The 57,178-nt window shown below is 43.3% G+C and overlaps 2 protein-coding genes across 3 annotated transcripts; one reads left to right on the forward strand and one right to left on the reverse strand.

The window, feature by feature from the left end:
• Window positions 1-25,688: 25,688 nt before the first annotated feature.
• SCO1 (synthesis of cytochrome C oxidase 1) lies at window positions 25,689-40,987 on the reverse strand. The gene is made up of 6 exons (XM_008010381.3): window positions 40,648-40,987; window positions 39,163-39,253; window positions 36,167-36,364; window positions 34,945-35,037; window positions 32,128-32,243; window positions 25,689-26,581 (listed from the first exon to the last, which is right to left on the reverse strand). The coding sequence occupies exons 1-6, from the start codon at window positions 40,924-40,926 to the stop codon at window positions 26,447-26,449; spliced, it is 912 nt and encodes a 303-aa protein (XP_008008572.1). The 5' UTR covers window positions 40,927-40,987; the 3' UTR covers window positions 25,689-26,446.
• A 4-nt stretch (window positions 40,988-40,991) lies between these two features.
• On the forward strand, window positions 40,992-54,475 carry ADPRM (ADP-ribose/CDP-alcohol diphosphatase, manganese dependent). Of its 2 annotated transcripts, none has more exons than XM_008010378.3 (4): window positions 40,992-41,086; window positions 48,164-48,790; window positions 49,705-49,821; window positions 54,078-54,475. In XM_008010378.3, the coding sequence occupies exons 2-4, from the start codon at window positions 48,190-48,192 to the stop codon at window positions 54,386-54,388; spliced, it is 1,029 nt and encodes a 342-aa protein (XP_008008569.1). In that variant the 5' UTR covers window positions 40,992-41,086; window positions 48,164-48,189; the 3' UTR covers window positions 54,389-54,475. The 2 variants fall into 2 exon arrangements, with proteins under 2 accessions (XP_008008569.1, XP_008008570.1); XM_008010379.3 differs by having other exon boundaries at window positions 41,015-41,086; window positions 49,705-49,817; window positions 54,078-54,362.
• Window positions 54,476-57,178: the final 2,703 nt, after the last annotated feature.

A 57,178-nucleotide genomic window follows, 5' to 3' on the forward strand; every position in this document is an offset into this window, starting at 1 on the left:
AAAAAAGCTGGGCGTGGTGGCAGGTGCCTGTAATCCCAGCTACTCTGGAGGTTTAGGCAGGAGAATCGCTTGAACCTGGGAGGCGGAGGTTGCAGTGGGCCGAGATTGTGCCATTGCACTCCAGCCTGGGCGACAAGAGCAAAACTCCATCTCACAAAAAAAAAAGAAAAAAAAGACAAAGGACTAATATTTCAAAGAGGCAGGCTGGAAGAGCAGATGGGACGTGACCCACAGGACGCCAGGCAGGCAGGGAGGAAAAGCCCTCAGCTGTGTAGAAATCTGGTTTCTCCCAGCCTGCACCGGCGCCTTCTTCAGTCTTCCTGACTCCTGTTTAGAATCGGACGGCAGGGACTGCATCCCTGCTAAAAGCCTATGGTTCCAGGGTAGGGGGTGGTCTCCTTGTCTGTGAACCGGTGATATCTCTGAGATTAATTTACACACAGTGGTCACAGCCGGTGTGGTCTTGAGACGACAAGACACCTGGCAAATGTACAGCCCAGGTGGCGAAAGTGAGGGCAGGGTGAGGTCCCCAGTCCCATTGACCCTTCATGGGTCACCGAGGCAATGGGAGAAGGTCAGGCCATGGCAGCTGGGCCCACGGGGCATGCAAAAGGATCCTGCCCAAGAGGACACCTGGAGAGGAGGACAGGGGAGAGGGGGTAGAGGAAAGAGAACCTGCAGGGCTCCTGCTTGGGGGAGGTGCTGGAGTCAGAGGGTGCTGGGTGTTTGGACCCAGGGAAACCTCGCTCTCTAAACCTAGCTTATCCTAAGAAAACTCAGACAGGCATGAGGTGCCACCTCACCAAAGCCAGGCGGGGACAGGGCGCCACGCACGGGGCTCCTCACCAAAGCCCGCAGGGCCAGGGCGCCCCGCACAAGGTGTGGATGTGTCCACCGGGTGGGTGTGCTCCAAGCAGCTGAGATCTAGAAGAGGAGCCTGTGACTTACCTCCGCCCACAAGCGAGCCACAGAGGGCTGGCCGCTCCCCGGGGCTTTTATAGGCCATTGGTAACCCCCACGGCTCATTCCTTCTCTATATTTGGAAAGAGGATGAGCGGCCCCCCAAGCCGAGAACCAGCTTCTTCCACACGTATTTTTGTCGTTGCCAAGGGAAAGGTATAATTAGAAATGAGCAGGATCCATCACCATTTTCTGACAGCAGAATGTCAGGAGCTTGGAATGCCTTTCTCTGAACTTGGGGCCGGTGCTCCCTCACCTGATGGGATGGGATGGCCTCACTTCGAGGGGGGTGGGGGGCAGCCGCCTCCATTCTCAGGCGCTCATCACGCCCTGAACACAGTGTCACCCTTAGCTCACGGGGACCGAGGACTGAAGTTGGGGGCTTGCTTAGAAATCTCATCACATGGAAAAATGAGTAAGACTGAGGATGAAAAGTTGAAATCCTTTTGGAATTTCGAGCAAGATTGTGTCACAAGCTTGGGTTGTGATTGCAAAATCTGTGCCAGGAATAATTAATAACAATAATAATAGTAATAATTCTCCTCCCCGCCTTGCCCTCTTCTCCCTTCTCCTCCTTCTACTCCTTTCCTTCTTTCTATTCTCCTAAGTACATTCTGGCTCATTAGTGTCATTATTAACTTAATTCTTTCTGAAGCTCTAATAGGACCAGCAAGTGAATTAGTGACGTGGGGCCCTGCCGCCAGCTCACATTCCCAGCGACAGCTGCCTGAGGACCTGTGGCTATTAAGATAGATGACCAATTAGGAAAGATCAGCTGCTGGCCGGGATGGGGTAGGGGGAACGGCGGTGGCCTTCAGAGGAAGGGCGGACAGGGGGGACTGTCTAACAAATGTGGTCATTTCTAAATCAGGAGTGGAAAAATAAAGCCTCAAGAGAAGAGTAAAGTATGTCGGACGCTTTTGCCCATTCTCATCCTACTTTTTTTTTTTCTCGACAAATCTTTGGGAAGATGGCTGGGTGGGCATCCTGTGGTTACCTATTCTAAATAGAACTGTTTGTCCATATTTCCCATAGAAACCGCCCCTTCTGTACACAGCGGTACCAAGCCCCGATGTGGAGGCCACTCCATGAGGTGTGCGTGGGACTGGGGAGGCAAGGCTGCGGTCTCAGGGCGAAGGCATGTGTTTAAAACACCCACTGTACTCTGGCGCCTACACGCAGTGCTTCAAGAAGATGCAGAGGAAACAGAAGATGCAGCCTTCATCCTTAATGGTTTGTATTCTAGATGATGAATCCTGTGGACACGACAGACTCATTTACAAAATTGAGGCGATTTCACATCAAAGCAGCACATGTTTGTGAAGCGCCTGTTCAGTGAATGCCAGGCAAGGCCAGTGGCCGCCCAGGGAGCCAGTTGGGCAGGGCTCACTCCCCTCTTGCCTGCCCACGAGCCACTGAGCGTTGCCCCCGCCCGCTGCCCCTCTCTCTCCAGGTGAGACTGACATGTCCATCCTTGGAGCCCCTCCTTATCCAAGGAGAGGGTAACTGTCACTCCTAAAGTGTCCATCCATGTTGTGAAGGGAGTGGTCCCCTGGGGCTTTGCCCTGTTGGCCCAGTGATGCACTGGCTGCGGCTGCTGGGTGATTAGTGGGTTGTCTCCTTGGGAAACCTGGTCAGGACAGCCACGGACAGGTAAATATCACTGAGGGGAGCGGCGGTGTTAACAAGCTCCAAGGGGTCAGGAGACAGGGCGAGTGGTCCTGGCTACGTCTCCAGCAGTGGTGTATGCAGGGCAGGCTGTGGGTGGGGTGGGGGTGGGCGTGGATGCTTACAGTTTCTACGTCAACTCTCAGACGTGTAGTCAGGAGGAACTATGTGGAAATGAAACTGGGCAATTTTGCTTTTTCCCTTTTGCGGTGACCAATGTACTCGTCTATCTATATAACTACATCTATACTCACCTCCAGGAGACAGAAAAGAAGTACTCCATTCAACATTTCTTTCAGTTCCCTTAAGAGAGAACCCATATTACGTCAGGACCTAACACAAGCTCTAAAATGCTGATGGCTTCTTGCCTGGCTTTCCGTACCGTCCTTCCTTCCTTCTCTTCCTCAGAATTCTTCACCTTCAGCAAACAAATATAAGTGAATCTAGGAGAAAATGTCGTACACTCCCAGAGTGTTCAGCTGTGAGATCTTGGCAGTTTCTTTTAGTCTGGATCATTCCTCCTATCTTATGTATTTATGTTTCACTAATATAAACATCACTGGACACTTTTTATGTGTCAGGCACAGAACCCAGAACTTCCAGGGAGATCCACATGGAGACGGCCTGGTCCCTGCCTTCAAAGAGGCGTTCGTTTCTAGGGGTAAGAAGAGGAGGATGCATTCCCCGATGAACTGTGTGGTACAAGATCAAAGGTGTTGAGTGGGCCAAAAAGGCACCCATGCTGATGGCGTTCGAATGAGGGAGAAAGAACATCCCGCTGAACCGTCTCCTTGGCGGAACTGTCTCCTTTTCAGATGAGGAAACCGAAGGCAAGAGCCGCAGGAAGCTTGCTGGAGGCCGTAAGAAGAGGGCCAGCGTCAGGGATGGAGGTCAGCTCTCCAGGAGAAATCGCACAGTGGCTGGAACGAACGGCACCCACCGTAGTCTGGACGGCAGCTGAAAAGCTGGACATCAGGAATCACAAAGTCTAGTTATTTGGAAACGTATCTTTAGGAGAGGTGAGAACTGCATGTACTTCCGCAGCAGCAGGTCGGAGCAGGAGGAGCATGGAGCTGAGAGTCCGACAGGCCTGGGTGTGGGTCCTGGCTTGCCTGCTCGCACACCACGTGATGGCAGGCAGTGTGCTTCTTTGCGCCTTCGTCTTCTCCTCTGTAAAATGGGGGTGACATACCTGCCTCCCAGACTAGTTATGTGCATTCAGCGGCCTATCCCAGCATTGCACACACCATGCCTCGCGCTGTTTGGTACGTTGCAGGTGTTTGCCTGGTGTAAGTTTTCTTCTCTACCTGAAGATTACAGCACAGTACGACTGGTTTTCTTAATGAGAACCCTGAGTAAATTACACTGAATATATGTCTTATTGAGATGGGGAGGAGGAAAGAGACATGTAATACTCAAAAAAAATTTCTGGCCTAGTGCGGTGGCTCACACCTGTAATCCCAGCACTTTGGGAGGCTGAGGTGGGCGGATCATGAGGTCAGGAGATTGAGATCATCCTGGCTAACATGGTGAAACCACGTCTCTCCTAAAAATACAAACAACAAAAAAAAATTAGCCGGGCGTGGTGGCGGGCACCTGTAGTCACAGCTACTCAGGAGACTGAGGCAGGAGAATGGGGTGAACCCCTGAGGTAGAACTTGCAGTGAGCCAAGATTGCGCTACTGCACTCCAGCCTGGGCAACAGAGCGAGATTCTGTCTCAAAAAAAAAAAAAAAAAAAAATTTTCTATCCAGCTGGGCATGGTGACTCACGCCTGTAATCCCAGCACTTTGGGAGGCTGAGGCAGGTGGATCCCTTGAGGTCAGGAGTTTGAGACTAGCCTAGCTAACATGGTGAAACCCTGTCTCTACTGAAAAAAAAATACAAAAATTAGCTGAATGTGATGGTGGGTGCCTGTAATCCCAGCTATTTGAGAGGCTGAGGCAGGAGAATTGCTTGAACCCAGGAGGCAGAGATTGCTGTAAGCCGATATTGTGCTACTACACTCCAGCCTGGGCAACAGAGTGAGACTTTGTTGTTTTTTTTTTTTCACTCTTGTTGCCCAGGCTGGAGTGCAATGGTGCTATCTTGGCTTACCGCAACCTCCACCTCCCAGGTTCAAACGATTCTCCTGCCTCAGCCTCCTGAGTAGCTGGGACTACAGGCATGTGCCACCACGCCTGACTGTTTTTTGTATTTTTAGTAAAGACGGGGTTTCGCCATGTTGATTAGGCTGGTCTTGAACTCTTGAACTCCTGACCTCAGGTGATCCACCTGCCTCAGTCTCCCAAAGTGCTGGGATTACAGGTGTGAGCCACCACGCCCGGCCTGAGACTCCATCTAAAAAAATAAAAAATAAAAAAAATTAAAAAAAAATTCCATTCAAAGAGAAAAAACTTGAAGAAGAGAGCCTCTTGCTTCTTCAAGAGGCGGCTACAGGAGTGACCTGGACCCTGTCTTGGAATTCCTCCTCTGATGAACAGGGGGCAGATTACTTAGTGGTATATTATTAGCTGGCTTTTGGGAACAGAAGGAACCCTTCTTCTTTCAGCCATCACACAGCCAGGGATAATCCCCACAGCCACGGCAGAGAGCTGCATTTATCCCTTGATGGGCTGGAAAATATACGTATCGGGTCTCAAGAATGCAGGCCGGCTCGGCAGGCAATGGATCGGGGGCTGCCCTCTCCTTCACGATGCTCAGTCACTTCCTGCCCAGCTATTTTCTCCGCTGCCGCCGTTTGATGTTCAGTCCTGAGAACCGACACTGGGGCTCCCAGCGTCTCAGCGGCATTCCCAGGCCTGCTCTCTGCCAGAGCATGAAGTCAGCCTTGGAGAGCACATGGCTCCTGGATCAAGTGCCTTCTCCATACCCCACTGCGATGGGGATTAGGTGTCACTAGAAATGAGGAACTCTGTTATCCTGAGCCAAGACCATTCCCCAGCACTAAGGGTGAAGGGTAGGGGTCCTAAGCCAAAATGCCCAGAGTCCCAAGAAGAAATTCAAGCAGAGAGAGGCCATAACTCTCCTTTTAGTTCAATTCAACTATATGCACCTTCCCCAATTTTCTTTTTTTCTTTTTTTCTTTTTTTTTTTTTTTTTTTTTTTTTTGAGGCGGAGTTTCGCTCTCTCGCCCAGGCTGGAGTGCAGTGGCCGGATCTCAGCTCACTGCAAGCTCCGCCTCCCGGGTTCACGCCATTCTCCTGCCTCGAGACTCCCGAGTAGCTGGGACTACAGGCGCCCGCCACCTCGCCCGGCTAGATTTTTGTATTTTTTAGTAGAGACGGGGTTTCACCGGGTTAGCCAGGATGGTCTTGATCTCCTGACCTTGTGATCCGCCCGTCTCGGCCTCCCAAAGTGCTGGGATTACAGGCTTGAGCCACCGCGCCCGGCTCTTTTTTTCTTTTTCTTTTTTCTTTTTTTTTTTTTTTTAGACAGGGTCTCACTCTGTCACCCAGGCTGGAGTGCAGTGGCGCAATCTTGGCTCACCGCAACCTCAGCCTCCCAGGGTCAAGTGACTCTTGTGCCTCAGCCTCCCACGTAGCTGGGATTACAGGCAGGCGCCACCATGACAGGCTAATTTTTGTATTTTTAGTAGAGACAGGGTTTTGCTGTGTTGGTCAGGCTGGTCTCAAACTCCTGTCCTCAAGTGATCCACCCGTTTTGGCCTCCCAAAGTGCTGGGATTACAGGCAGGAGCCACCGCGCCTGGCCCCCAACTTTCTATCATGAAAAATGTCAAGCATATAGGTAAGTACAAAGCATAATAAATGAACACCCATATCTAAATGTGATCACTGTTAACACTTTGCCGGTTTGCTTCCTCCCTCTCTCACTTCTTTCTCCGTAAGTCTTACTTTGCTGGGACATTTGAAAGTAAATAGTAGACATTATGCAAATTCATCCTTAAATATTCAGTGTGTATCTCCTAAGAAAAAAGGACAATCTCCAAAATGCCATTGTTTACCTAATAAAATTAACAATAATTCTATATCATCTCTTATGTAGTTTGCATGTAAATTTTTCAAGTTCTTCCAACAATGGTATAACTGGGTTCTCCCTACCCGCCAAGTAAAGATGGAATCTTCTTTTAGGCATTATACTCAGTGGTTATGTCTCTTTAGTTTCTTTTAGTCTGGATCATTCCTCCCATGTTATTTATTTATTTATTTATTTATTTATTTATTTTTCAGTAACATAAACATTATTGGACCCAGGCACAGTGGCTCACACCTGTAATCCCAGCACTTTGGGAGGCTGAGGCAGGTGGATCACCAGAGGTCAGGAGTTCAAGACCAGCCTGGATAACATGGTGAAAACCCGTCTCTACTAAAATACAAAAATTAGCCTGGTGTGGTGGTGGGCACCTGTAGTCCCAGCTACTCAGGAGGTTGAGGCAGGAGAATCGCTTGAAACTGGGAGGCAGAGGTTGCAGTGAGCCAAGATCATGCCACTGCACTCCAGTTTGGGTGATAGAGCGAGACTCTGTCTCAAATAAAATAAAATAAAATAAAATAAAATAAAAAAATAAACATTATTGTGCATTTTACGTGCCAAACGCAGAACCCAGCACTTCCAGGGAGGTACAGGTGGAGATGGCCTGGTCTCTTGTCTTCAAGAAGGCGTTCGTCTCTAAGGGTGAGAAGAAGAAGACACATTCCTCCACATGAACTGTGTGGTACACGATCAAAGGTGTTGAGGGGATCAAACAGGCACACATGCTGATGGCGTTCAAATGAGGGAGAAAGAACATCTCGTGGGACCAGGTGGCCCCAGGGAGGGAATGCAAGGGCACTCTGTGAAGAGGCATTCGTGTGGAGCCCTGCGGAGCAGGAAGAGTGTTTGAGAAGTCAATGCTGCAGGAAGGCATCCTCAGCAAGGGCACAGGAGGGCCAAAGGCAGAACTGGGAAAGCTCACAAGGGGCCCGGGAAACGAAGGCTCCTGGAAAGCCGTGGGACAGCAAAAACCAAGTTGACAGACATCAGACATTGATGGATTTCTCAGAAGGGTCCTTTCCTCTGGGAGGAGAAATGGGTGGCTGAGGGGACACAGGGCAGGAGGGGGACTTTCTTTTGGCTTTTTACTATTTACCTTTCTGTATTTTGAATTATGTGCTTGGTATATGTGTTACCTATTCCAGAAATGACCTAACACTTTAAAAAAGGTCTAGTATGGCCGGGCGTGGTGGCTCATGCCTGTAATCCCAGCACTTTGGGAGGCCAAGGCAGGTGGATCACCTGAGGTCAGGAGTTTGAGACCAGCCTGACCAATATGGTGAAACCCCGTCTCTACTAAAAATACAAAAATTAGCTGGGCGTGGTGGCGTGCACCTTTAATCCCAGCTACTCAGGAGGCTGAGGCAGGAGAATCGCTTGAACCTGGGAGGCAGAGGTTGCAGTGAGCCAAGATCGTGCCATTGCACTCCAGCCTGGGCGACAGAGTGAGACTCTGTCTAAAAAAAAAGGTCTAATATGAAAAATGCTTCCCACCTTGCAAATACAATAAAAATGAATATTATGCCTGCTTTCAAGTTATGTAGTGTCTTATAAGTACTCACTGTTAATGCAGGAGTAAAAATTGCTGGCACATTTTCATCTCTGCTCTGCTAAAGATATTGCGAGCATTGGGCTGGGCGTGGTGGCTCACACCTGTAATCCCAGCACTTTGGGAGGCTGAGGTGGGCAGATCACGAGGTCAGGAGATCGAGATCATCCTGGCTAACATGGTAAAACAACGTCTCTACTAAAAATACAAAAAATAAAAATAAAAATAAAATAAATTAGCCAGGCGTGGTGGCAGGTGCCTGTAGTCCCAGCTACTCGGGAGGCTGAGGCAGGAGAATGGTGTGAATCCGGGAGGCGGAGCTTGCAGTGAACCGAGATTGCACCACTGCACTCTAGCCTGGGCGACAGAGCGAGACTCCGTCTCAAAAAAAAAAAAAAAAAAAAATATTGTGAACATTGCATTGGTTCGTCTAATGCTCGTGTAATCTCTGCAAGGGAGGCACTATGATTAGCTACGAATCCCAGAAGAGGAAACCAAGGCACACGACAGGTAGAGAAACTTGCTTAGGGTAGGTAGCTAGTGAGCGACCGGCCAGGATTATAATGGAGTCCAGTTTGATGTCAGAGCCCTGGAGTGAACCACCTCCCTAACTATTAATATATGAGAAGAGATTAGGGGATGGACGATTCAGGAATTATGACATAAGCTGGAAGGTTTGCAAAGTTAATCAGAGTAAATTTCCTGAAAATGTCAAACCTCAATCTGGAAGCGAAAGGGAGAGCTGGTGCTGAAAGATGAACAAATAAGGAGCTGACAGGGAAACCTAAGCCACAGGGAAACCTAAGGAGAGGACTCAAGACGAAAGTCAGGTCCAAGACACTCGGCTGGCAAAAAGGAGACGACCCCATATCTCTGGTGGGGCAGGTGGCGGCTACCGTCGCAGGATTCATTGAACTCAGATGATTGACGGGACCCTTGTGGTAGGGAGCACAGAGCAACATGATTTAAGTTAAGAAGAATGATTTGAGCAGAACAGGTGAAGACAGATTCCAAGGGCAAAAAAAGGAGGCAGGCATGGACCAGGACCTTGCCAGGGGATTTAGAGAAAGGAATTAAAAGTAATGGATGGGCCTGAACAATGACATAGACAAGGAAGCAGATAAATTAGTCTGCCAGCTATATATCAGGCATGGAAGGGAAAAATCAAAGATCACTATGAGGTTACCAAAGCGGTGAAATTGGGAGCAAATGGCACCATAATAATACAGAATCTGAACGAAAGGTGGCCAATGTGGGGGGTAGGGTATCATTTATTTTTATTTTTTATTTTTTTATTTTTAGACAGAGTCTCTCTGTGTTGCCCAGGCTGGAGTAGAGTGGCACCATCTTGGTTCACTGGAACCTCCGCCTCCTGGGTTCAAGCGATTCTCCTGCCTCAGCCTCCCGAGTAGCTGGGATTACAGGCACCCACCACCACGCCCAGCTAGTTTTTGTATTTTTAATAGAGATGAGGTTTCACCATATTGGTCAGGCTGGTCTTGAACTCCTGACGTCCAGTAATCCGCCTGCCTCAGCCTCTCAAAGTGCTGGGATTACAGGTGTGAGCCACCGCGCCCAGCCCATAACCTTTAACACTGAATTTTCGTTTAAAGCAGTGATTTCAAACCTGACTGTCCCTTAGAATCACCCGAAGAGCTGTTTGTATAATCAATTGGATCTGGAAGAAAAGACTTTACAGCAACGGATAGGATAAAATACTTAAGAATAAACCTAACAGGGGATGTGTAAAACTTTAAATTGCTGGAGGACACAAAAGTAGATGTTTCTTGCTTTGCACAGGGTACTTCACCGCCATAAAGATGTCAATTATCCCCACGCTAATATATACATTTAATACAGTCCCAATAAAAATACCAACACTTCCTTTTTCTGGAGCTAGACACTTTATTTTAAATTTCATGGATGTATGGTAAAGAAAACACTGAAAAAAGAAAAGCCACAGGAGGACATTCTGCCAGATACTAAAACGTACACTATGAAGTCTACATAATGAAGAGGGCCGTGCTGTACATGGAGAGACAGACTGACCAGTGGAACAGCCTAGAGAGTCCAGAAGAGGCCCGGATACTTGTGGAAATGTGATCCCTGAAATAGCATCTCTAGTCAGTGGGGCAAAGACGGACCCTTTTTTTTTTTTTTTTAGACGGAGTCTCGCTCTGTCACCCAGGCTGGAGTGCAGCGGCACAATCTCGGCTCACTGCAACCTCCACCTCCCAGGTTCTCGCCATTCTCCCACCTCAGCCTCCTGAATAGCTGGGACTACAGATGCCCACCACCGCGCCCAGCTAATTTTTTTGTATTTTTAGTAGAGACGGGGTTTCACCGTGTTCACCAGGATGGTCTCGATCTCCTGACCTCGTGATCCGCCCACCTCGGCCTCCCAAAGTGCTGAGATTACAGGCGTGAGCCACCACACCCAGCCCAAGACGGACTCTTTAATAAGTGGTGGTGAGACACCCAGATGGCCATTTGGAAAAAAAATGAATCTGGATCCATACCTCACACATGCACCAGATTAAATAACAAATAGATCAGATCAAAATGCAAAGCAAGGACACAGGCACTAAAATAGATCATGGTAGATTCTTTTATAATCTGGAAATGGGGAAGGCCAACTATGACTCAAAAGCAGTAAAATAAAAAACAACAGATAAATCCAACATCGTAACAATGAAACATCTTTACAGGAAAATTAAAATAGAGCCAAAAGACAGGACAGGCTAGGCACAGTGGCTCATGCCTGTAATCCCAACACTTTGGCCAGCTGAGCTGGGAGAATTGCTTAAGCCCAGGAGTTCTGGACCAGCGTGGGCAACAGAGTGAGACCTTGTCTCTACAAAAAAAAAAAAAAAACCAACTTAAAAAATTAGCCAGGCCTGGTAGTGCACGCCTGCAGTCTCATCTACTTGGGAGGCTGAGGTGGGAGGATTGCTTGAGGCCATGAGGCTGAGGCTACAGTGAGCTACAATCATGCCACTGCAGTCTAGCCCTGGCAACAGAGCAAGACAAAAACAAAACAAAACAAAAAGACATGATACAATGGAAGAAAATATTTGTAATTTACATCACAAAACGCCAACTTTCTTAGTGCATTCAATAATTCTTGGAAGTTACGAAGAAAAAGACAAACCAAACAACAAAATCCCGCAGATGGCAACAAATGGCAAATAAACAAGCAGACAGTTTATAGAAAATGATACACAGAAGGGCTTTAAACATATGAAACATGCTTACCTTTCCTTATTTAAAAAAAAAAATGCATATTGAAAACACACTTTCTAACCAATCACATTGGAGAAAATCCAAATGCTGGGCAACACATTCTGTTGGCAAACCTGTAATAACACAGACACTCACACTTTTCTGGTGGGTGGAAAATTTTACAACTGCTATGGAGGAGAATTTAGAAAAACAAACTAGCAAAATTATATGTGCAATCTCCCTTCTACTGGGAAAACCATTTCTAGGAACCTACCGTAAGAGGTATTTTCACAAATACTAAAATACTGTGAGCATAACATTATTTATTGTGGCACTGTTTGTAATAGTAAAAGACTGGAAGCAGCCTATGTTTATTGACAGGAGGCTGATTGAATAAATTATGTTATATCCACATGATACAATGTTATGCACCCTTAAAAAAGAATTAGAGACCGGGTGCAATGGCTCATACCTGTAATCTCAGCACTTTGGGAGGCCAAGGCGGATGGATCACTTGAGGACAGGAGTTTGAGACCAGCCTGGCCAACGTGGTAAAACCTCGTCTATACTAAAACACAAAAATTAGCCGGCTGTGGTGACAGGCGCCTGTAGCCCCAGCTACTGGGGAGGCTGAGGCAGGGGAATCGCTTGAACCCAGGGGGGAGACGTTGCCGTGAGCCAAGATCGTGCCACCGCACTCTAGCCTGGGTGATGACAGAGCAAGACTCCATCTTAAAAAAAAAAAAAAAAAAAAAAAAAGAATTAGAAAGGTCTCTATGAGCTGAAATGGATTAATTTCCATGATATAGTGTTAAAAAAAAAATAAACAGCGTTCTGGAGTATAATCTTTTGTGTAAGCAAGAAGACAAGAACATCTACTGTAATCCCAGCACTTTGGGAGGCTGAGACGGGCGGATCATGAGGTCAGGAGATCGAGACCATCCTGGCTAACACGGTGAAACCCCATCTCTACTAAAAAATACAAAAAACTAGCCGGGCGAGGTGGCGGGCGCCCGTAGTCCCAGCTACTCGGGAGGCTGAGGCAGGAGAATGGCGTAAACCCAGGAGGTGGAGCTTGCAGTGAGCTGAGATCTGGCCACTGCACCCCAGCCTGGGCAACAGAGCGAGACTCCGTCTCAAAAAAAAAAAAAAAAAAAAGAACATCTAACACAGGAAGGATAAACCAGACACTACTGAAAGTGGTTACTTATAGAGAGTGAATGGGACCCAGGGGAGGAGCGCCTTCTTACATGGTTTTGACTTTTGAACCATGTAAAATGGTTTATAGATTCGAAAATAAATGTAAATATGAAGGAAGGAAAAAGCAAATCCTGAAATTGAATATAAACAGAACATTAATAAATCTAACTTATAACAAACTAATAACATAACTACACTTAGAAAAGACTTAATTCCTATAAAATTTGAAAAGTACTCTGTACATTCTTTGTGAGATATATTCAAAGCATAAAAAGAACTGCAGTGGCTGGGTGTGGTGGCTCACGCCTATAATCCCAGCACTTTGGGAGGCCAAGGTGGGTGGATCACTTGAGGTCAGGAGTTTGAGACCAACCTGGCCAACATGGTGAAACCCCGTCTCTACTAAAAATACAAAAATTAGCTGGGTGTGGTGGCGTGTGCCTGTAGTCCCAGCTACTCAGGAAGCTGAGGCAGGAGAATCGCTTGAACATGGGAGGGGGAGGTTGCAGTGGGCCGAGATCACACCACTGTACTCCAGTCTGGGCGACAGAGGGAGACTCTTCTGTTTCCCTACCTATCTTTCTATCTATTCAAATCTAGAGGCTATTTTAGGCTGAAAGACATCAAAGAGATAGAACAAAATGTAATTCTATATGAACCTTGGTGAGGTCCTAGATTGAAAAGAAAGAAGAAAAAAAGAACAATCTGATGAGGCATTTGGGGGACAAATTGAGGAAATTTGAACATAACCTGGATATGAAATGATACTCATGGAATTTGTGAATTTTCTTAGGTGCGTAAATAGCAGTACAGTTACATAGGAAACTGTGCTTACGTATAGGAGTTTTAGACTGAAATATCTGGAGAAAGATAACTAATACAACACACTTCAAACAAAACGAAAATAAAGGAGTTTACATCAGTAATTTTCTGATGCTTTAGTTTGCTTTTCTTTTATCGCAAGTGAGGTTGAACCTCAGCTTACACACTGGCTGGTCATTTGTAGTTCTGTGAAGAGTCTTCATATCCTTTGCCCTTTTTCTCTTAAGATGCTAACATTTTTCTATTTTAAGAACTTTCACATAGCAAAGATTTTAGTAATCACTGTGTATATTGCAAACATTTTCCCCATTTGTTTCTTATCTCCTCTGAACCTCTCAACAATCCCAGGGGTTAGGCAGAGCAGGTGGAATTATCCCCACTTGATTGATGGGGAAACTATGACTCAGTGCGGAATGTTTGCCCAGAGAAACAGGGCTGTGGGAAGACCTCATGCCCCAGGATGTCCTACCGCCCTGTAGGGATGTAAGCCCTAATGGCATCTTTTAGGATTACAGGACAAATCATTTTCCCTATACAAATGACAATTTCTTAAATATTTGGGCCTCAATTTCCTCCTCTCTTGCCAAAAAAGAAGAGTTGAGGCTGGGCGCTGTGGCTCACACCTGTAGTCCCAGAACTTTGGGAGGACGAGGCGGGAGGATTGCTGGAGGTCAGGAGTTCGAGACCAGCCTGCCCAACACGGTGAAACTCCGTCTCTACTAAAAGTACTAAAATTAGCCAGGCATGGTGGCTGGCGCCTGTAATCCCAGCTACTCAGGAGGCTGAGGCAGGAAGGCTGAGGCAGGAGAATCGCCTGAACCCGGGAGGTGGAGGTTGTAGTGAGCCGAGACCATGCCATTGCACTCCAGTCTGGGTGACAGAGAGAGACTCTGTCTCAAAAAAAAAAAAAAAGAGGAGTTGAACTAAATGACCTCTTAAGTCATCTTCAGGTTGGGCATGGTGGCTCACACCTGTAATCCCAACACTTTGGGAGGCCGAGATGGGAGGATCTCTTGAGCCCAAGAATTTGAGACCAGCCCTGGCAACATAGCCAGACCCCATCTCTACAAAAAATAAAAAACAAAAAAATCAGCTGGGTGTGGTGCTGTGTGCCTGTAGTCCCAGCTACTGCAGACGCTGAGGTGAGAGGATTGCTTGAGTCTGGGAATTTGAGGCTGCTGTGAGCTGTGGTTGCACCACTGCACTCCAGCCTGGGTGACAGAGTGAGACCCTGTCTCAAAAGGAATAAAGAAAATGAAATAAAAAGTCATCTTCAGCTCTGCTGTCTTCTGATTCTGTGATTTAAGGCACAAGAGAGATTTACTTGGAACAACGCACTGTCTTTATCTCAAACTGTATATGTATGTTGAAGGTGGGGAGGGGGAGGCAGCTGGGTTATCAGTCCCGTGTATGACATTCTCCAGGGGGAATGTCCATGACAGTACGTTACCAAGAGCGTTTCCTTCATCGGCTTGAGTCCCAACATGCCTCTCTCCAACCGAAAGCAATCAAGCACACACTGCAACAGTAAACTCCAGCATTTCTGTTTCATGGTCAAAGAGTAGTAGATTAAGGGAGATACGACTTTTTCCCACAGCCCCTGCAGGCATCATCAGTGGATCACAGCACACAACATTTGAACCTGGCCACGGCTTCATAATCCTACTTAGTGCTGTATTGTAGGAAGCAAATGACTTGATTGAAATTGACCCAGGAATAAACTCTTACAGGCACTAGACTATTTTTCTTTTCTTTTCTTTTCTTTTTTAGACGGAGTCTCCCTCTGTCGCCCAGGCTGGAGTGCTGTGGCCGGATCTCAGCTCACTGCAAGCTCCGCCTCCGGGTTCACGCCATTCTCCTGCCTCAGCCTCCCGAGTAGCTGGGACTACAGGCGCCCGCCACCACGCCCGGCTAGTTTTTTGTATTTTTCAGTAGAGACGGGGTTTTACCATGTTAGCCAGGATGGTCTCAATCTCCTGACCTCGTGATCCACCGGTCTCGGCCTCCCAAAGTGCTGGGATTACAGGCTTGAGCCACGGCTCCCGGCCTTAGACTATTTTTCTTAGTGATCTTTTTTTTCACTTTCAATTTCTCCAAGTGAAATTTACGGGTTTTTTGTTTGTTGGTTGGTTTGAGATGGGGGTCTCACTGTGTTGCCCAGGCTTGTTTTGAACTCCTGGGCTCAAGCAGTCCTCCTAGTTCAGCTTCCTGAGTAGCTGGGATTACAAGCACATATGCCACGGTGCCCAATTAATAATGACTCTTTCTGACTGCAAAGTTAATATATGTTCATTTAGGAAGGTTTGGAAAGTAAAAATCATTCACAAACACACCACCATTATTAACACCTGTTAAGGTTTGGGTATTTATTTTGTGCTTATGCAAGAAATGAGATCAAACTTTTACAGCTTACTTGTTCACTCAAAGTACATATTGGATATCTTTTCAGATCATTAAATATTAATCAATAGCTCTATTTTAATGGTTCTATGGTACTCCACTTATGAATGTACCACTGTTTTTTTCTGCTGTAGTTGTTTTTGTTTGCTTGTTTTTCGAGACGGAGTCTCCCTCTGTCACCCAGGCTGGAGTGCAGTGGCGCAATCTTGGCTCACTGCAACCTCCACCTCCTGGATTCAAGTGATTCTCCTGCCTCAGCCTCCCTGAGTAGCTGGGACTACAGCCACGCACCACCACCCCCAATTTTTTTTTTGTATATTTAGTAGAGACGGAGTTTCACCATGTTGGCCAAACTGGTCTCAAACTCCTGACCTCAGGTGATCCGCCTGCCTCGGCTCCCAAAGTGCTGGGATTACAGGCATGAGCCACTGCGCCAGGCCTCTGCTGTATCTTAGGATGCCCTAGAGTTGGGCATCTAGGTTGTTTTCCATTATTTACTATTTCCGCGATTATTACAAAAATACTGCAGTGAACAAATTCTTGTGCATATCTGTGGTTCTTTCTGTTAATAAATGCATAAAGATGGAATAGCTGGCTTGCTGTATATCAACAAATTGCTATCCAGAAAGACTGCCACACTTCATATTCCACCGCTTTCCATGTGAGAGTCCATTTCACCCCCATTCTCAATGGGTAACATCACTCTTTTAGTGTTTTGTCAAACTGAGACAAAAATTCCACTGTTTGAATTAAATTATTAACTATTCTTATTCCTCTTTTCTGAAGCTGTTCGTGTCCTTTGCCCTGCTTTTTCTCAAGGTCTTCATCTTTTATTTCCTTATGGATTTGTAAACATTGCTTATATATTGGTAATAGTAACTCTTTGTTATATGTTTTTGATCAAGCCTAGTAATGTTTACTTTATGCTTTCTGCCTTTGCTGTAATGCTTACAAAAACCATCCCTACTATTTTAGTCTGACTTTGGCGGTTACAAAAACAGGCTCATTCTGAATCTCCAGAGAAAGAAGGGAAGGAGGGAGTGGGTATTGTAAAACTCATGTTCATTTTAAAGGAGGACCCAGACTAATCTAACCTGTTTCATTTCATTAATCATTGTTCCAATATTTTTAATAATCTTGATCAGTATACTATCTTTGTTAGGTAGTAACGTTTTACATAACATGGATCTATTCCCATACTTTTATTTCCAACTGGATCTTTCTGTTAAATGCTAAGTACTACACTTTAATAAAAGTATTATGACTCAGCAATACAGATCATTATTGATAAGGCAGGACCTTCTCTTTGCTCTTATTTTTCATATTTATTTTCCAGATTTCAGAATCTTTTTGTTGAGCTACAAAAAACAAAAAGACTGCAATTTTTAAGTAAGGTTTATTGAGGTATATATATTACAATTCACCCTTTTAAAGTGCACAGTTGAGTGAGTTTTCACAAATGCACACAGTTTTGCAGCCACCACTACCAAGACACAGATCATTTTCACCACTTCCCAAAATCCCCTCCTGCCCCTGGCAATCATTTGCCATCGCAATATTATTAAGCCTGTGTTGAAGACTTAAGTCAGGAGAAAACTGACATATTTACATTGAGTCCTTCTCACCAAGGAACAAACTATTTTCTTAATATCTCAACATGTTTTCCAAAATTTTTATAATTTTCTTCCCCTGGATCTGAGTCATTATTACATTGATTCTATTTATTATAGATTCTATGTGGCTATTGTGACTTTAATACTGTTTGAATACAGTAGGCATTGATTTTTGCATATTTACAACTGGATGCTGAGTAGATACATAAAACACTCAAAAGAAAGTTGAAGTTTAGGTGCACTCGTTGACACTTTGGTTGGGGCATCGTGTCTGAAAGCTGCCCTACTCTTTTTTTTTTTTTTTTGAGACAGAGTCTTGCTCTGTCACCAGGCTGGAGTGCAGTGGCACGATTTCAGCTCACTGCAATCTCCACCTCCCAGGTACAAGCGACTCTACTGCCTCAGCCTCCTGAGTAGCTGGGACTACAGGCGCGTGCCACCACGCCCAGCTAATTTTTGTATTTTTAGTAGAGACGGGGTTTCACCATGTTGGCCAGGATGATCTCGATCTCTTGATCTCGCGATCCGCCTTTTCTTTATCTTGTCTGGTTATTTGCATCCCAGAGGCACTCTCCAGGGCCTAATTTTTGTATCCCTCGTACTCAGCCTAACATAGGTACTCAGCAATGTTGACGTCATCAGTCAATCGGTGAATGACTGTTTTGTGCTATGATCCCGCACGTTCCCAACAGGGTTTTCTGAATGTACAGGGCTGAGGCTGGTAGAGGGAAAAGGGAGCCATCCAAAGGCCCGCCCTGCTTCGGGCACTGAATGCTTACCTGTCTCCATTAGGAGTGGAATTTAATCCTTGCAGGGCTCTCTGGCCCCACCTGTAACTAAGAGGCCTTAGCAGAACCTGGGCTGACAGGGAGACAAGCAGTTAGTGTCTCTCAGTCTGTTACATGGGCGGTTCTCAGCAGCCCGCTGCACTAAGGCCCACAGAGATCAAATGATCCTCAATCAGGTTTCATCTGAGTATTTGAGAATGCCTACGTGGAAAGCCTGTATTGAGCCCCGATAAGGTCCCACAGGGTAACCAAGCAGCATCTCTGCTTTTTGATCATATTACATCAACTCAGTGGAGAAACACGTGGTGTGCTGTGCTGAACAGAAGTTCTGACAGGGAGTGACAGTCGTCTTGGATGAAAATTTAAAAAGTAGGGCAATTAAATAATTATCAGAAAATGGAATTTGTTTACTTGAGAGACTCTTCATATTGCGTTTCATGGGAGCAAAATTAATTAAAGAGCTTCCCGGAGGGGGAAAGATTACTTAATTCGTTATTCTTTCTTGACTTTTTTCCCCTTCCCTATTGGGTAAAAATTAATAGACTCTGTGGTATTGGGGGTGGGGGAGAACCCATGTGCGTAAGACTGAGGTGGGGATCTTGTTAAAATACAGACTGTGGGCCAGGCGCGGTGGCTTGCACCTGTAATCCCCAGCACTTTGGGAGGCCGAGGCGGGTGGATCACTTGAGGTCAGGAGTTCAAGACAAGCCTGGCCAACATGGCGAGATCCTGTCTCTACTAAAAATAGAAAAATTAGCTGGGCATGGTGGCAGGCGCCTATAATCCCAGCTACTCAGGAGGTTGAGGCAGGAGAATCGCTTGAACCAGGGAGGTGGAGGTTGCAGTGAGCCAAGATCGTGCCACTGTACTCCAGCCTAGGCAATAAGGGAGAAACTCCATCTCAAAAAAAAAAAAAAAAAAAAAGAAAGAAAAAACAGATTGTGATTGAGGAGAGCTGGAATGGAGCCTGAGACGCTGCATTTCTGGTAAGTTCCCCGGTGGTGTGACACTGCCGGACCATGGACTACACTGAGTAGCAAGGCTGTAGAGGGAGTCCAAGTATTAGCTTTGCTACAAACTTGTAGGTAAGTCACCATTTGGGCCCTTCTTCCTCTGTCCAGTGAGGACATCCCAGATGGTGTGTGACACGTCTGACATTGTGATGGCCAAACCACCTCAAGGTCCTCACGAAACCTTGGTGGCCAAGGCTCTCGGTATGACCTCTTGAGACCAGGAGGCTCTCACAGGCATCTACAGAGTTCAGTCTTGGCCCCTTACCTTTACGTCATCCTTGAATGGAAAAAGGATCATGGGCTGCCAACTGCAGACCCACCCAGGAATACTTCAGATGGCTCAAGCACAGTGGTAATGTCCTTGGCTTACTCCATCAAAATGCAGCGAACATCACTGGAGCGGTCCGGAGCTTGACTGACAGGGACCAGCTGCTGCTCACCACGGCAGCCAACAAGGAATGTGCCCACTCTCTCCTTCGATTTGCTCCTCCTCAGTGTCGGGGTCCCAGGGCCCTAGAAGCCTCTACAAGCCTCTGAGCAAACTTCTTTGCCTCTCAAACTGTGACAACTTTAGGTCCCATCCTCCAGCTTGGGGGTCACTAGAGTTATTGATTTCCTGTCCCTTCAAGTGAGGATGAGAAGACGCTGTCTCTGGGGCTTAAGTGTGGCTACCCTGCTCCGTCCATACCACACCCCAGGTCCACTCTCCTCCTATCTGCCCCCTGGTTTTGCTGAAGCTTGCTGACACTTCCTCCACGCTGTCTTCTTTCAGGCCTTCTCTCTCCTGGGCAACCTGATGTTGGCATTAGCTTTTATCACTGCCCAAGCTACAGCAAGTTGCTGAGAGCTGTCCAATGCATTCTCCACATCACAGACTTGCTTTCTTTCAAGGCTGCCTTTTGCAGGGATTCTTTTTCCCCTCCACTCTTCTTTTGGAGTTATAAGGTGCAAACGGTAAAAGGCATACATCTTGAGTTCAAAGTTTAATACGTTTTTATGTATGTAAGTCATCACCCAGCTCAAGCTACTGAACATTTCAATTGCTCTGGAAGCTTTCCTGGCACCGCCCTCTGAATTACTAACCATCCCAACTCCTGCCGGGGGTAAGCACTATTTTGACTTCTATCACCATGGGTTAGTGTTCCCTGTTCTCATAGCATCATACTTCATCCTAATACAATTATACCTGTTTTACAAATTTAAAGAAAAAAAACACCCAACAACGAGGACAAGTGGGTCAGTCTTTCCAATCTGGTCCAATCTGAATATCGCCACCCTATGTTTGAGAATGGCAAGAGAGGCTTGGCAGGGAGGGCTGTCTTCCCCTAGGGTTGTGTCTTCCTTGAACTGGGTGCAAACGTGGACAAAGTCACATGTATCACATGGAGACAACACATCTCCACAACGAACCGCGTCGTAGCTCCTTGAAATCAAAGGACCAGATTATAAACGAGTTTACACTGACTGGATATAACTGTCGTTCTTTCCCTTCCCCTTCCTCTTTCTTTTCTTTTTTCTTTCTCTTTCTCTTTCTTTCCTTCCTTCCTTTTCTTTCTCTTTCCTTTCCTCTTTCTTTTCTTTCCTTCCTTTTTCTTTCTTTCTCTTTTTCTTTCTTTCCTTTCTCTCTCTCTCCCTCCCTCCCTCTCTTTTTTTTTTGAGACAAGAGTTTTGCTCTTGTTACCCAGGCTAGAGTGCAGGAGTGCAGTCACGTGATCTCGCCTCACTGCAACCTCCGCCTCCCGGATTCAAGTGATTCTCCTGCCTCAGCCTCCCGAGCAGCTGGGATTACAGGCGCCTGCCACCACGCCCGGCTAATTCTTGTATTTTTAGTAGAGACGGGGTTTCTCCATGTTGGTCAGGCTGGTTTCAAACTCCCAACCTCAGGTGATCTGCCTGCCTTGGCCTCCCAAAGTACTGGGATTACAGGCATGAGCCACCGCGCCCAGCCAACTGTGGTTGTTTTAAAAAGACAAAGTTGGTCTCTTTCAGAGGCACATGCTGGGAATGGGCTGGGGTGGCAATGGGTGGGGGTGCAGACAAAATTAAATGTTGGTAATTACTGAAGCTTGCTGATGGGTACATCAAGTTAATTAGTTAACTCTTCTTTTTTTTGAATAAGTTTCAAATTTTCCACAATAAAAAAGAAAAAAAAAGAAAACTCAAGTTTTCTTTCAGTTAAACACGCACATAAATGTTCTCATGAAATAGTACACAGAGTGAGAGAGTTTAAGACCCCTTATGAAGCAGGACATTAGCATCCTCCGGTTGAAGATTGAAAAGAAATACCTCCAAGTATTATTTCTTGGTAGTGGAACAAAAGTGATTTAAAAATTTCTTCCTTTGACTTTTCTGTATACCAAACTTTCTTTACTGAGGATATAGTATAATTATGGAAGAAGAGCTAACAAACTTTCAAATACATTGGAAAAGTGTATAGAAAATAATTACCCCCATAAGTTCTAAAGGTGTTGTTAAGGAATATGGGGCTAAAGAGGCTATTACTTGCATCTTATTTATTTTTATTTTATTTTTTTTTTTGAGAGGGAGTCTGACTCTGTCGCCCAGGCTGGAGTGCAGTGGCTGGATCTTAGCTCACTGCAAGTGCCGCCTCCCGGGTTCACGCCATTCTCCTGCCTCAGCCTCCCGAGTAGCTGGGACTACAGGCGCCCGCCACCTCGCCCGGCTAAATTTTTTTTTGTATTTTTTAGTAGAGACGGGGTTTCACCGTGTTAGCCAGGATGATCTCGATCTCCTGACCTCGTGATCCGCCCGCCTCAGCCTCCCAAAGTGCTGGGATTACAGGCGTGAGCCACCGCGCCCGGCCACTTGCATCTTATTAATGAATAGAAATGACCATCCATTTTGTTACAGAGTAATATAACCCCTAACTGGTAAGTAAAAAGCACAAACTAGGCTGGGCGCGGTGGCTCACGCCTGTAATCCCAGCACTTTGGGAGGCCGAGGCAGACGGATCATGAGGTCAGGAGATCAAGACCATCCTGGCTAACACGGCGAAACCCCGTCTCTACTAAAAATACAAAAAATTAGCTGGGTGTGGTGGCACATGCCTATAGTCCCAGCTACTCGGGAGACTGAGGCTGGAGAATCGCTGGAACCTAGGAGGCAGAGGTTGCAGTGAGCCGAGATTACGCCATTATTGCACTCCAGCCTGGGTGAGAAGAGCGAGTGAGACTCCATCTCAAAAAAAAAAAAAAAAAAAAGTACAAACTAAATGCGTAAAAAATGCTTGTATGGGTGACTGCTCTTTTAAAGGTAGCTCATATACACATACACAAAGATTTAAATTGTGCTAAATATAAAACCAAGAATGGTTTGGGAGATTATGGATGATTTGAAAATATTAAAGTTAATTTCTTTTAAGCATAAACTCAAGAACAATAAAAGCTATTTTAAAGGATCTTATGCAGATGCGTGTAAAATTTAAAATCATTTTACTGGGCACACATTAGCCTCCCAACTCGCATGTTTTACTGGTAGTCAGTAAATCTCACCTCTTACACTTAAGATATCAGCTGCTTCATGAACAGCTGGACACATGAAGTACATTCATGCCTACTGCATTGATAGGATTCTTGTAATTTTCAAATAAACAAGTGGCATTTCTTAATATATGAATTCCATTGAAGAGTCTAGTGAAAACACTGTAACCCACCCAGGTAAAGATTTGCAAGTGACATTTCATTGAAAGACAGCCTTGCAGCCGGGTGTGGGGGCTCACGCCTGTAATCCCAGCACTTTAGGAGGCCGAGGTGGCGGATCACCTGAGGTCGGGAGTTCAAGACCAGCCTGACCAACATAAAGAAACCCAGTCTCTATTAAAAATGCAAAATTAGCTGGGCGTAGTTGCATATGCCTGTAATTCTAGCTACTTGGGAGGCTGAGGCAGGAGAATGGTTTGAACCTGGGAGGTGGAGGTTGCAGTGAGCTGAGATTCCGCCATTGCACGCCAGCCTGGGCAACAAGAGTGAAACTCCATCTCAAAAAAGAAAAGAAGAAAAAAAAAAGACAGACTTTTGATTTCCCAAGATTCGCAGTTGAAAAAGATTGCCCCACTGGCATGGCACCTTTGTTTTGGTTGGATTCACATAGTCACCATAAGTGCACGATAGCAGCAGAACAGGAACCTACCTAGAAATTGGGACCCGAGTTTTGCACCCTAATTCTCTGAGATTGTGCATAAACAGGAACATTTGGAAGACATCACCTCTAAGGTCCCCTTCCCCACTTCTAACATTCTGACTTCAAGCCTTTAAACTTGACATTAGAATGAAGAACAAATAAAAGTTTTCTCCAAAAGCTGCTGTTGCCTTTCTGGATCATTGCACAAGCCTTAACGTGCAACAGCTGAGAATGAAGACTGATTTGTATCTAAGAGCAAACGGAGCCACACAAATGTTTTCTGGCTTAAAACCATTAATCTTTTTAAAGATTTGGCCTTTGAGATATTTAATATCTCTCTTGTTAAATGAGAATAGTCTTTTAGTAAGATCCTTTCTTGACCAAATTCCTAGGAAAGTCATTCCAATCTTGCAGTTGTTTATTAAAGAACAGGCTATTATATTAGCTTGCTAGGGCTGCCTTACTAGGTTTGGTGGCTAAAACAAAGACATTTATTTCCTCACAGTTCTGGAGCTTGGAAGGCAAAAATCAAGGAGTCAGCAGGGTTTGTTTTGCTTTTTTTTTTTTTTTTCTCGCAACCTCTCTCTTGGCTTGTAAGACGGCCGTTTTCTCTCTGGCTTCTCATGGTCATCTCACTGTGTCTCTTACTCTTTTTGAGACAGCATGTTGCTCTGTCGCCCCGGCTAGAGTACAATGGCGCAATCTTGGATCACTGCAACCTCCGCCTCCTGGGTTCAAGCGATTCTCCTGCCTCAGCCTCCCAAGTAGCTGGGATTACAGGCGTCTGCCACCATACCCGGCTAATTTTTGTATTTTTTAGTAGAGACGGGGTTTCACCATGTTGGTCAGGCTGGTCTCAAACTCCTGACCTCAGGTGCTCTGCCCGGCTCGGCCTCCCAAAGTGCTGGGATTACAGGTGTCAGCCACCGCACCCGGCCCTTTTTTTCATGTTTTTTTGAGATAGAGACTCACTCTTGTTGCCCAGGCTGGAGTGCAAGGACACAATCTCGGCTCACAGCAACCTCTGCCTCCCAGGTTCAAGCGATTCTCCCATCTCAGCCTCCCGAGTAACTGGGATTACAGGCACCCGCTACCATGCCCAGGTAATTTTTCCATTTTTAGGAGACAAGGTTTCACCATGCTGGCCAGGCTGGTCTCAAACTCCTGGCCTTAGGTGATCTTCCCGCCTCGGCCTCCCAAAGTGCTGGGATTATACAGGCGTGAGCCACTGTGCCCGACTAATCTATTATTTTAAGAACACCATTTAGAACTAGGGCCAGCCTAGCAGCCTCATTTTAACTATCTCTTGAAAGACTCTATCTCCAATTACAGTCACATTCGTAAGTACTGAGATTAGGGCTTCAATGTATAAAATTCAGGGGACATTATTAAACCTATAACTAGCATAGTTTTTTTTTTTCTTCATATACTTTTACTTTGATATAAATACTTAGGTTTCAGTATTGAGAACTTAAAAACCAAAAGGCCTCTACCATGTGCATGTAGAAACATATCGTGTAAAAAGAATCTGTTGTCTGTATTTGTTGCATCTTAGGATTTACTGAAAAACTTTCGGAGAACTTTGCCCCTAGGGCAGCAGCTTCTGGCGGAAAAAGACCAAACCCGGGCATCCAGGGCAGTTAAATTTAGAAACAAAAGCCAAGATTCACTCTATCATTCAATAATCATTTTCTTCAATGGCTGTCACACCAAAATAAGGGTCAAATTTGTTTATTTGTAAATTCATTTTAATTAATTTACGTATCTCTACATAGATATATAGAGAGAGGGCCTCACTCTGTTGCCCAGGCTGGAATGCAGTGGCATAATTATAGCTCACTGAAGCCTTGAATTCCTGGACTCAACTGATCCTCCATTTCAGTCTCCTGAGTAGCTGGGACTACAGGCCTGTGCCACCATGCCAAAAAATTTTTTGTAGTGATGGGGAGGGGTCTCACTATGTTGCCCAGGCTTGTCTTGAACACCTAACCTCAAGCAATCCTCAGGCCCTGGCCTCCCAAAGTGTTGGGATTATAGGCATTAGGCATTGTGCCAGGCAAGTTATTTCCCCCCAAAAAAACACTTTCTTAAGGGATGGTCCCGGTCTGCCAGCATTTGAGTCACCTGGGATATCTGTTACGGAAGTCGGTCTCTGCATCATACTGCGGATTCAGTGAATTCAGCTCTGGGTCTGGGAACCTGCACTTCAGCAAGCGTCCCACCCACCGGCCCGCTGGAGCCTGCGGGTCTCTTCCCTGAGAACTGTGTGCAGCCATCTATGCACCCACTCATCACCCATGAAAAAGATCACGCTTGTCTGAACAGCAAAACTGAATATGTTTATTTTACACAAAGTACAGTTCAGTATAGGCAGAGAGGTACTCAGCGCCACACTCATGATCAACATCCTCTACTTTCATTTGGTATGTCACTGAAAACCTGGCACACCACTTAGCTACAAATCACATAAAAGACCCCCTAGAGACATCAAACTGATGCTTTTTCCCCAAACAATAGATTTCCTCTTCATTAGTCAAATCCGATAGTGATATTCATTAATAAGGAAAACTAAAGTTTTCAAGCATCAACTCTGAACGGCAGAGACCCTAATCTGACTGTTATTAGCCACCAAGAACTCAGAAGAGCAGAGAACTCAAGAAGAGGCAAGCAAGAGGACTGTGGAAATTATATACTTTTCCATGAAATTCAGTCCCACAGCTCTTTGAGCAAGGGCCCAAGACAATGGAGAGGCAGCAGAGCTGCTGGGAGGGCCTGTTTGCAGGCAGAAATGCACTGGCTGTGCCTCGCCCCGCCGTGTCCTTTCCGCAGGTGGGTTCTTTACTGGCTTCACTTTAACTTGGTCCTCTGACTTTGGGTTATAAACTTTACAGTTCCAAGAATCAATTTTGGTTGAACGCAAGGGTAACATCCCCATCCAAAACAGAAATGTTCTCATGATATGAAGGCCATTCTGTAGACCGCATGTATATATGTTTATATTTATATAAGCTCCTATGCGAGACAAAGTTTCCTTCCTCTTAGCAAGAGAATACTGCATCCAGCAACACTGCTTTGGCTAGCTCTTTTTCCTGTATGGCCTCATGTGTGCAACAATTGAAGCAGCTATTTCTCCCTTCCTCTTGTTCTGGCCAAAATAATCTAGGAACTCACCATCTGGTCCAACCAAGTACATTATTATTGTGTGATCCACCTGCAGAGAAAAGGGGAGAGAGTGTGACAAAGATTACCAAAATAAGCTGCTTATTTTACTGAATGTATCCTGCAAGATAAGAGAACTTTACATTCATGCTTAAATAACCTTTGTAGCATCTATTATTCATGGAACAGGCTTAAGCCTATTATAGCAAATTCCTAACAAAAATTGCCTAAAATCTTTTGTGTCCTAAACATCTGCACTGGTTATTGCTTGTCACAGCTAGAACCTGAAATTCTTTTGGTTTAATCCTTAACACATTTGCCCACACACTCTCTGAGAAAAGAATTCACCTTCTAAGAAATAGCTGCTGCAGGCTTTCGTAAAGCAGTCAATATTTGTGGAATAGCAATGCTGTTGAAAAATAACCTTCATTTTTGAGTAAGGTATCTCCTCAGACCCTAAACATGTTACAGAGACATCACATGGAATTAGGTGTTGGTGAAAAATTGCTTTCTTTCGTAAGTTCTTGGGTTTATTCCTTTATGTTTTAGAAAGAACCGGTTGTCATTCATTACCGCCAAAATTCTGCTTACCATGCTTTATGAGAAGAAATCAGAAAACTAATCACGAGTTTAAATAATCTATAAAGTTGAACAATATTTAGTTTTAATATTAGTAATTCAAACAGAAACAGGAAAAGAAACATTTTTCTCCCCAAGGAAATTTTTGTCTCCTCCACTGAATAATCCTGTCTGAAATCAATCCGTCACCTGGAAAGCAAACCTTCAGAAGCCATAAATGCTGCCCTTCCCCAGCCCCCCAGCCCCCGCCGCCAACTCACGGAGTCATCTTAAAAATCACCTGGAAAGCAAATCCTCGGGAGCATAAACACTGCTCCCCCCAACCACAGAGTCATCTGAAACTCAGCATCCATTTTCCCAGCAAAGTCCTAAAACGGTCCCAGCTCTAACTTTAACTTAGATTAGTCACCAGTTTTTTTAGTTAGACACTTCCATAAAACCCAATTTCAAGTGAGATTTGGCACTTAAGAGTCCTTGGAATTTATTGCAGGCTTGATTGCTATTTGGCAAGATAAAGGAAGACAGGAATGTGATTACAAATACCAAACTGGAGACACTGCCCAAATATACCCCAGCATGCATCATATGTCTGTGAGGGTATTATCTTTTATACACGCATTCTTCAGACAGCAAATGGAAAGAGCACCTGCTTCCCCGCACAAGGAAAGAATGTGCACCAAAAGAGCACCAACAACTGGATCTCAAGTGCTGTGGGGCAGTGCACTGTCGGAGCAACACGGGGAGCTCTATTTCTCCACACAATTGACACAGAAATCAGAAGTCAGTCTCCAGTTCTCTCGTCAAGCCTTACTCTGTAGCTTACATCACTCTTTCTCCCTATTTCTTCCTTTTCTCTATTCTCTGTTAAAAAAACAGATTACAGTATGTGGGACTTATTTTCTGAGTGTTCTTAATATAAATTACCTTGTAGTACACAACAAAAACATCGTTTTATCTGTATCTGTTGAACTTGTCAGGTCACTCCTCAATATTCCTTTGGGTTGTGACAGAGCAAATTGACATTTATTCTAATATAGAGGTCTTCCAAGTTCTAGTACTTCCTTGTATAGAAAAAGGACACTAGCATTAACTGACAAATTCTTTCACATGTCATCTTAAGCCATGAAACAGGTATTCTCCTCCTCTACAAATGGTATCACAGGCTGGAGAGAGTAAATTATATAATTGCTAAGTGCCAGGCCTAACTTTAAAAGCTAGAATCTGTCCAGTTTTAAAGTCCACCAACTTTTATCACCATGTTGCCTCTAGCTCCAATTCTAGTGGCGGGCAGTAACTCAGTTTTTTAGTGTGCAAGTTACATTTTAGTGTGAGTTACGTTTTGAAAAGGCAATATATGCACATAGAAAAGGAATATCTAGTAAATTTATACAATGAAAATGTCCCTCCCCGTCCTCACACCCAGAGTGCCTCAGTTCCCTTTAGAGGGAACCAATGTCACCAGTTCCTTCTGTATCCTTCCAGAGAAATTCTCTGCATCTACTATGTGTATATATCCACTACCACTTATTTTTTTTATACACAAGTAACAATATATTATAGAGTACCTGCTTTCTCATTTAACAATATATTGGACGTTGTTCTATATCAGATTATACACAGTAGTTAAAAAATGATTACTGGATTTTCAGTCTTTACTCTTTACAATGCCATAGGGTACATTTGTAGGATAAAGTCCAAAAGGTAGAATCTCTGGCCTAAAAAGTGTATCACTTTAAATGTGAGAGACACTGTCAAATTGCCCTCTGAAGAGGGTGCATGAGTTTAATTCCTATCAACAATGCATGAGAGAGCCTGCTGCTCCAAATTCACTCCTCCAGTATATTTCCTGTTTCTCCAATTTTGATAATATGTTTTCAAATTTTCTGACCACTGCTGAGCTAATAGAAAAATGTTACCTCATTATACAATTCACATTCCTTTTATTAGGAAACTGAACATTTAGGTTTGAAAGCCATTTGTACTCTTTTTTCAACAGTACTTTCTAACTAATACCTATGTAATAATTAAGTATTATATATATAAAAAATACAATAATGTGCAGATCCAGCTTTCTATGGAATCCCAAATATTTGGTATACCCAGTTCGATCAGTCTGAAGAGTCCACTCAAAAGCCAGAAGCTTACCTTTTGCTGCTGTTGTTTCAGATTAAGAAAATTTCATTCCATTACATCTCAACGTTAACCTTAAAGGTACCCTTTTACTTCCTGCAGGACCTTAAATGTTAATAGAAGTTTCCCAAACTGTCTTATGGATGAAAATCTGTGACCTCAAGGGACTGAAGTCACACTAATGAAAAGCCTAAGAAGCTGGAGAGTGTCTCCCCCTATTGGATGTTTAGCAAATGTACGGCAACGAATTCCCCATCGAATTTCATCAAAAGTCAAATTCTTATAGCAGTAGGCCAGTATTTCTAAAAGTGGGGCCAAAGATACATTCTACAAGGTCCAAGAAGTCTCCATAAGACTTATGTATTTTCATTTTCATTTGTAATTAAAAAAATTAATACCCATATTCTGGATTATCTGTGTTGTGAGTATAAATTTCAGTGCCCAGGCTTGTGTTTGCTTTATGATCTCACTGGCACCTAGCTGTCCACTGCTGTTAGAGGCAGACATGAATATGATACATTCTTGCCAAATCAATACTAACCAGGCAAGGCAGGCTACACAATTAAAGGTTTCAAAGTATTTTAAATAGAAAATGCAGAGGGGCAGTTGAGTAGAGCTGGGTATGTGACAGCAGTCTGACCCCCCTTCCTGCCGTGAGCAGCACTTTGGTTTCAGCAAAATCTCTTGTCACTGTAACTGAATGTTTTCAGTTTAAGTTTTGCAGGCTGTTTGGGTTTATTTGTACAACTTCTGATTTATGGCTTTCTGACTCTGAGTTATGAGTTCTAAGCGTAAGACTATGGACTGTTACCTAGTTTGGGACTGGATACATTTAAACAAGTTAATATAACTCATTTAATGCTGGAAATCAGACTGATGAGCTCATCTATTCCTGCTGTCATCATCAGATAAACTCCAAACCAGTTAACACAACTCTCTGTAAAAAAGAAGTCTGGAAAGTCCTTTTCCTATGGTTTCCTCTCTTGGCCACTGTGGCTCTCTGCGCTTCTCTCCTTCTGCTAGAGCAGCAAGAGGAAAACAGAGGAGGGTCCCTCTACTTTCCTTACAATTAAGGCTTAAGGAAAAATGCTCATTTTTCTCATCTTTTACTCCAAGGAATCCAAGTTTCCCTAATTCTACAAGGCAGCACAACTGGAAGACAAGATTACTGTGTAGGCTGAATTAAGGCAAACGGGCCAGAAGCTTGCTTTTAATTTCGGCTGTAGGCTCCAGAAGCACATGTGTTCTGGGTTCAAAGGGACAGAGAAACCATGGTTGGCTGTCGAGACAAAGCACTGCACTGAGACATCCCCACCCCCTCTGCATCTCACTCTTCGGACGGGCCATGGGGAGCTGCTGGATCAGTGATTCGGGGTCTTGGCCATCTTTCTTTCCACAAAGACAGCCTCACAGCTAGAAAGAGCTTATGATTACCCTGCCCAAACAACATTATAGAAAAACCAGAGTATGACAACTAAGAAAACAACTGAAATAATGCTAAAATACAATGTCGACTCTTAACGTGATAGGAGAAAAATGTCCAAATTGAGAAGAAAATTGGTGGACCGTGGTGGTGCCAATGCCCGTTTTTGGTGCTTCACTGTGAAACCACTGACAAGAAAAGAAACACAGTAACTCGGGCATGACCCTAAGGCTTCTGGGGCAGTGCTGATGAATATGAGGATAGTTCATATAAGAGCGACACCAGTACAACAGAATTTCTGTTCCTTATCATTAAAAAGCACACATTTAACACCTAACTGTCCAAGGCATATAGTCAATGGGCAAATAAACCTTTTATCTTTTGCTTTTCAGAATTCTCATTCAACCTAAAAATGCAGTTCTCCATGGCCTAAAACTGGTTCTCCAAAAGAACAATTTCTGATACCTCTATACTGGGGACACAGTGAGAACCAATACAATCTCTTCAAAATAAGTGTTGTTCCAAATGACGGCTTCTCTTTATTTACAACACGGCACCCAAGTATCTGGTTTTAAATTGCCCTAAAATTCTCCATGTCACTCTAAGAGAAAAACAGGCAACTGAATTATGAGAATAGTGAATACGAATCAAACAATCATCTTTTAAAAAGCATGCTTCTGGCTGGGCGCAGCGGCTCAGGCCTGTCATCTCAGCACTTTGGGACGCTGAGGTGAGCAGCGCAGATCACCTGAGGTCAGGAATTCCAGACCTCTTGGCCTCGCCTGGCCAACATGACAAAACTCCTTCCCTACTAAAAATACAAAAATTAGCCGGGCATGCGTGGGCGCACACCGGTAATCTCAGCTACGCGAGAGACTGAGGGAGAAGAACTGCTTGAATCTGGGAGGCGGAGGTCGAAGTGAGCCGAGATCATACCACTGCACTCCAGCCTGGGTGATGGAGTGAGACTCCATCTCAAAAATAAATAAAAAGTAAAAAACATGCTTACATTATCCTTTCAAATATTCAAAATTCCTAAGGAGGCTGGGTGCAGTGGCTCCCGCCTGTAATCCCAGCACTTTGGGAGGCTGAGGTGGGAAAGGCCAGGAGTTCGAGATCAGCCTGGCCAACATGGTGAAACCCCGTCTCTCCCAAAAAATATAAAAAAGTAGCCAGGTGTGGTGGCACGCACCTGTAATCCCAGCTACTCGGGAGGCTGAGGTAGGAGAATTGTTTGAATCTGGGAGGCGGAGATTGCAGTGAGCCAAGATCGTGCCACTGCGCTCCAGCCTGGACAACAGAGTGAGACTCTGTCTCAAAAAAAAAAAAAAAAAAAAAAATTCCTAAGGACTTTGCAATAATCTTAGGTTTTCTCTCTTCTCAGAAGCCAGTCAGTCATTGAAAGTCTTATGACTATTTGGGATCTGGGAGCTGGTCCATGGGTTAAAACTGGAGCATTTACTCACTATGTAGTCTTCATCTTCATCCTTGGGGCCAGGGCTGTAATACACTCTGTATGCTCTGGCCACCTGATCGACTTCTTCTCTCGTGCCAGTCAAGCCAACCAGTTTGGGAGAAAATTCTAAATAAAAAATGAGAGAGACAGTGAAACTGACAGGGGTTAAAAAAGGCAAAGGAAAACTTTTGAGGGTAACAGGTATGTTCATTTTCTTGACTGTGGGATGGTTTCAGTTACAAAAGGCAACAAATTATATACTTCAAATACCTATACTTTATTGCATGTCAATTATACTTTAATAAGTGTGTTAGAAGTAATTATACATACAGCAGATCCTTCATAAAACATATTTTTAAATAACCTGTTTTAGAAGATATGTATTTGAATGTGTCATATAATAAATATAAATATAAAACTATTCTTTAGTGCTTTTAACCAGTTATTAAATCAATGTTAACATAATTAAAATTCAGATTCCTGATTTTTAAGTACATATGCTGAACTTGAGTCTAGAGAAATTAAACTTGCCCACTCTCACAGCTGAATTAGAACCTAAGCATCCACTCTCAATTCCACTATAATTTGTAGTCTTTAAAAGTACCTAACAGCTTTTAAACAGCATACAGAGATGTTTGATTGAAATTCCTCCATTGAAAGTAATGCCTTCCTCATAAGCAGAAAAAACAATCCTAAAATTTCTATAAAACCACAACAGACCCCTAAAAGCCAAGGCAATCTTAATTAAAAAGAACAAAGCTGGCAGGATCACACTACCTGACTTCAAAACATAGTACAAAGCCATAGTAAACAAAACAGCATGGTACTGGCATAAAAAGACACACAGACCAATGGGAACAGAATAGAGAACCGAGAAATAAAGCCAAATGATTTCTGACACAGACACCAAACTTACGCTGGGAAAGGACAGTCTCTTCAAGAAATGGTGCCGAAACTAGATCCCTATTTTTATATACAAAATCAAATATAAATGTAGGAAAGACAAACGTAAGACCTGAAACTATAAAATTAGTAGAAGAAAACATAGGGGAAACACTTCAGGACGTTAATCAGGGAAAAAAATTTATAGACAAGGCCTCAAGAGCACAGGCAACAAAAGCAAAAATAGGCAAATGGGATTATATCAAAACAAAAAGCTTCTGCACAGCAAAGGAAACAATAAACAGAAGGAAGAGACAACCTGAAGAATGGGAGAAAATATGTGCACACTATTCATCTGACTAGGGAGTAATATCCAGAATGTACAAGGAACTCAATCAACTCAAAAGCAAAAACAAAAATAACATTTTTTAAAAGGGCAAATGATCTAAACAGGCATTTCTCAAAAGAAGGCATACAAATGGCCAACAAGTATACGAAAAAATGCTCAACATCACCAATCACCAGGGAAACGCAAACCAAAACCACAATTAGGTATCATCCCAATTTGAATGACTATCACCAAAAATACAAAAAAATAACCAATGGTGACAATGATTCAGAACAAAGATACCTCATACACACTGTTGATGGAAAAGTAAATTAGTATAACCATTGTGGATAGCAGTATGGAGGTTCCTCAAGAAACTAAAAACAGAACTGCAATACAATCCAGGAATCTCACTACCGGGTATATATCCAAAGGAGACGAAAACAGTATATTGAAGAAATGTCTGCATTCCCATGTTTACTACAGCACTAACCACAATAGCCAAGATATGAAATCCAACAGTACTCATCAACAGGTGAATGGATAAAGAAAATGCAGTATACATACATCATGGGATACTACCCAGCCATATGAAAGAACGAAATCCTGTCATTTGTGGCAATGGAGATGAGCCTGGAGGATACTATTAATATGTTAAATGAAAAAAGTCAGGCACAGAAAGATAAATACTGCATGTTCATATTCATATGCAGAAGCTAAAAAAGTTGATCTCATAGAAGCAGAGAGAACTGTGGATACTAGAGGCTGGAAAGGGTAGGGGAGGATAGGGACTCTGTACCCCATAAATACGTACAACTGTTATGTGTCAATTAAACAACAGTTATGTGTTTGTCATAGTAAATGTTTTATCTATTTTTAAGACGAAGTCTAGTTCTGTTGCCCAGGCTGGAGTTCAGTGACGTTATGTCAGCTCACTGTGACCTCCGCCTCCCGGGTTCACACGATTCTCCTGCCTCAGCCTCCCGAGTAGCTGGGATTACAGGCGCGCAGCACCACGCCTGGCTAATTTTTGTATTTTCTAGAGACGGGGTTTCACCATGTTGGCCAGGCTGGTCTCAAACTCCTGACTTAAGGTGATCTGCCCACCTTGGTCTCCCAAAGTGCTGGGATTACAGGCATAAGCCACCATGCCTGGCCTGTCACAGCAAATGTTTTAAATTTATAAAACATGTGCTGAGTTCAAAATATGTTTATATTTAATTATTCATCTTTAATCTCCCAATGAACATACTTCCAGAATATATGTTTGTCCTAATTTTACCAAGGAGAGAATGAGTACAGCGCTGGAATTAGAAGCAATGTGTCCTTACTCTCAACTCAAGGCTTGATTAACTTAGTTGATACATGAAGGCCAAGTTCAAATCCTTTCTCTGTGACAAAACATAAAGAGCACTGCATCAGGAATTGAGAAACCCGTTTCTTACCTATGCCCTGACTATCCACAGTAATAATTCCTAGCTTCATCTTTTTATTTGCCCATAAAATTGGTGATAATACCATTTGTCCTATTTCACAAGGCACTGTAAGGTTCAAATGAACTGATATTCCAAAAACTTTAAAGCTAAATAAATGTAAAGTATTATTTAAAAAACATACCTTTCACATACTTTGCGATGGCTTCTTTCGTGTCCCTCTCTGGGTCAATGCTGATGAAAAGTGGAGTTAGATCTGGCAGAGTTGTAATGCTATCTGAAAGAGAGTTCCAATTAGTCCGTATTCACACCCTAAGGGGAAAGACAAAGAAAACCAGCAATAACAGTAGAGTAGAGGACGTGCTGGACAGCTAGGTGTTTCGAAAACAGATGGACATCTTAACATTCAGGTGAAGAGGAAAACGACGGGGAAGGGTATGGGGATGGGATGGCCTTTAGGAGGAGCAGACTCATACACAGTAGTATTGTCTGTGGTGGATAATACAAGGTTACATATCCTGTCAACTGCCTGCACCAGCGCGTAAGTGTTCTTCCCCTGGATAATGTCATGTGGCTATCTTATCTCTTAATCCACTCCAGTATCTGTAGTTTTTTTCACTCCCACCATATCTCAAGGGCGAGAAGGTAAACTGCTAATAAGAACTGAATATCCTGAAATTATACACTTTATGGAGGCACCTTTCCTTCTTACTGGTATTAGTAAAACGCCACAGACTGCAAACTATTGCAAAGATTTCCTAATTTAATTGTCACAATCAGTGGGGAAGAGGCAATGGTGGCCTCAGTGATGTAATAAAAGAAGGAAAACAAAAGCCGAGTTAAGGGAGACACACTGACATTTTTAAGTGATCTAACATTTCACATCAAAACAAGCTTCCTTCAGTGGAGAATAAGGTCACAAGACTCAAAGCAACAAACAAGCCAAATGCTGAGATTTTATGTTCTTACAAATCACATAATTGCAAAACCCCACCTAACAATAATACGAGAATGTCAAAAACCTAGTAACATTAAGTAAACATATACTTTGTGGCCGGGCGCGGTGGCTCAAGCCTGTAATCCCAGCACTTTGGGAGGCCGAGACGGGCGGATCACGAGGTCAGGAGATCGAGACCATCCTGGTTCACACGGTGAAACCCCGTCTCTACTAAAAAATACAAAAAACCAGCCGGGCGAGGTGGCGGGCGCCTGTAGTCCCAGCTACTCGGGAGGCTGAGGCCGGAGAATGGCGTGAACCCGGGAGGCGGAGCTTGCAGTGAGCTGAGATCCGGCCACTGCACTCCAGCCTGGGCGACAGAGCTACACTCCGCCTCAAAAAAAAAAAAACAAAACAAAACAAAAAAAAAAAAACATATACTTTGTATAGTTAGTGACGGCTTTCTTACCTATTTCATCCACGACTTGAATCATCTTTTCTAGTTCTTCTGGACAGACATCAGGGCAATGAGTGAAGCCAAAATAAATCAATAACCACTGACCCAAGTAGTCCTTGTCAGTTTTATGCTCCCCAGTATGAGTTGTGAGGGAAAATGGTCCCCCAAGTAAAGGCTTGCCGATCTGTCGCTGCCGTTCCTTCTCTAACTCTTAAGGAGACACAAACATACACACCAAAAAAAAGTCAGTGTAACCAGAGGTACTCAAATACCTGACATATGGCCAGTACTATGTTACTTCCGGTGGGGGCACAAAATGTGGAAAAAATAGTTTGTTTTCAAGAAGCTAAAAAAATCTTTTGAGAAAAATAAGCACGAAACATTAAAACAAAATCAAATGAAATACTATGGTATGTTGTAAAAAAGGAAACAATATTTCTTCTTTTTCAGGGACAATTCCGTCCTAAGCCATTAGGTGTGTCCATGCTGGGGGCAGGGAGGGGCCGCAGTGGCCTACAGCTGCATGTCTGAACCCAAGTGGGGTACGGTGGATGGCCTGGCATATGGAGTCTGATCCTGCGTGGGGAGGTGAGAGTGCCGATGGGACCTTAGTTACGCACAGGAAATTGATGAAATAAATGAATGTATTAAAGACAAGAGAGTTACAATAGGAAATGGAGTCAACTATGGAGAGGAAGAAAGCTAGGCTGAACCCTGTATGTAGTACTGGAAATACACTGGAGGTACTAGTGTGAGCTTCTATCTATATAGATATAACATACATAGAGACGTACATAAATACATCTATTTTCTCACCATGTCCACTGAGAGGACCAGGGAACAGACACACTCCAAGAACGATGAGCCCAGAACCTGACTTCTAAATATCATTCTTCACTAAAAGGAAACAGCTTTTTGGAGAAATGGCTGATACCAGGGTTGCGGCAAAGAAAGTGGAAAATGAGGCTGGAACCTCTTGTTGTGGCAGAAGGAAAGTAGAACTCAGAGAACAAGTCAAAGCCACAGAAGCCTGCTGCAAGGGGGCTCCCGCTGATCAATCTGGGACAACTTGGGCATCAAAATAAAGAGATTATGGATTGAAACTGAATGAATACACGGCAGACAAGTCCACAGATATAAATAAATGAATGCATTGATAGTGTGATGGGGAACAGAATATTTAAGTATACATATGCCAATACAAATCACGAAAGACCATTAATTACATGAGTAACTTTTCAGTAGAAAACCTGTTAGACACACATTAATCAAGTGATCAAACTGGACATTATCAGTAATGGGACAACTGGTACTATGTGGCATCTGACCAGATGCAAGGAGAACACAGCATCACTTTTGTGATATTCCTACCAAAGGTGAACAACCCGAATGACCTGAATGAGGAAACATCAGACAAATCCAAGCTAAGAGGCATTCTGCAAAATAACTCTCCTGTAACTGTCAAAGCTGTCAAGATCGTGGGGGTCAGTTGAAGTCTGGGAAATTGTTACAGATGAAGGAGGCTAAGGTGAACAACTAGGTACAAGGTGGTGTGGTTCTGAAACGGATGAAACGGATGTCTTTTGCTATGAAAGACGTCAAGTAGCAAAACTTGGAAGACTGAACTGTAATCCAGCCTGGGCAACAGGAGCGAAACTGTCTCAAAAACCAACCAAACAAACAAAACCCTGTCTGAAGACTGAACAGTAGCAAAATATCAGTGTTAATTTTCTAATTTTGATGGTTGTATTGTGGTTACGTTCGAGAAGGTCCTTGTTTGTAGGAAATACACCAAAAAGTGTTTGGAGCTGATGAGGCAACATGTCGGCAAATAAATACTCTCAAATTATTTAGGAAGAGTTTTAAGATTATTTCATAACATATTTTTTTAAATAAAACAAATGTTAGAATTGCACTTGAAATTCCAAACTAAAGTCAAAAAAAGCTTCCATATTCTAGAATTTTCCTGCCACAACTTTCCTAGCTTTTCTTTGTGAAACTAAAGGAACTTACTGCTTATTAAACTATGAAAATCTTACCAATACTACTATGCCAAAGAGTCTCATATATATATATATATATATACACACACACATACACATACACACACACACACACATATACACATATATCAGTACAAAACTTACAGTGCTAAGTTCCCAAAGCTTATGAATTCCCACATTTAATCATTGGCCTTTGTCTATAATGTTATCAAAAGAGACACCAAAGAATGTAAAGATTTAAGCAATACTTTAAAGATTTACCTAAAACCTCTAAACCAAATCTTAGAGAAGTCCTAGGATATTCACTAAAATACAAAGTTCTTATAAACAATTTCTAAATATTTCAAGATGCTAATCCAGAGTAGTTCCTGGCATTTCCTGACCAGGCTCTCTTCACCACCCCCTCATCCACAGAGGGCATGCAATATCTACTCGCACCATGCTTCTTGCCTGATCCCTAGGAAGCCTTCTCAAATGCCAAGGCTGGGCCTCGCTTTTGCTCTCAGAACATGCTAAGCTTCCTTCTGGCCTGGCAGAACCGCATCTAGTAAAATCCTTTACTTCTGTGTCAGTTTCCCTGCCGTGTGCACCTCAAAGGCAGGAATGCATCTTAGTCATCTTTGTACCCTCCAGATTTCATCTTGCCCAGTCAAATCTATCCACAGTATATCTTTTAACACTCTTATGCAGTGGTATCCTAGCTTGGGTCCTGGAACAGATAAAAGACACTGATAGAAAAACAAGTGAAATCCAAACAGAAGCTGTAATTTCATAGTTGTGTGCCATTTTAAATTTCTTAGTTATGAAAAATGTGCCATGGTTATATAAGATGTTAATATTAGGCGAAGCGGGGTGAAAGGTATATAGAACCTATGCTATCTTTGCAATTTTTTTTTGGTAAATCTAAAGTTGTTTCAAAACAAAAAGCTTAAAAACAACGAAAAAGGTGTTAGTCCATAGCCAGGAAGAACTTTATTTAGGGCTGAGCAGATGACAGCTACTTACTCTCTGCCTTTTCTTTCTTCATGTACCTCATTCCAGCCAGTAAAGCTCCTCCAATAGCAAATGTGATTGCTAAAGACTTCCAGGAAACAGGCTACTAGGGCAGGGATTTCAAACATAAAAATTCTAGTAAGATGCAAATATTTAACCATATAAACTTATGACAGTTAGTTTTTAATAAATATACACACAGGCCATGATGTTGTTAAATGTGCAAAATGTTTCAGGGATGAGAAAATGCTCAAAGTTTCTGTAGATGTAGTTAGGTCTGGGATCTGAATTACAAAGACAGTCATCTCCAAGGGAAAGTTCCCTAAGTCAGTTTCTCTTCATGTTTAAAAACCAAACAAACAAAAATACAACCTCAAGTACCATGATTGTTACTATGTGTGACCCTGGCTCCAATCTTGACTTAAAAACCAATTATGGCCCGGCGTCGTGGGTCACACCTGTAATCCCAGCACTTTGGGAGGCCGAGGCGGGTGGATCACCTGAGGTCTGCAGTTTGAGACCAGCATGGCCAACATGGTGAAATCCCATCTCCGCTAAAAATACAAAAATTAGCCGGGCATGGTAGCGGGTCCCTCTAAACCCAGCTACATGGGAGGCTGAGGCAGGAGAATCGCTTGAACCGGGGAGGCGGAGGTTGCAGTGGGCCGAGATCGGGCCACTGCACTCCAGCCTGGGCAACAGAGCAAAACTCCGTCTCAAAACAAAATAAAAACCAAAAATCCAAACACACACACACAAAAACCATTATCTGTTTACGCTGATACTGAGAATATAAACAAACCAAACGAAATGTGGGAGGTTAACCTAACTCTGGCTTCCGGAAGTAACAAAGCCAAAGTACAAGAGGCATCTAAAAGTGGAGCTTCCTGCAAATTACTGCCATTATTTCTTTGTACCCTTATTCAACTCCCCAAATGAGGAAGAAGCTGGCCAACTAGGCCTAACTCATTAACCTTCCCGCAGCTCCGAAAACCCACTTCTCTTACCACAGGATAGGAACTGGAACTCGAGAGAACCCCAAGAAAAAGGCACATCCACACATAAGTAAGTTCCATTTTTTGTTTCAGTTTCAACGTATACATGGAACTCTGGATGAGGCTCAAGTGACAAATTATAAAAGTCCTCTGACTCCTCAATCACAGTCAACTTTAGGTTCACACCCTTAAGAAAACCTGAAACTTAATTTTTTTTTTTTTTGGTGGAAACGCTAACATAAAATCCAAGTCCGGGCATCCAGCCACGTGGAGAGGGTGTAAGTAAGGTCTCAAGTTCTCTCTGGAGAACTGGGACTACCGGCTAAGCACGGGAAATGCAGGATGAAATTCCATGACGCAGGTAAGGCGCCCAAGCTGAGGACAACTTTAAGGGAGGCGGAGTAGTTAAGTGTCTGAGCTTAGTTACGATCAAGTGGGATGTGGCGGCTGGGCTGGCCGACAGCAGCGACAAGCACCAGAAGGGTTCCAGATGTGCACTCACCCCGGGCTTCGAGGGGCGCCTGGGGTCTCTGAGGCCCTTCTCCGACCACGGGGGTGGGGGTGGCGGCCTCGCCGTGCTGAGGGGCCGGGTTCCTAGGCAGTAGCCAGGGAGCCCCGAGGCACGCCACACCTCCGCTTGCCGCGCGCAGAGCTGCCTCAGCAAGACTCTCGCAGTTCCCTCGGCTGGGCCCCAAAGCTCGAATCCGCGAGGCAAGAAGCGCCAAAGGTGGCCACCCAGAGGCCGCATAACTCGTCCGGGTACTAGGACCAGCATCGCCATGAACTTCGGAGACCGGGTATCCTTTGACCCTCCTCGCGATTTCCGGTAACGTTTCGCTTCCTCCGGAAGTCGGAAGGAGCCGCTCTGTCCGTCCCGCTCGTTGGTGGCGCGGTTGCTTATCCCGTAGGCAGGATCCTTTCAGCTGAGGGGCCGGCGCACGGTAGGTAGTTGCTTGCGGCTGGAGGCGGGTCCGGCGCGGGCTGGGCGGTGCCACGAGACCGCGGAGCCACAGAAGGGGGATGCCTTAGGGGTCCAGGTGGGCGGCTGGGCCGAGGCAAGGCGGCCCCAAGCGCTGGGTGCGCGCCGCCTTGGTCGGGGACTTCAGTGACCACAGCTAGCTCCTCGCCCCGGGGACACCCCAACCTCCGAAGAGAGAACACACTGCCTGGAAACCCACAGGACTGGGCAGCCCCCGTAACCCTTCCTTGTCTGGCCGACTTTGTCAACGTCGTCCTGCCGGTCAAGAGGAAGTGCAAGATTGTTGACTACATGTTTGAAATAGAAACCGACCCATTGCAATTGAAATAATCTGTAACTTAAAAAAAAAAAAATTGCTAATTAGGATAATTTGAGTGGTTTGGGTGGTCTGGAAGAACTTTAAATGCCCAGCGCTTCTAGTTATTTAACATTATATTGTAATCTAATTAATAAAGCATAGCAGTGTATAAAGAAGTGTAGATGGCATGATATCCCGTCCCTTAGTCTTTCTGGGCCCCAGTTTCTTAAAATACTCTCACGGACTCCCTTGCTTCCTAAAGTTTCGTGATTTGAAGTTTGTTACGGGTTCCTCGCCTGGAACTGCTTATGTTCCTTATTAATGAGGCCAAGAGCATCCGTATGTTTTTCGTTCCTTGTGCAAGTCTAACTTCATTCCATCTGCCTTTATTTGTATCTTTAAGATCCGCAATATTAACCACTCCCTCCCCGCCCCTACCTCGGTGGTTGCTTTGCAAAAACCTATAATTACTTAACTACAGATCCCGCTCCTGTGTGGCTTTTTTTTCCCCCGCAAGGGACCGACACCGGGTAGGAGAAACTCGTGCTCTGGGGAGTGTTGTACCAGAGCATGGTTGGTTTGCTTGTTTTCTGTGAGCTGGCCATATTAGCCAACTGTGCTGCTCTCTAACCCAGTAACGGGGCATCCTGTTACCTGGGTTTTTTGATGTTTGGTTGGACTAGGATTTTCAGAAATTTCTGCCAGAGTTCTTAAATGTTTGTTCAGCACTTCAAGGCGTTAATCAAACTATTTTTTTTCTATCTTAGTTGCCCGTGGGTAAGATTTCTACTCTTTTATCTTTGTGTATTTGTTTGCTCAGGGATAATTTTTTCCTGTAATTGACAAAAAGACATAAAAGTACCTTGTGTAGTCAGGCTAATAGCGTACAAAAAGTATTGTTCATCTCTAATTGCCCAATTGTAGGTTACCTGATCAGACACCCAAATTAAGATTGAAGTCAGTGTTTCTAGCTGATCTGTTAAATTTTATTTGCTAAAGTGCTTCTTTTAGTAGCAACTTCTTCATATTAATTTTATAATAGTAAATAAAATACTATCATTGAAAACAGTTCTTGGGGCCAGATGTGGTGGCTCCCGCCTGTAATGCCATCATTTTGGGAGGCGGAGGTGAGTGGATCGCTGGAGCCTAGGAGTTTGAAACTGCAGTGAGCTGTGATCAGGCCACTGCATTCCAGTCTAGGCAACAAAGCAAGACTATGCCTCTAAAAAATAAGTAAAATAAAAATAAAATAGTTCCTGGCTCAAAGTAGGTGTTTTATAACTGCATTTTGGATGAATTGCTAGTAACACCTGAGCCTGAGGGCAAGGACCCATGAAACTTTAGTGCCAGAAGGTGCCTACAGTGTTATCCTGTATATCCTTATCACTTTTATTACTGCTGTGAAACCACCAAAGTTAACAAATGAGGTTTATGTTTTGTTTTCCAAGTTAGATATTTTTCTTTTTTCTTTTCTTTCTTTTTGTTTTTTGAGACGCAGTCTCCCTCTGTCACCCAGGCTGGAGTGTGCAGTGGTGCGATCTCAGCTCACTGCAACCTCCACCTCCTGGGTTCAAGTGATTCTCCTGCTTCATCCTCCCAAGTAGCTGGGACTACAGGCACGTGCCACCAGCCTGGCTAATTTTTTTTTTTTTAATGTATTTTTAGTAGAGACAGTGTTTCATCGTGTTAGCCAGGACAGTCTCAATTTCCTGATGTGATCCGCCCGCCTCAGCCTCCCAAAGTGCTAGCATTACAGGCGTGAGCCACCGTACCCGGCCCCAATTTAGATATTTTTCTTGAGAGAAGCAGGGGATGGATTAGTATCATCTGATATTGGTTCTATCAATAGTGATCAGATTTTGTTCTTGACATAACTTTAGGCTGGTTTGACTGGGACAGCTAGGCCCTAACTTTTTGTGAACTTCCCAGCAACCTAATGTGTTTACTGCATTTTTGTTCCAGACCCCTGCCCCTTGTGCCTAACTCCTAACCACAAACATTTCCTGCCCCGACTTAACTTTCCTTTTGGTATGCTCTCTGCATAGAAAACGTTTGCTGCACCCTTAGGCTAGGAGCCTCTGTTAACGGTAGTTTCTCTGAACAGAGTCTCTCTTTGTTAATCTCTAGACTTCCCTGCTGCCCCCTTCACCTTTGACAATAGAGTGAAGGAAACATACTTTTTTCAGGATAGAGCTACTTCTTTTACAAGTTCATTATTGATGCTTGAAGGCTTTCCACAAGGAACTTCAGCCTTCTGCCGATCTTAAGTATTGGAGAAGTTTTATTAGTATGATCTCTTAGCAACTTTTCAGTAATTAAGCATCCTTGGATATGGGAGGCCTCAGGCAGGTGGATCACTTGAGCTCAGGAGCTTGAGACCAGCCTGGGCAACATGGCAAAACCCTCTCTCTACAAAAACAAAAGAAAAAAAGCCCCCAAAGGAAGCCAAGTGTGGTGGTACATGCCTATAGTCCTAGCTACCAGGGAGGCTGAATTGGGAGGATCACTTGAGCCCAGGAAGTCGAGGCTACAGTGAGCTGTGATTGCACCACTGCACTCCAGCCTGGGTGACAGGCAACAGAGCCAGACCCTGTCTCAAAAAAAAAAAAAAAAAAAAAAAAAAAAATTATGCCTAAAGTGGTTTTCTCTAAATGCTGGCTACTTACCCTGTACCATGACTTGATGGGAATTTTGAGAGCAACTCTTACAAACTTTTCTACATTATTCTCTTCTATTAAAATGTTGCAGTAGTTTTCAATTATCTGAGGCTCATTAGACGGATTTTCAGATATATAATTTTAAAATTATTTTCTTAACATGCATATAGTACTTTATGGTTTACAGAGATTTACAAAGTAATAGTTTACTGTGATCATAACTCAGTTGAAGCTCACAATAACCTGTTGAAGGTTATTTTGCTCCAGGAAACACGAGGACTGTAATTCAGTTCTGGGTCTTTACTTCCAAAGCAGCTTTCAGCACTTCATAATACCTCTTTAAAACTTAGATAATGTAGCATATAATAAATGGTGCAGGCAGACTTTGAAAACAAAGTTCACTAAAAACTTGCCATTCTCCTTTCTATTCAAAAGCGAAATATTTCCTTAGGTCTTCTCATTTTTCCAGGTTTGATTTTCTCTAAATTTTTGAATTTTTTTTTTAAACTTTATAAAATTTTTTTTTTTTTTTTTGAGATGGGAGTCTCGCTCTGTTGCCCAGGCTGGAGTGCAGTAGCACCATTTCTGTTCACTGCCAGCTCCGCCTCCCGAGTTCATGCCATTCTCCTACCTCAGCTTCCTGAGTAGCTGGGACTACAGATGCCTGCCCCCACACCCAGCTAATTTTTGTATTTTTAGTAGAGATGGGGTTTCACCATGTTAGCCAGGATGGTCTCGATCTCCTGACCTCGTGATCCGCCCGCCTTGGCCTCCCAAAGTGCTGGGATTACAGGCGTGAGCCACCATGCCTGGCCTATATATACATTTTTAAACACACATAAAAGTGGTTCGAATAAACCTCATGCACCCATTCCTAGCTTCAACAATTATCCTCTACTCACTGATTTTTTTTGTGTCTGTATTTGGTGGAGGGAGGGAGCTGTTTTGAAAAAATTTCTGACATTAGAATGCTTATTAATTCTAAATTTCCTCACTGGAGGTGGCTTTGAGTTTTTGATCTCTCTGTTCACCAGGACCAATCTTTCTGAGCTCCCTCAACATCTCCCTGAACCAAGAAAGGAAAGGCTAAACTCGCTAGGAGAGTCAGTTCCCTAACCACCTGGTTCTTTTTGCCCTGACATACTCACTTCTAATCCTGACTGTCTTCCCTGAATATGTTTCTGAAATCTGAAATGCCCCCAAATCAGAAACTTGAGCACCAACATAAAGCTCAAAGGAAATGTTCATTGGAGCATTTTGGATTTTGGATTTTCAGATCAGGAATGCTCAACTGTTAAGTATATTCCAAAATCTGAAAAAGTTCGAAATCTAAAACACTTCTGGTCCCAAGCATTTTAGATAAAGGGATACTAACCTTATTTTTAAAAGCCGTGTATATTCAACACTTTGGATCTCTCTTTTTCCTCCAGAACACATTGCTATTTTGAAGTGTGCCCCTTGGTGCTTCTCTCCACATTAACTTTCCTTAAAAATTGCCAGTTCTTAGGATAGCCTTGAGTTTTTCTAAACTGAACTGTGTTCCAGTGGAAGGTGTATTTGAGAGGATTTTGGTATCAAATGACAGAAAATACATTTGATTTAGCTTTAAGCCCAGGAGAAGTTATGTGCTGATATGTGTAACTGAATGACCAGAAATGGTTCTACCAGGGACAGGTGAATTTAGGTATTCAGCTAATGTTTTCAGAAATCTCTGTCTTTCCATCATTCAGAATTGTTTCCTTCTGTGTTGGCTTTCTTGTCCGTTCATTTTTCTCCAAAAATTGAGGCCTTAGTTTATCAGCGTAGGAGACAGTGACTACTTTTGCTAGTAGTGCCAGTGCCTGTCCCAGGGCTGATGTTTATTGTGACCTAGCTTGAGTTGCATGCCTACCCCTAACTGGCCAGAGGAAACTGGGCTTTTATTGGCCAGGTCTGGGCCATGTGTCTGCGATTTCACTTCCCCAGCCGGTGAATGGGGATGGAGGTCAGACCACAAGAACTGAGAGTGGGGAATTGGAAAAATGCCTAGAGAAAAATTGGGGTGCTGTCACCTTAAGAACAGGAAGTGAATGCTGGGTAGGCAAAAATAACAGCTGTCTTCTGGAGAGAAGATCCAATTCATTGGGACTAAATCCCCTCTAGGAGATCCACGACATATATTGTCACCATAAAGGCTCTGAATTTAAAGACAAAAACAAGCTCACTTGGCAGGGGATAAGATCACCCCCCAGAAATAGTTTTCTCTTAACCTTGGTGATAATATTCATGTTATATACTTGCTAAGTTATCTTCTGATTTGATTCTTCTATTAATCTGAACTTGGAATCGCAAATATTTGAAACCTAACGTAAGGCTAGAGATTTTTAAACTGACTTAGATCGATTTTTGTATTTCCTGTAATTGTATTGAAGTTACCCGCTTTTCCAATCAGATAACCTCTAATTTACACACCCTCATACATACTTACTGACTTGATATCTAATGAGATTTTCAGATGGGGGCTGCAGGAAGAAACGGGCAAATTAAAAAAAGTTTGAGAACACCATGTGTAAGGATTTCCATCTCTTTATGGTGCTGTTACCTATTTTAGGGCTAGATATACCCAACCAGATTAAGGAAGAAAGTAGCTGAAACTCATAATTAGGTGGATTAAGGAGTGTATCATTAGTAACAACAGTTTTAGGATGAAAAGAGGCCCCTAATTCTCAGATAAGTCAAATTGAAGTCTTATCCTTATTCCAGTTGTGGAGTTGTTTTTATCTCTTATAGGAGTACTCTTAGAGTTGGGATTTTACGTGTCCGTAGAGGTTTAAGTAGGAACTCTGTAGATAACTTTGTCAAATGACTAGAGATGAGGAGTCTGAAAGTAATTTTGGAAAGTCAAATGAATTTTTAGGTTTTAAATAATTCAGACACCACAGCAACAGTTTATTACTGTAGTCTTTATGACAAAAATTGTTGACAATTTAGGATCTTGGCCTTTGATTTTTGTTTGAATCATTAGCATTCTGGGCTCGTTTAAGAGATGATAATTTACAGTTTAAACAATCGAATAATAGTTTTTTCAAGTTTAAATCTTGCTCTTTTTGGCCACTGAGGCAGGGCAGAGATCATTTATAAGAAGAAAAGATTTCATCTTTTCTGTTTTGATGTGGGGTAGGTTAATATTCAAGTTTAAAAGAAAAAAAGACCCTGGTTCAAATTAGGATCCAGGGCTGGTGTGGTGGTATCTCCTACCTGTAATCCCAGCTACTTGGGAGGCTGAGGTGGAAGGATTGCTTGGGTCCAAGACCAGCCTGGGCAGCATAGTGAGACCATGCAAAAAAACAAAACAAAACAAAAAAAAAAAACAAAAAACACACACAAACAAAAAAAGCAAATTTTAATCCCAACTATTGAAGAACCAGGAACCACTGCTCACAGAAATGATAATAGTCACGTCAGTTGGTTTTTGTGCTGGATGTTTTTGTTTTTGTTGTTTCAAATTATTCCTCTCCTTTCATATCTGCATTGCCTCCCCCTCACCTATTACTTCAGATATAAAATATGAGAAAGTTATTTTGGGTGACCTACCCACCAAGGAAGAGCAAAGATTCAGCCTGACACAAAATAACCCATAATAGGAATCTTGCAAAGTACATACAGTGAATGAATGTAATATACAGCTTTCTAAAAAAAATAATAATCTTGAAGTTTTTGATAGAATTATTTGGTGTTTGTGGGACGGGGTGTGTGTGTGTGCACGCGTGTGTGTGTGTGTTTAAAATGAGTATTTCTTAAAAATCAGCAATTATTCCAGATTTAAATTGGACTTTATTAACATTAGAATGTCTATTTATTGATAGAATAGTACCTTTTATAAATGGTTACACTTCTGAAAGAGATTATCTATTTTCCAGAAGAGAAAGCGAATGTTTTAGATGATTAGTAGTTTAGACCTAAGACTGTTGGACTCTAAAGCCCATGTACTTTTTCCTGTACCAAGCTGTCTAATGAATTAACCTTTAACATTCCCTTTATCATTTTCTGCAGTGAAATTGGGAAATTAAAACGTTTATAATTTAGCTGTCTTTTTTTACTTTAGTTTATTTAGAAACCTGTTTGGAGGTTATGGATGATAAACCCAGTCCTGAAGCCCTAAGTGAGAGTTCAGAGCATCTTTTCTCCTTTGGCGTTATTGCAGATGTTCAATATGCTGACTTAGAAGATGGCTTTAATTTCCAGGGAACCAGGCGGCGATACTACAGACATAGTCTTCTTCACTTACAGGGCGCCATTGAAGACTGGAATAATGAAAGCAGCACGCCCTGTTGTGTCCTTCAGCTTGGAGATATCATCGATGGATATAATGCACAGTATAATACATCCGAAAAGTCCCTAGAACTTGTTATGGACACATTCAAGAGGCTTAAAGTGCCAGTTCATCATACATGGGGAAACCACGAATTCTATAACTTCAGTAGAGAGTATTTAACACACTCTAAACTTAACACTAAGTTTCTAGAAGATCAGATCGTACATCATCCCGAGACCACGCCTTCAGAGGATTATTATGCTTATCATTTTGTACCATTCCCTAAATTCCGGTTCGTTTTACTGGATGCGTATGACTTGAGTGTCTTGGGCATGGATCAGTCTTCTCCAAAATACGAGCAGTGTATGAAGATATTGAGGGAGCACAATCCAAATACGGAACTGAATAGTCCTCAAGGTGAATTATTCCTTTGAGCTGAGAATCTAATAGATTGTCTTTAAATTCTTCAACTACCTTTTATTCAGCAGGAAGATGGACAATTAAGGTAAAAGAATATTGTCACTTGTTCAGGGTCAGGATTTCTCACAAGCCTGCTCTCACGTGGATTGGTTACAGCTTATTCAAGATTGATTAACAGATATTTTAAATGCCTCTTCTAGGCTGGGCACTTTTTCCAGAGGTAGCTATTCTGAGCTGTAAACAATACTAACAATATTAACTTTTTTGATGGATGGAATGGAGGGAGCAAACACAGTAAGTGGGCAAGACATGATAAATGAAACAGAAACAAGGTTATTTCCATGGTCGTAAGTGCTGCCAAGGAAATAGCATATCATGTTGTAGAGTGTTGTGGAAAAGGATTAGGGTTACTATTTTAGATGAGGTGATTAGGGAAAGCCTCTCCAAGGAGAAAGATATTTAAGCTGAGACCTAAATGACAAGGAGGAGTCTCCCTGGGAAAGAATGGGCATAGGGAGTTAGCAGACTGAGGGGAAAACATGCACAGGCACTAAATGGAATAAGACTTGAGCACTGTTGAAGAGCACAGGAAAGGGCCAGGGAGGTACAAGATGATTTTGGAGTGTAAACAGGGCCAAGACTATCTAGTGGCTCAGTGGACTTAATAAGAAGTTTGCATTTTTAGTCTAATGGAAAGCCAGCAAAGTAAGCAGGGGACTGTCAAGAGTGAGATGCAGTGTGATATATTTATATATTTCTCTAAATGCTTGTGATTTCCTATTTTAAGTTGATTATTGCTAATCAGATGTTCCTAAAGAAAAAACAAGTGTCCCTACATTAACTAAATTTGAATGTCCAAATGAGGGGAAAAAATGACTTTTGATGGGTCTAACTTACTGAATTCATTTCAGGACTTTCTGAGCCCCAGTTTGTCCAGTTTAATGGAGGATTCAGCCAAGAACAGCTAAACTGGTTGAATGAAGTGCTTACATTCTCTGACACAAACCAAGAAAAGGTGGTGATTGTGAGTAAGTATTTAAATTATCTGATTACACCAACATTTTAGAGATTGGGAAAAGTTAGGTGTTAAAGCATACTAACAATATTTGTGTTTTGCTATCCTCTTTCTATAAAATGGACACTTAGTTTAAACATTTCTATTGAGAAACCAGCTGAATATAAGATTAACATTTAAGGATGAAACAGGAAACGTAAATAACAGAAACATCTTGCCATATGTTGGAGCCTGTGAGTTGGTCTTTTAGGTTCAAAGTCGAATTTCCTCAAATGAGATCAGTTTATGAAGTAATTTCTTTTTTAAACATTAATATTATTATTGAAATCATTTTAGATTCGCATGCATTTGTAAGAAATAATTCAGAGCAGTCACTTCTATGCTTTGCTGTTTCCCCCAACGTTAACATTTTGTAAAACTTTAGTATAATATCACTAGCAGAATAGTGACATTAATACGAAAATAAACACTCCAGAAGTTTGGCTTTTTCTAAGTTGTTTTTTTTTTTTAAACCTTCTCTCCATAAGAGAAGCAAGAACCCAAAGGTGAGATGACTTCACCATGATAACTAAGACATAAAAATTACCAAGAAACTTGACTCAAAATTAAAAACAAGCTGAATTCAGCCTGGCCAACATGATGAAAGCCCATCTCTACTAAAAATATAAAAAAAAGTTAGCAGGGCATGGTGGCACACGCCTGTAGCTCCAGCTACTTGGGAGGCTGAGGCAGGAGAATTGCATGAACCAGAAGGTGGAGGTTGCAGTGAGCCGAGATTATGCCACTGCACTCCAGCCTGGGTGACAAAGATCTTATCTCAAAAATAAATAAATAAATAAATACATAAATAAAGCCAAGCACAAACAAAAAACACTGAGCTGAATTCTAAAGTGTGGAATCCAGGATGCAATCAGCTTGTAAAGGAACTTGACGCCACACTAAACAATTTGTTGGTGGAAGTCAGTACCAGGGCGTAGATTTTTCCTCAAGGTAGGAAGCCCTGAGTTTCTTAAACTCTAATGAAGTAATTTCTAAGTGAGAAATTCAGTTCAGGGACCATACCAAATCTCAGCCTTCGAGACCTGCCTGTCAGCAAAGAGGCCACCAAACAGAGGCCACTGCTGCCGAGATGCAGCAAAATGCATCCCCTGGTATCACAGGGGATGCGGGCAAGGCTCGGCTGGCAGTGAGCACTGTGCAGTTCCGTAGCTATGCCTCCCACACAGTCACAAGGAAGTTAGATTTGTATAATTTTCATTTAGAATCATTTTTGATGGATACACTGCCATCAGAGATTGTAGGAATCCAGGGGTGCTTAAAACGCGTGTGTGCGCGCATGCGCACGTGAAGACACACATACACAGAACTGAATTTGGATTTGCAGCATGGTGGGGAGACTTGGTTTGGAGGTTGAGATTAGAGCCCTTGGTTTAGAATTAGAATTGACGTGGGGTAACAGGTGAGAAGGCTAGACTGAGAGCCGGAAGGACAGGATGCCATTCTGGCTCTGGTTTATATGAACTCTGTGGGCCTGGGCAAATAACAAACCTACAAATTGCAGTGTTCTCAATAGTGTATCTAATGAAATTATGAATATGAAACCCCTGGCCAAGCACGGTGGCTCATGCCTGTAATCCCAGCACTTTGGGAGGCTGAGGTGGGCGGATCATGAGGTCAGGAGTTCGAGACCAGCCTGGCCAACATGGTGAAACCCCATCTCTACTAAAAATACAAAAATTAGCCAGATGTGGTGGCAGGCGCCTGTAATCCCAGCTACTCGGGAGGCTGAGGCAGGAGAATCACCTGAAACCAGAAGGTGGAGGTTGCAGTGAGCCAAGATCACCCCACTGCACTCCAGCCTGGGCAACAAGAGTGAAACTCCATCTCAAAAAAAAAAAAAGAAACCCCTTTGAAAATGATAGGCTATTCAGATAGTGGATTATATAAAACTCTATTTCTATCTGTAAAGGTAGTTTTTACTTATGAATCTTCCACTGATGTGGTAAAAACACATAGAAGGAGCAGAAGTGTTTCTGCTACCACTCGAATACCAAATGTCATTCAAGGGTTGGAAGAGATGAGTGCCCTTGGGTTGCTGGAGTGATGTGACACCGTTTGGTTCTATAATAACTGGTCTCAGAAACTAGGATACTTCTTGACTTGTGTCTGCTTTTAAGTTTTCCACTGTCAGCCTGTTCTGGAGCTGAAAGGAAGCTAGAGATCATATAGCAAGCCTTTGAATTGTAAAGATAAGGAAACTGAAGCCCAGTGAGACTGAATTGCATAGCAGAATCATGGAGCCGCTGACAGCCCTGAGACTAGAATCCATGCTTTATGTCTCCATCCCCTTTCCCATGTGATCCTGTGTTCTTCCCTTTTCTTTTTACTCATGGCGGTACACCTATCTAGCTTAGCAGTCTCTTCAATTTCTTCTACCATTTGATGTAAGCCTAGAAACTAGAAAGGCAAACTTTTAAAAACGGAATGATTGACGTTTTCTTTAGTAAAATTTAAAAGTTAAAGTGTAACAGACATTTTCTTTTGCTTTTTAACTTTCATGGTGGCTACTCCGAGGTCACCCTACTTTTGAATTTTGGCCATGCAGTTGGAAGGATAGAATTGCCATTAGCTGAGATAGGGGACACGGCAGGATGAGGGGTGTGAGTGGAAAGGGCAGGGGTTCAGGTTTGGAAATAGAAGTTTCAGATGCCTACCAGACATCAGTGGAGATGTTGAGTGGGCAGTTTAGACATTAGAAGTCTGAAATTCAGAATAGAGATTTGGGCTAGATAATAAATATGGAAGTTGAAAGAGTATAGATGACATTTAAGGCATATAAATCACTAAGAGATCACCAGTGCATTAGGTATAAATAGAGAAGTCGGAGGACCAAGCATTCAGGTCCTCCTGGTAAGACATTGGGGAAATGAGGGGCAACCGGCAAAGGAGACTGGAAATTAGTGGCCATCGAAGTTGGGGAAAAACTAGAAAGACACCACTAGGGGAAACACTGGGGTCCTGGAATCCAAGTGTTTCAGGGAGACGGGACAACTAATTGTGTCAAATGCTGCAGGGACTTGATAGATGAGTCAGTATGGCTTCGAGGTGCTGGAAAGCTGCACACGCCTTTGGACGCTTAGCCCTTAGGTGGTAATCAGCGCGTGTATGCACTTTTTTAAAAAAAAGCAACTTTTATTACAGATAATAAATAGAAGCATGTTTACATTTTAGAATAAAAACGAACAATAGAAAAAAGTGATTTAAAGGGAAGATGCAACGTGAGCTATACTTCAGAGTGAGAACCGTGGCTTGATCATAGATGTGTTGCTGTTAGAAATTCCAACTTCTTCTCACTCTGCTTCCACATATCTCCTGTGGACGCCAGTATAAATCTTCCCCGTTTTAACTGGTTTTCATCTGTAAAGTGGGTATGGTTACCTTGATCTCATGGGTGTTTAAAGTCTCACAAATCAGTTCTGAGACATTGTTTATGTCAGTGACACATAATCCATGGCCCATCCCGAAACTGTTTGTTTGTTTATTTATATTTACATTTTTTGAGACGGAGTCTCCCTTTGTCACCCAGGCTGCAGTGTGGTGGTGTGATCTTGGCTCACTGCAACCTCCGCCTGCTGGGTGCAAGCAATTCTTCTGCCTCAGCCTCCCGAGTAGCTGGGACTACAGGCACCCACTACCATGCGCGGCTGATTTTTATATTTTTAGTAGAAACAGGTTTCACCATGTTGTCCAGGCTGGTCTTGAACTCCTGACCTCAGGTGATCCAGCTGCCTTGGCCTCCCAAAGTGTTGGGATTACAGGTGTGAGCCACCACAACCGGCTTGCTCTTTAATTATTTAGTGTTATATCATTCTATGTATATAACATTCATATTTAAGGAAATCAATGGGATTGGATTCCAGCACAGCACCTGCCCAATTCCGGGCTGCCTTTGCAGATTGCCCTGCATAGGACATCCTCGATCTTCCTCAGTGTTTGGGCAGCGTGAGATGACGTAGGCCTCAGAGATTCAGGGTTTTGCCTCTGCAGCAGCCTGTCGCACCTCATATGAACTGTCTCACCCTTCTAAGCTCCAGAGACGTGGCTGTAGATGACCTGGTTTTCTCATGTGTGTGAATTCTCTCTGGTCCCAGTTCATTCGCATAATGAGATAGCAATTTTTTTTCTTTTTCTGAGTATTGACTTTCAGCCATTTATTTTTATAGAAGAGATATTTCTTGGCTCCTAACTCTTCTTTTCTTTAACTAACAGGCCATCTTCCCATTTACCCAGACGCCTCTGACAGTGTGTGCCTGGCCTGGAACTACAGAGATGCCCTGGCAGTCATTTGGTCTCATGAGTGCGTGGTGTGTTTCTTTGCTGGTCACACCCATGATGGTGGCTACTCTGAGGATCCTTTTGGTGTATATCACGTGAGCCTAGAAGGAGTTATTGAAACAGCTCCAGACAGCCAAGCTTTTGGCACAGTTCATGTCTATCCTGACAAAATGACGTTGAAAGGGAGAGGCAGAGTTCCAGACAGAATTATGAATTACAAGAAAGAAAGAGCCGTCCATTGTTAGTCTAATTTATTTTGTTTAACTTGATAGAAAATGAGCTTTGTATGTGTTTGTCCCTCCTAAACAAAAAAATAAAAATCCTCTGTCTCATTGTTTAGTATTCAGCTTGCAGAACAAAATATATTTATAGTTTCAGTGTGTGTTGGTTGATAAAATACTCAGAAATGTTATTTTGGATCATGTATCCATTGTAAGTTAGAAACAAAATAAACCAGGGAGGAGACTGAGGCAGGGGCAAATAGTCTTTATAAGGGGCATATAGTCCTCATGAGGGAATTTATTTGGCCTTACCTGATTTTTTTTTAACTTTTTACAAGGAGAATGCATTCACATGTATTAACTATGTAACTTCAAGTTCACCATGTAAGCTCAGGTAAACTTTTCCTGTTCACCCTGCTGTGTAAACGAGCTTTGGAGAATTTTTGTTCAGAACACGTATACTTGGATTTTTATAGGCTTGTATTCCCATTTTGTAAACAAAATTACCAAGAGTTATTTCATGGGTAAGTGTGTGGCGCTCCCATCCCTGTAAGAAGGGCCTCCAGAAAAGTCATGTAGTCCTCTTGGGATTCGTAGGACCAAGTGGCAGTGCAGCCATGTGCCAGCCAGCTTGGTCTGTTTGGGCCACCAGCCACTGCTGTGTGAAGCTACAGCAGGTAAATGAATTTACGCTGATTCCCCTTATACAGTAATGGGACATGTTTAACACCATTTTCATATGTGCTAAGGCTTATGTGCAGAAACACTAGATGGCAAATGGGGACTATTTAGATGTAGAGAAAGTTTGATTCAGGGCCTAAACAACTATAAGAAATAAGCATGCCTGTTGAATACATGGGCACCATAGGGATATAAAGGAGTATTAGCTTTCTATGGCTGCTGTAACAAATTCCCACAGACCTGGTGGCTTAAATCAACACATACTTGTTCTCTTGCAGTTCTGGAGGTCAGAAGTCTGAAGTCATTTCCACTTGGCTGAAACCAAGGTGTTGGCAGGGCCGTGCTTTCTGAGGAGGGTCTAGGAGGAATCCTCTTCCAGCCTCCAGAGCTGTACTTCTTGCATTCTGTGGATCATGGCCCCTTCTTCTATCTTCAAAGCCAGCAGTGTAGCATCTTCAGATCTTTCTTTCTTTACTGTCGTATCATATTCTCTGCTGTCCGTAGTCAGATCTACTTCAGCCTTTGTCTTGCAAGGACACTTATAGTAACATTTAGGGCCCATCCAGGTAAACCCCATCTCAGGATGGCTTAATCACAGCTGCAAAATTTATTTTGTGCTATAAGGTAACATAGGTTCCAGGGATTAGGACATGGATCTCTTTGAGGGCCATTGTTCAGCTGACCAGAGGTGACTATAATATACTCTTGCACTCATAGACCTTACCATGAATTGGACATCCATCATTCAAATGTGTGAAATTTGCTGTTACACAAAGAAAGGACTGAGGGAACATGGAAGATGAATTTAATTTTGTTCGAAGGGATTGGGGATGACATACAAAATGTAGAAAAATGGCTTGAATAAGTGGGGAAGAGTGTATCAAGTAGAATAGCAAAAGCAGAGGCATCGAAGGATATGCTGAAGTTAGACATGGCCAGTCATGCTGTGACAATTCACCAAAAAGGTGCCGGGCTGGGGGTAGGGGGATATGGCAAGAAATACGGCTGAAAAGGGCAGGCTGGGGCTATGTTATGGAGAGCCTTGAATGATGAGCCAGGAGTTAGAATTTAACTTGCCAGATAGTGTGGAGCTCTTAGAGCTTTCTGAGCTGGGGAAATACATGATTAGATTTGTGTGAAATAGAGAACAATGGAAGAAAAATGTGAAGGTGAGAAAGATTTTTTTTTTTTTTTTTGAGACGGAGTCTCTCGCTGTCACCCAGGCTGGAGTGCAGTGGCCGGATCTCGGCTCACTGCAAGCTCCGCCTCCCGGGTTTGCACCATTCTCCTGCCTCAGCCTCCCGAGCAGCTGGGACTACAGGCGCCCGCCACCTCACCCGGCTAGTTTTTTGTATTTTTTAGTAGAGACGGGGTTTCACTGTGTTAGCCAGGATGGTCTCGATCTCCTGACCTCATGATCCGCCCGTCTCGGCCTCCCAAAGTGCTGGGATTACAGGCTTGAGCCACCGCACCCGGCCGAGAAAGATTTTAATAATAGAGGCTGGGCATGGTGGCTCACGCCTATAATCCCAGCACTTTGGGAGGCCGAGGTGGGTGGATCACTTGAGGTCAGGAGTTCCAGACCAGCCTGGCCAACATGGTGAAACCCCGTCTCTACTAAAAACACAAAAATTACCTGGGCATGGTGGCAGGTGCCTGTAGTCCCAGCTACTTGGGAGGCTGAGGCAGGAGAATCGCTTGAACCCAGGAGGTGGAGATTGCAGTGAGCTGAGATCGCGCCACTGCACTCCAGCCTGGGGGACAGAGCAAGACTCCATCTCAAAAAAAAAGATTTTAATAGAAATATTAAATTTAATAATACTTAAATTCAATTTCATTAATAAAGACTTCAAAAGACTCTTCCACCAAAAGTTAGTGCCTTTTATATGCTTAACTCGAAATGTAAGAGAGACTATGAATATTCACATAATTTCATAGTCTGATATGGGAGAGGCAGACATGATGAAAGCACATCTTGAACATGACTGTCTTTAAGCACAGAAGTAAACATGACTTGGTCAATGGGTAGAGACCATAGGGAATTTGCAGATGAGTCTGTTTCTTTGCATGTGACTTCAGTAGTTAGTTAATACTAAAGGAGGTATAAAAGCCACAAATATGTAAGCAAAATGT

The sequence above is a fragment of the Chlorocebus sabaeus genome, chromosome 16, assembly GCF_047675955.1.
Source record: "Chlorocebus sabaeus isolate Y175 chromosome 16, mChlSab1.0.hap1, whole genome shotgun sequence".
NCBI classification, from domain to species: Eukaryota; Metazoa; Chordata; class Mammalia; order Primates; family Cercopithecidae; genus Chlorocebus; species Chlorocebus sabaeus.

What these genes read in the sequence shown, in the direction of transcription:
- ADPRM (XM_008010378.3), top strand. Translation starts at nt 48,190, where the DNA reads ATGGATGATAAACCCAGTCCTGAAGCCCTAAGTGAGAGTTCAGAGCAT. An exon ending in GGAACTGAATAGTCCTCAAG is followed by an intron (nt 48,791 to 49,704) that starts GTGAATTATTCC and finishes AATTCATTTCAG; the next exon opens with GACTTTCTGAGCCCCAGTTT. An exon ending in AGAAAAGGTGGTGATTGTGA is followed by an intron (nt 49,822 to 54,077) that starts GTAAGTATTTAA and finishes TTTAACTAACAG; the next exon opens with GCCATCTTCCCATTTACCCA.
- SCO1 (XM_008010381.3), bottom strand. Translation starts at nt 40,926, where the DNA reads ATGGCGATGCTGGTCCTAGTACCCGGACGAGTTATGCGGCCTCTGGGT. An exon ending in GAAGAAAGAAAAGGCAGAGA is followed by an intron (nt 36,365 to 39,162) that starts GTAAGTAGCTGT and finishes TGTCTCCTTAAG; the next exon opens with AGTTAGAGAAGGAACGGCAG. An exon ending in ATGAAGATGAAGACTACATA is followed by an intron (nt 26,582 to 32,127) that starts GTGAGTAAATGC and finishes TTTTCTCTGCAG; the next exon opens with GTGGATCACACAATAATAAT.